General features: G+C 37.3%; 4 protein-coding genes and 1 long non-coding RNA gene across 5 annotated transcripts; 1 reads left to right on the top strand and 4 right to left on the bottom strand.

Annotated features, from left to right (window-relative positions):
- Window positions 1-10,415: 10,415 nt before the first annotated feature.
- Window positions 10,416-11,222, bottom strand: LOC113337402. Its single transcript, XM_026583084.1, has one exon. The coding sequence runs from the start codon at window positions 11,220-11,222 to the stop codon at window positions 10,416-10,418; it is 807 nt and encodes a 268-aa protein (XP_026438869.1).
- Window positions 11,223-24,310: 13,088 nt separating this feature from the next.
- LOC113337401 lies at window positions 24,311-25,946 on the bottom strand. The gene is made up of 3 exons (XM_026583083.1): window positions 25,649-25,946; window positions 25,120-25,564; window positions 24,311-24,851 (listed from the first exon to the last, which is right to left on the bottom strand). Exons 1-3 carry the CDS (start codon window positions 25,944-25,946, stop codon window positions 24,311-24,313), a joined length of 1,284 nt encoding a protein of 427 aa, XP_026438868.1.
- Window positions 25,947-42,706: 16,760 nt separating this feature from the next.
- LOC113337400 lies at window positions 42,707-46,093 on the bottom strand. Its single transcript, XM_026583082.1, has 3 exons — window positions 45,731-46,093; window positions 44,497-44,712; window positions 42,707-42,736 (listed from the first exon to the last, which is right to left on the bottom strand). The coding sequence occupies exons 1-3, from the start codon at window positions 46,091-46,093 to the stop codon at window positions 42,707-42,709; spliced, it is 609 nt and encodes a 202-aa protein (XP_026438867.1).
- A 2,024-nt stretch (window positions 46,094-48,117) lies between these two features.
- On the top strand, window positions 48,118-49,692 carry LOC113337398 (putative F-box/LRR-repeat protein At5g41630). The gene is made up of 4 exons (XM_026583081.1): window positions 48,118-48,393; window positions 48,806-49,060; window positions 49,151-49,300; window positions 49,516-49,692. Exons 1-4 carry the CDS (start codon window positions 48,118-48,120, stop codon window positions 49,690-49,692), a joined length of 858 nt encoding a protein of 285 aa, XP_026438866.1.
- Window positions 49,693-50,673: 981 nt separating this feature from the next.
- LOC113337334 lies at window positions 50,674-56,328 on the bottom strand. The gene is made up of 6 exons (XR_003354188.1): window positions 56,192-56,328; window positions 55,987-56,069; window positions 52,673-52,780; window positions 52,042-52,213; window positions 51,881-51,923; window positions 50,674-51,515 (listed from the first exon to the last, which is right to left on the bottom strand). It is a non-coding gene; the product is annotated as an uncharacterized LOC113337334 (long non-coding RNA).
- Window positions 56,329-72,089: the final 15,761 nt, after the last annotated feature.

The following is a 72,089-nucleotide window of genomic DNA, read 5'->3' as shown; positions in this document are numbered from 1 at the left end:
GTGCATTGCACTCTGATAGTATTGCTCTTGATTGTTAAAAATGCTCATGAAATAATTAACCTAGTACATCAGCATTTTACTCTCACAATGTATGCCATGTATGCATTGTAGTTAGGCTCATACTATGTTGATAAAGCTACAACTCATGTTAAACTAGATTATCATTGATCCGTAGACTAGTTGTGCTTTACCTAGACAGTTAGTACTTTGGAGAAATGCTTTAGTTGTGATTAATATTTCTAGTGGGGAAACACCTTAGATATAGGGCAGACTAGAATCTCAACCTTTATCTGTTATAAGGACAAGAGTAGTGTAATCAGTTCAATGCAAAGCGTAGGTTAGAGGTGGATTTGATAACCTCAGTTCACTCATCTCTCTGTTTAACTTGCTTACTGCCTGTGTTACTGCCTCTTTTTTTTTGGTTCTCTTACTTTTACTGTCTTGCATTTTACTTCACCACTTGTTTACTGCCTTGACTTTGGTTACTTCCTTTGTTCTCTGTTAAGCTTAGAAAACAGTTTAGGAACTTCTCTAGCTTCAAACACACACACTAGTCCCTGTTGGATCGACCCGTATTTGCACATTCTACAACACGACACCGTGCACTTGCGGTTTAACATGTAGGATTTATCTTTCTCATATTTTCTTGCACAATCCCCAGCCTACCAGTGAGATGCCTTTATGGTGCTGCTCCATAGAGAGTCTGGTTCCATAATTAGTCTCCACGCAATCTTGGTAAGCATGGACAAGTTGAAGAGTTCCATGTTTTTGAATTCCAGACGCCCAAGCTCTTTGGGTTGTTGACACCATCCCAGGCAAAGTAGTAGAGACCTTTGGATTTTTCTTGATCTTTGATACAGAAGAACTCCCTTTGAATGGCATTGATCTCATTGCAAGTAGTTTTCGGGATTTTGAAGCAATTCATTTGATAGATGCTGGAGGTGGAGGTAACTGATTGAATCATAGTCATTTTCCCATCAGTTAAGAGATTTGTCTTCCATCCAGCAAATCTGAACTTGAGCTTGTCAACACAATGTCTAAAGGCTTGAATCCTACTCTTAGTTGTGAAAAGAGGAGATCCCAGATATTTGTCAGAAGTATTGATTCTTTGAACTTTCATAGTATTACTGATGTTGTCAGCTATTTCTGGAGCAGTGTTCTTGATGAAAAAGATTCCAGACTTTGAGAAATTAATTATCTGACATGAAGATTGACCAAAATCCTGAAAAATCTTGATAAGGTTGTTGTATTCTTGCATATTGGCTTTGCAGAAAATCATGCAGTCATCTGCAAATAACAGTTGGTTGATTGCTGGTGCATCCCTGCAAATCTTGATTCCATGGATTTGGTGTTGGGATTCAGCTTGAGTTAGGTATCTGGATAGAGATTCCATGCAGAAAAGAAAAAGGTAGGGGGGGGGGGTAAGGGATCCCCTTGTCTTAATCCTCTGGAGGGTTTGAAAAATTTTCCTGGAGATCCATTAACTAGGACAACCATGCTAGTAGTTGATATGCGTTGATAGATTTGGTTGCACCACTGAGGACTGAATCCCATTTGAGCTAGAACTTGAAGGAGGAAATCCCAGTTGACTATGTCAAAGGCTTTGGCCATGTCAATTTGATGCCCATAGTACCATTTCTTCCTTTTTTCCCTCTTCTAGTATTCATATGGTGGATTAGTTCAAGGGCTATAGCTATGTTGTCAGAGATTTGTCTTCCATGAATAAAAGCAGACTGGAATGGTGAAATAATTTTGGGTAAAAGAGGTTTGAGTCTTTGGGAAAGAAGTTTAGATATGATTTTGTAAGTGGTATTGCACAAGGATATAGGTCTGAAGTGAGCTGGTGTAATAGGTTTGTCTATTTTGGTAATGAGGGATATGAAGGTAGAATTCATTTCTTTTAGGATATTGCCCTGAAGTGAAGAAGTGTTGAACCATGTGTGTGATGTCTCTCCAACTATGTCCCAGTTGGCTTGAAATAATTTTGGGGGGAAGCCATTAGGACCTGGAGCTTTGTCTCCAGCCATGCTAAAGAGAGTATTTTTGATCTCCAGAGCCTCGGGAGTTCTAATAAGGTTTTGATTCTCTTGGTAAGTAATGGTGATGGGAATGAGGTTTATAATGAAGGGGTTGATATTTATTGGTTCAACAGTTGCCATGTTGGCAAAGTGAGTTGTGAACGTTAGTGATCTCAGAATTGTCTTGTATCCAAGTACCATATTCTTTTTGTATATAATCAATTTTATTCCTTCTATATCTTTTTTTTGCAGCTAGATGGAAATAACCAGTATTTCTGTCTCCAAGTTTGATGTGGTTATCTCTACTCTTAGTCTTCTAGAATGACTCTTGCACTTGTTGCCAGTGTTCCACCTGAAGTCTTGCTTCTCTAAGATATCTTCCTCAGTTGGAGTTGAATTTGTACTTGGTTACCCAGTCAAGGTGTTATATTCTTTCCTCTAAATTTGTCTTGATGTTGCCATACACCTCTTTATTCCATTTCTTTATTCTGACTTTTACATCCCTGAGTTTCCTAGCTATTTTTATGGATAGAGATCCTTTATGATTTTTCTTCCAGCATTCAGATATAATGCTTTTTGCAGTCTTCATGGTTGAGTCGAGGGCTAAAGAATTTGAAGGGAATTAACACATGTTTCCAATTAGGATTGGTATTGAGAATGATAGGGTCGTGATCAGAGCCAATGGCAGTGAGGTTGGAGATGGTGCTGTTGGGATGGATGTCAAGCCAAGCTTCATTGGCAAGACCTCTGTCTAATCTCTGTTCAGTGAGTTGAGTACCAGTTCTTTTGTTGGTCCAGGTGAAAGGACCTTCAGTGTAACCCAAGTCAGTGAGATTTGCCTCTTCAATCTTGTTTAAGAATATGTCAGCTTCAACTTGATCCATAGGATGTTGGCTAAATTTTTCATGATCATGAAGGACAAAGTTGCAGTCTCCCATTATTAACCAAGGCAAAGAGTTAGAAGCACAAGTATTTTCAATCATTTTCCAGGAATTAAGCTTGTCACAAGTAGTATAAGGGCTACCATAATAACCAGTAAATAACCAAGGTTCTCCATGCAAAGGGTGGATGGTGGCACTAATATGGTGGTCAGAAAAATTTTCAATAGTGACATCTAGATTGGATTTTCCCTTTGGTTCTACAAACCAGAAGTTGGTAACACCTATACTACCTAGGATGTTCTTAAGATTTCTAGATTGTTGTTTGGTTTCAGATAAGAAAAATATGTCAGGATTATGTTTATTCAGCATATTATCCAGGTATCTAATGGTATTTGCTTGTCCTAAGCCCTGACAGTTCCAAGTTATGACTGAATAAAAATGCCAAAAGTAAGATATGTTAGGATATATAAAGATAGTAATTCGGTATCCTAGTAATGTTATGCATAGATTGCTAGTAATTGTGGTTAAAGTAACCCAAAGACAGAAGTGCAGTTTGGAGAATGTAAATGTAGCATTGTATAGGAATGTAAACTGCATTGTTGGGTGGAAGGTACCTGAGGAGTGGTAAATGGATTGGCTCCTTCTAGATTGCTAGTAGTTTCCTTTGTCATCTGGTCCTCTTCCATTTGAGTATTCTGCATGTTACTCCTTTTGGCTGATTGGTGATGATTCCACTGCAAGGACTGGTGATCAGGGTAGGTGGGGAGGCTGTACAGTTTTATCTTGGTGTCGACCAACTGAGGGTGTTGCTCAGGATCCACTGCTTTGAGTTTAAATTCATACTTCCTTATCTCCCGTAGGAGTTTTTGCTTGTCAAACTCCTCCATCATCTGCTGTTGAACATCAGCCAGGGAAGGCAGGTTCTTGAGAGCATTGTTTGCAGTAATATCATTGTTAATGGGATGATTGTTGTTATGTTTTTTTGGGAAGATGGATGCAGGGTCAATTGTTTCCCCTAACTCAGTGGAAGTGGAAATGGTAGTGTATTTCTTTCTTGCAGCCGCCTTTATGTGACTTTTCTTTTTCATTAGGGATTGTTTACTTTTACTGTTTTCCACTAGCTTTTTGTGTTTCTTATGGCAAGATAAAGCCTCAGGGTTGGTAGTGGGAATGTCACCAGTAATAGGTTGATCTAAGCCATCTTGGAAAATTAGATATTGTGGAGGACCATCTAGTTCCTCAGAAGAGTTTTAAAGGAGAATCTTTTGTTGAGAAATTCTCATTTTGATAGCAAACTCTTGTGCAGCAGCTTTATCAGTATAATGGCGTATAATAGGAGGTTTTTTCGGGCTGCTTGCCGGAGTATTGCTGGTGTTAGAAGTAGTAGGGGTAGTGGGTGTTGATGGGTATCTATTTTGGGAGGTAGTTGTGCAATGGTTATTGGGAGTTTTCTGAGATTCTTCTTCCTCTTCTATGCAGAGAGGTCCAGGATGATCGAGAATTCTACAGACATTACAGAAAGTTATACCTGTAAGAGCATAAGATAATTACAACCAGTAGGAAGTATTAGCATCCTCATAAGCATCAAACCATATTTTAGAGATTTTGTAACATATATGGTGAGTAGGACTTCCAGATTCTTCTCGTCATCATCTCTTCCATAAGCTTTCTTGGATCCTTGATAAATTCCAACTGGTCCAATTAGATTGCGAATGTCAGGTATGATATGAGTTGGTATTATTTTTACCAGAGTCCATATCCAGACTTTGTAGAAGTTTGCTTCATCAAAATCCGGTCATGAGGATGGAACTTCAGTAAGAAAAATAAGCTTGTCGGAGATTCCTCTAGTTCCTCCTTTCCTGAAAACTTTGTAATTCTCAATACTAGTCAGTCTGATTTGGTAGTAATTTCTTTTCTTTCTCCAAAGAGAGACTTCAGCATTGATATAATTCTTGTTTCATGAGAGATTTTGCTGCAATACCTTCCAATAAAGACCCATTTCCAATCTTCTTTTTTCTTTGGTAAAATGTTGGCTTGATTAATAAAGACCATTGGGAATAAATCCTCTGGGATATTTAGGAAATAATTCATTTACTTCACTAAGTTGTCAATATTTTCAAGTTTTAGTTCCTGAAGAAAAGGCCATGAGGGGGTGAACTCTGATGTTTATTTTGGGGTGGTTGTTAGGGTAATAAGGGTTTAGATTGGAGAGAGAGTTTGTAATGTTGTGGTGCACTTTAATTTGAATTTTGAATTGATGATCAGAGGTGTTCAGATAATACATGTTGTTGTTTTGTCGCTGCTGGGAAGTTTGCAGAGGTGCAGTTTGCAGTAGATCGCACCAAGGGATAGCTGAGCTGTAGGTCAGAGACCAAACATATGACCATGGTCTCCAGCTAAGGGTTTCCTTTTCTGAGCTGAGCTTGATGATGCCCTATACTACTAGCAATTTTAAGGATCAGAACTTGTTATCTAAGAAAGAGACAAAAACAAACTCCACAAAACAAGTGATAGAAAAATAGAAAAGGACATATTTTTTGAACTTTAGTTTGAAAGAAGTTCTTTTTGATCAAACTTTAATCTTGACAGTTCATGCTTTTTATTTTCCATTTGATGGGTGTGTAATTTGTATGATGATAGTGATTTAGGCTTTTCACCCTAGTAGAAGTCAAAAATGAGTACCAATTGAAGTGTCTTAGAGGTAGGAGGATGTGTAGTCCTATGTACTTGAAGATTCTCTTAGTTTTGGACTGCAATGTAACTTCTAGGAAAATGACTTGAGAGCTAGTGATGGTAAAAGTGAAATGTCTTTGACCTAGGACCAGATTGAGATCATACCTGTAACACGTGCACATACAAACCTTAAGCTCTGAATTGTAGTTAGTCTTTTTCTTGAGATTGTGATCGGATTAGTAGCTGCAGCTCGAGTGATTGAGGTGGTACTTGAGGCAGGTGTGGTTACCAGCCATGTACCTTGAGTTGTAGGTGGGCTTGTTCATGAGGTTGTAATTATATTCTTCTAGAAGATTAGTGGTATATGGGATTCATCTTTCTTCCACAATAGTGACTCTTTTGAAAAGTATTGGAACTCGTTGTGGGTCGAAATATGGATTCAAATTCGGGTTATGAGGAGGAAGAAACCGATTTGAATTCCTGCTTGAGCAGTAGTTGCCAAGTGTTTGTTGTCGCCTCGTTTTGTCCAATAAGCTTGAGTAGCGTACAATAGGGCATTGCATGCATCCAGTAGGCATGCGCCTCCACAAGATCTCAATAACCCAATCACTATGATGTTTAATTGATGGTTGAGATGCAATAACTGTTGGTCTTCCCATCCATAAAACCTTCTGGAGAGAGAGCATTTCCATTTTCCATCCCTGCAAATTCCAAGCAGTTCTTTGCCTATTGATTCGATGTCGAAGAGGAACCAAATTGCTTATCAGAACTTGAATAATCTTCCAGCTATGTCTAAGAATCAAATTCCCAGTTATGTTCCAGGAGTGAAGAAGGCCAAGATTTAGGTGCATGATAAGAAGGTATTGATTTTTTTCATTCATAGAAGAATAGTTGAAGTCTAGTTGTCGATATTGGTGTTCATAGTTGTATTCAGCAATGTTTGGTGTAATTAAGAGTCTCATAACCGATAATTTCCATTTCCTCCACTCTGACAGGTGATAGAAATAAGTAGCAGCAGTGAATCTCCAGATGTATACATGCAAGAGGTTACAGGTGGTGTTGGTGATGGTAATGAAGAGAAGGTTGCAGCTCATGGTAGTTCCAAAGCTTCTGGTGATGTTAGGAGGAGAAATCCTCAGCAGGTATCGCATCCTCGTCTCCTTGGGGTGCAAGAAGGGTGGGTGTTGTATGTTGTTCATCCTGACAAATGACAATTTGTGATCAATGAAGGGGTGGTGCTTGTTGGAGATCAGCAGGTGGTCTGTGGTGGAACTAGGCAAGGATTCTTTTCTGCACCAGTTCCAGTGGAATACAGGGTTAAAATCCGTTAGAATGATTCTCTTGGACTCCCGAATACTGTAATCTTCCCAAATATCTTCATGATGGCACCAGTGATGCGACAATTGGCAGAGGATGCTTATGATATAGCAATATTTGGTCCTGGGGAGATTACTGATCCTCATGAGATTCCATAGGATAAAGTGCTTCCCATGTCCCCGCCAGAGGATGGAGGGAGTTATTCCGTGCCAAGGAGGAGAGCCGCAGCAACAGAACATGATGCTGACAAGAAAGTTGCAGGAGTTGGTGTAGGGGGATTTGGAGATGCATCAGGAGCTTGACCAGGAGGCAGCATTCCCCCTCATGGTGATGAAGTAAGTAATCCAGTTTACTGTGTTTTGCTGAATTTTGCTGATACTTTCCAGACAAAAAAACTTTAATCTAGTGGTGTTAAATTTAATTGTATGAGAGTTGGGTTTGAAAACAATGGGGCTATGTAAATAATCATGGGTGTGTTTCTGAATTGTGCACTAAGTTTGAAATGGTGTGTTTAAATTTGTTATTGACTAAGTTTTTAGATATGGGATAAGAGGTGAGTTTAACATGGGTAAGAAGATGAATAGCATGAGGGGGTTGTGGAATGATTGTTATGCATGATTCTAAGGGTTTTTTGCGTTTGGTAAGATTATTAGAGGTTTTATAGGAATTGACCCAACAATTTGCATAATTGTAGTTCCTGTATAATAGCCAATTAAGCATATAGTGACTGTAAGATAGGAGAGAGTAGTGTAGATACATACCAGCATAGTAAGTAGGCATCAGAGAGGTAATGAGGCCAGCACACAGGATAATGAGAGCAGATTTGCTTAGAAAAGCATTGAGATAGATTCCAGGATAGATTTTAAACTTCAATTTCAACTCAACTCCTTTGAGAATCAGGATATAGGTATTGAGACATTTCATAGGTTCAGGTTTTGGGAGATCATATTTGGTGATTTGAGAGATAGAACTAAAACCATCAATAAATTGAAAATCAGAATTGATACCAGTGAAAGAGGTAACGAATAAGTTGTATGTGGTGGGAGTATTGTCTGTGAGGTCTATGATTCCAGTGATATCAGAGGGTTCATTGATTTTTGTGATCTTAGTGATTGTAGTGAGGTTTGAAGTGACTTTGTATTCAGAGTTCGAATTCACCTTTTCAATTCCAGAGATTTCGCGAGTGATTTCTCCTGTAGGTAGTACTGTGATTGTGTTCAATGCAATTGCATTGACATTGGTGAGGATGAGATTTGGATGTCGTTTGATGAGCACCGGTTAGAACATCCGGCGAGAAATAGCCGTTGAAACGACCGTTGGGGGAAGCAGACAGAAAAAACGGGAGGTTTAACCGGAGAGAGGAGAGAAGGCAGAGCTCACTTTCTTGTATGGGATATGTTCTCATTCAATTGAAAAAATACACACGTAAAAATTGATACTGATAATTTTTGAGAGAAAATTATGTTACAAGCTTCAGAAAAAATGAAGGTATAATTTTTGAGACTAAAATTCATACTGATAGTAGTTACAAGGAGAAATTAGGCATTGACTTCCATACAGTTCCTGGCGTTGAACATACATCTTGTGTGTGTTTTACATCGACCAGACTGATTTATGTTGGTTAATTTATTCTGATTAATTTTTCATGATTGCTAAAGCGGTACCCTGCTAATTCAGGTACTCCCTTTCGCATTCATATAATTTTCGGAAAACATTAAGAACGTCAACCGAAAAAAAGTCATAATGTTTCTGCTGTTAGAAACGACAATAAACATTATTAAGGAAAAAAATTCTTAATACTTTTGTATAGAAACCTCTTAATTATATTCAAAGTAATATTAATAACAAGTTTGTATCCCTATATACATGTTAAGGAGCCATTAATAGCCAACTTTTATCTTGTTTTCCTAAATATTTTCTACACATTTCGAGATAATTATTGATAGCAAGCTTATTACGCCCTCCGTCCCTATATAATAAGAGGGATTCTCAGTTTTCCCTGTACCAATATATAGGCGGAGCACAAGTTTCCAAACGTTCTTTTACTTCCATTGTCCCTATTTATTTGCTTGGGTATCGTACACTGCCATTGATTGTTCTCGTTATCAGTTCATGAAAACTCTCTCTAATAACTCCATGTTCCCTGTACTCATTAATTCTCAGAGAGAGAATGTTTTTCCTTTTCCTTATAAATCTTCTCCTACCAATGAATATGTTCCTTATCTATTCCATCTTCCATATTCATAAGGAATAATGGATGAAGAGACTTGACAGTATTCTTAGGAACATTTTACAAGCTGGAGAATTTTCCATTGATGAATATAATCAGGAGGAGATGGATAGTCTTTACTCTATTGCTAGAGATCTTCTTAGGGCTGAAGAAATTTCAAAAGTGAAAAGAAAATCAGAAATGGATATTGATATTAATTCACCACCAAAAGAAGATGGTTTTGTAGGCAAAGGTCAAGCGCATCAGCTGGTTATTTCCCAAATGTGGAAAATATGTTTTCCTAATTTTTCTCTGTCATGAAACATCAAACTAGGTTTATTTTTTCTTTGTTTCCATAATTGAAACTTGTTGTAGTTGTTTTTCACTGTTTGCTAGAATGAAACTTTGAATGGAATAGAGTTTGATTGTGTTTATCGGTTAGTATGATGTGAAGAGAGGTATGACCAAATCTGTTTCACTCTCTAAAAATCAGGTATCTCTCATGTTAATGGTGAAGAGAGGTAATGTCAGATGTTATAGAATGCGTATATCGAGTTATTCTTTGGCCAAGTGTTTTTGTTACCAAATTGGGATGGTTATGGCTTCTAGTATGCCTTAGCTATGAGAAGTGTTTGAATGTTGCTGTATAATGATCCATTTGACAGTTAGGTGATGTATCATAGAGGAACCATTTGCGAGAATCTGTTTACAGTGAATGCTGTTAACACAACACTTATTTGACGTTTCAGCTGAAAAACTAGATCATGTTATTCTCTCAGTATGGATAAGAAAATAGTGAAAAAGACCTAGAAGATTTTTTATGATGTAATCTTGTATGATGAAAACCATTACTGCATCGTACTAGTGTTTGATATGGCGTAGCAATGTATTCCCACTATACTTGGAATTCTTGATGTCTGTCTTAACAACAAAAAAAAAAAGAAAAAAAAACACAAACAAAGCAACGTAGAATGAAAAGGAAAGAAGATACTAGTGGTTGATAATGGTAACAGAAAAGAGCAGTAAACTTGAAAATAAAAATATTGGCGCAGCTTCCAAACATAAAAAAAAAAAAAAAAAACAGTAGAACAGTTTTGATGATCAATGTGCTTGTTTAATTCGCTAGACGTCTTGCTTCATTCACTTTTTGCATGAGTGCTTGAAGTGCTTCTTTTCCTGCGTTTAAAACTTCATCTTCACACTCGATGCAAGTCGGCAGTTGATTCAATCTAATTAATCTTTCTTTGTTCATATGTGGGATATGATAATTATTTCCTCCTCCTCTTTTCATGATTTCAACCATGCATGTTTGCAATGTCAGAAAAATTTTCTGTTTAGTAAATCAGGTGAGTATTCATCATAAGCTTTTTCCACACCCCTGAATAATTCAAGCATAGTCATTGGAGCATATACGTGTTGGTGTTCGTTAATTGATCTAAAAAATCCAAGATCATTAGTATTTAAATCAGGACTATTTGCTGGTTGAAAACACATTTGAACGTCCATACCTGATTGTCGAACGGCTTCACAAAACTCCCTATCTGTGATACTTATATGCGGCTTCGCGTTGTCCTGTTGAACAAAGATTGTGCTACCGTCATGTGGCCATTTTTGTTTGATTGCAGGTAGTAGTTTTTCGATTAAAAAAGAACGAGTAACTATTTTGGTGACCGATTTCATTGGTCTCATCTCTATAGTTCCAGCTACCCGGTTTTTGCTTGTTCTTTGTGCAGCCACCATAAAAACAAATGCCCATATTCCAATTTTCCCATCAAAAATAACATTTCCAGCTGCATCAAATCTAGGACGAGCCACAGCGGATAGAAACATAACTTTTGGAAGAAATCGCTTACTATGACATGTACGAAGAGGCTCTTCTTCTAGTGGATGAAGATAATATTTTTGCGACGTCTTAGACATATAAAACCATTTCTCATCGATGTGGATACGGTTATACATGTCGTGAAATTTTGCTGGGGATAAGATTTCATCGACCATGGAAAGACAGTGTTTCAACCTAGATATCTTTGTACTCAGTTTAAGACCTGGTTTCATAGCATTTGAATGCGCTTTAATGCTTCCTTCTTTGACTCTTCTATGCACTGTTGATTTTGACATGCCCATCGCCTTCGCTGTGGATCTTATATTTGTTCGGCGACTATAAGGAATGTTTCATCATTTCAAAATCGATTTGAATCTTCTTACGCCCATCACCATTTTTGATGAGACGTCAACCGGAACACCATTTCGAATAGCTAACTTAGCAGCATGCCAAAGGCGCTCAACTGACCTTTTTCCTACGGAAAAATGATACGCAACCCTGGATAAAGTACCCTTCGGCAGACTTTCATTTACAGACTCATTTAGTAGCATTTGTATGATCAAAGATTTTTTTAGCAGGTGTAAGATTTTTTCGTTTGTTCCATTGTCGAATATTTGTAGGAATGGGTGATTCTTCTTGTATAAGTTGATTTAAATCAATCGAAAATGATGGTGGTGGAGGTGGATTAAGATCATTACCTTCTGGAACTTGGTTTAAATCAAATTCCATAACTTTCTATAAGGAGCAGATTAAGATTCTCATACCATATTTATAAACATGCAGAACATTTGTCAAGGGAATGATTTTGGCTCCAACGTCAAATTTCAAACAGTTTTTGAAATTTTCAAGTTTTAAAATTTCAAATCGTCATCTACTGTAGTTACTATTCCAGTTTTGGCTCCAACGGAAATTTGAAAAAGAAAATCCCTCAAGTTTGTTTTGGTGTTTAAGATGATCAATTACTCCAGCTACAAAAAATAACGAAGAGTAATGGTTTAGCATGCTTCTTCTTCTCTATGGTTTCTCCCTCTTCCATTATAGGCTAGTTTTACTTTTCTTGAAGAAGAGAAGTCGAACATCCCATCTTTTAAGATTATTGTACTATTTTTACTCATGGAGAAAATATTTACAACAATGGGGATCTGATTACCTTAAATATTGTTTTAATCCAAGAATCCGTTTTGGGAATGATAAACGGGGTAAATCAGGAAATAACTGGGCATAATTATGAATCCAATGCAATTCCTTAATATTCGAGATTTTAGCCCCTCCGCCTGTTATATAGGGACTGAGGGAGTATAATCTAAAAAAATAAATATACATAAATACCCTTGAAATTTGTTAAGTAAATTAAGTATTTGGGTCCCACTGCTCATAACTATCAGAGATAAATTCACTCACGTCTATCACTCGAATTTGTTGAATTCCTTGAAAATTTTCATTTGTTTCACGGCTTATGGCCTCATTAGCATCACCGTTACGGGAGTGGCCCATGCTTCTCAGATACATAGCGAAGATAATCGGGCTTTTTTTTCTTATTTTACTAAGGGAAACATTCATAAGATCATCAATCAACGTAATCTTTAACCAATATATATTTTTTTTTTAAATTTTCAAATAAACATTAAAATCAAGTGTTGTTACCGTCAAAAATTATTCATAGCCTACTGTAATCTAAGCATACATGGACGTAAAATTGTAAGCAACCAAAGTGAATATATGAGTTAGTATTAAATTAAATTATGTAGTGATAAGGTGTAAATGGAATTAACCTTTTATTAAAAATATGTAAATCTTATTTCAAGATAACTACAACTCCAATAAAATTTATCAAATTCCAAGACAAAAAATCAATTATTAATGACTCCTTAACATGTATATGGGGATACAAGTTAACAAAATAGGGGTGTAAGTAATACCCGAAAATACTCAGCCTGCCTGTACCCGTCCGAGCCCGCCTGTACCCGAAGTAGCCCAAAGCCTGTTATGGCCCGTCATGGGCCACCCGACCTGGCCTGGATTATATATTGGGCGGTCCCGCGCTTTGCAATTAATTATGATGCCCGGCCTGATACCCGGCCTGAAAGCCTTCTATGTGCCATTAATCATTTAATATCCTCTTAAAAAGACTTAAACGTTACAATTTTATAATTGTCAATTTTGTGTCAAGAAAAATAAAGTATATAGTTTTTTTTACTTATAATTAACCTTTTCAAAACATTAATGGTAATATATTTTCTTATTATAGAAAGTTTACTGTACTCTAATTAATTAATTATTATACGCTAAAATTTAAAATTTGTCATTATAATTTAAATATAAAATAATACTATCACTTACGGTATGCAATGTTAGAAAGGAAAGGATATCGTATTAAAAGTAAATAAATTTAATATCGTTCATTTGAAAATTTAAACTGAAAAAAAAAATAGTGGCATGTCCGGCCCGATCTGGCCTGCCCGTATAAAAAGCGGGCTTTGGGCGATCTTTGGGTAGCAAATTATCTACTTTTGCCCGACCTGAAATTGTTTACGGGCTCATAAATATTAAGTCTGGCCTGCCCGGCCTGTCTTAGTTTTTGGACCGGGCGGCCCGGCCTGCCCGAATTTACACCCTATTAATGGTAGGAAATTTGAAATTATGCTTTTCGTCCCTAAAATTATATATTTTAGCCCTAATAGGATGAATTTAGTCTTAAATGATTGTTCACTTCTTCTTTAAGATGAACCTAACAACCAACACCAAATGAAGGTAGATAAGAATGAATTACACGTAGAAATAATTTTTCTTACTCTAAAATCTAGATACAATTATATTTTAACCTTGTAAATATATCATAGAATTAACCACAATTCCAAATGTGCACGGCCACATTGATTCTTTAAGGATTTTATTATTTTTATTCTTCAAGGATTATAAACTATACAAAAACCCCACTTATAATACTAGAATCCTAAAATTTGAATACAAATTCAGGTATATGAGACATAAAATACGTGGTTTATTTATTTTTCCGATGAGAGGATAATATATTACTAAATCGGAGGATATGACGATGTTACGAGAAGATTGTCCATCAGCCTCATATGGCTTCATCACCTCACGAAAGAATAGTGCTAGGATCGGGCAAACATGAAATGAGCTTGTCATGGGATCACATCTATTGTGAAACTTAAGGTAATTAAGAAAGTAAAATATGCATGTAATTGTGAAACGAGTTTGTCGAAAACCTTGTGTGTGCTGCAATAAGAATTAGAAAAAGAACAAGAATGCAAACCAGTTAAACCAAGCCAAAGTCGAGGAAAATATTATATCGTCTAGCCTTAAGAAATATTCATCCAGCACTAGTGCTTAGTGATTGTCGATGTCTTTTTCCTAGAATATAACGACTTACTTTTCGATGTAGTAGCACTCCAAACTTTGAAAACGGCGAACCGAAACTTAAAGTGATGAGCTCTCTTTAACGTAAATTTAATTGGTGATTTCTATAAAATGCAGTTTTATATATGTCATGTTATTTCATATGCTTCACGGAGACCTTTCAAGGTTTTCGTATGAAATGATGTATCATCTTTTCTTTTCTTTTTTGGATAAATTTCTTTTTATCATTCCAAGTTGAAACTATCCTAACTTACCGGACCAGATACTTAATTTGGCCAAATTTAATGAACGTCCAAAACCCAACTCAATCACGTACTAGACAAGGGATATTCCATTCATATGAAAATTGTTTAATCTTCCAACAGTTTTCTTGTGAAGTATTGTATTCACGACATTTTTATCATTGTTTTTGACAATAGTTGCATCAGTGTTTCGAAAGGACATATAAATAGGACACAAGGATGTTAAGCATCTTCGTTAAATTTTTTTTTCACCAATGATTATAGCTGCGCAAACCAAAAGGAATTTTGAGGAGATACTAAGATGATTTCAAGTTACCATACTCGAATTACTTCGTTTTTGAAATTAGTATGCCATACTAATTCCATAGATGTGCCTTTTTTCAACAATTATATAGGCTACCATGAAGTTTGGAATTTGAAACAAATAATATTTTACTACGTATTTCTTTGGCGGATTCAGTTTGGAATTTGTAACAAATAATATTTTATAATATCAATTAGAGTTTCTCAGCTACGGATGATTTCAAGTATGTATTTAACCAAAACCAAAACAGGATATATTCACTATAAAAGTTTTTGTTCAAACTTCCAAAACCAAAACAGGACATAAAACGAGCATTGTTTTATGGCCTCTAAAGCATATTAGAGAAATCACTTCCAATATTAATAGCTATTCCGTCTCTTTAAGGATTACATATTTTGTAACATTAGGATACGAAATTCGGAAATCATGGGTACGGTCAAAACCAAACATTAAGCTTGCTTCCAAAATCATGGGTATCTTTGATGCGCAAAAGTGATCAAAAAAAGTGAAAGCTGAAGCGCTCTTCCGGTGTAAAAACAAGATGGAAATAAATGGTGTTTCTTTAGAGATAATTAATTTTATTTGGGATCACCTTTTTTTAACTTAAACCTCTTGCGAAGTGGTTGATTTGCTGGTGTTTTTAACTTTTATTTGTTCTTGCTTACTTCCTATTAGCTTTGCTAATTAAATTACTTTTACTGTGGAAACAAAAATTGCTTCCAGAATTATCCAACGGAATCTTAATTTACACTCCATATAGCTAGATATATTTTGTATAAAAGGAACACAATAACAACCCGGGGTAGTAAAACCAAATATTTGCAAGGAAGTAAAAAATTACGTACAAAATAATTATAATAAAGAGTAGATATTTTGTTCGGTTTTTCTTGGGCAATCGAATCTCCTTTCGGTTTCTTTTTCGGTTTCTCTTTTTTTGTTCGGTTGTAATCATTGGATTAAGGTATCGTATGTGCTTTTTTTCGATGAAATTTCTATTTCAAAAAAAAAATAGAAAATTTTCGATCAGCACCAAAATACTATTCCAATGGTTGAAAACATACAACACTTTCTTTGAGCCAAGGGCGCACACACGTTTGCACTAGAGCAGGACCCACAAAAGCTCAATCCCAGTGGGGCCCATAAAAGCCAAGCCATATTGCATGTAGTACGCCAACTACCAAATCATAAACTTAGATGGAGTTAGAAATGAATTTCAAGATTTCTGATAGGAACATTTTTTTTTTTGATCGATTTCTCGTTGGAACATTATAATTGCAGTACTCACGAAACATTTGCCACCGGTTTTCTTATAAATGGGAAGACAGTGCATGTCATTTTGTTTGAAGTTTCCGGTTTAAGAGTCACATACAACTTTCAAACCTCTATCAGACTGAGAAGTTGGAGTAAACTGAGATGGTGAGCAAACGAGAGGGACCATTTCAAGCGTTTTAATATTGCAGAAGAGTAGTTGATTATCTAAGTGCATATCAAAGTGATTCACATGTATACAGTTGTTTAGTGAAACAATGAAAGTCGTTCAGTCGTGGAATTAATTTTTTGGACTTCAAATCTCTATGGGAAAGCTGGTTATAAAATGTAACCCTCAAATTTGGTTACCAAATGGAATATACCCGACGAAAAAAGTGAAACTTGAAATTTATATATTCATCTTGGCTGCTGGAAATGTTCCATCGGCAGATTACCTCATCATTTCAAGAGTAGTGCTAGAGTTGGAGTCGGACAACTATGAAATGAGCTCAGGAAATTGTATCAGGTGTGGAACTTACGGTTAAAACAAATAAATCAGTTGCAGTTACAGTTTAGTTATTGTATTGATGAGTCAGTTCTTTGTTGTGCGGTCTGGGTTCTAGTTTTCGCATAACATTTGAGTTTTGTGCTCTCATAAACATGACTAATTAAAATCTCAATTGCAATTCGTATGAAGTTGTGCTTAGCATCCCAATTTAGCACAAGGACACAAACCAAAAGCAGGCGAACGAAACAACCGAGAATACATTGTTTGTAGCACAAAGCGGAGACCGTGGAAAGGGAGATTAGTCCCACACGGATTAGGAAGTGTTACTCCACTCGAAATGACGTCTTCGTTCTCACGAATGATTCACTCAGCCGTGCGGTAATTAAGAACCAAGTGGTCCAACCTTAGAATTATGGCTTGAGAAAAATAAGGTTTAGTCCAAAACCAACTCAAATACTACAATTTAGTCCAGACCTAGTTGACTAGGTACAGATTAATCCAATAATTATGTAAAGACGCTGCTATCTTTCGCACGCTTTTAATAAAGCACACGTGCAGTAAATGGATACAGTTTTATAACTGACATCATAAACGTGGTTGTGACACGCAGCCTGAAAATAAAAAACGGAATTAAAAACGGAATTAAAACGGTGTAACGGAAAATCACTTATTCATTCTTTCTCTTCTGAAGAATGAAAAGCAGAAGAAACGAATCAAAAATACCTCAACATTTTGAACCCTAGAAATACTCCATCCCCAACTCCATAAGTTACAGCAGAAGAAATTCGGAAATCAACAGGATCAAAAGCGAGATTCAAGAAATCATTAGAAGATTCAACATCAGTTGCAGTACAAGAAACTTCAAAAACATCACCAGCTAAGAAGAAATAAAAGACCTCAAAGCCTTCGACATCTGTTAAAATTTAAAAAGGTAACAATTCAAGTCCAGTTCAGTCTGTTTTTTAGCAATTTTTATGAATTTTCTTATATATGTGTATAGATTTGTACACAGCCATGCTGTTGAAATTTTTCATGTCAAGTGATGTCTGTTTTTGAGCAATTTTGTGAAAATTGAACAACAAGCATGTTGTTGAAGGGATTGAAAGCATTTTTTTGTTGATTTTGAGAAGTTTTTGGTGATACCTATTTTTGTTGTGTAAAAATATGTACACAAGCATGCTGTTTCAGGGATTGAAAGCATTTTTTGTTGATTTTGAGAAGTTTTTGGTGATACCTATTCTTGTTGTGTAAAAATTTGTACACAAGCATGCTGTTGCAGGGATCGAAAGCATTTTTTTTTTATTTTGAGAAGTTTTTGGTGATACCTATTCTTGTTGTGTAAAAATATGTACACCAACATGTTTTGTTGATTTAATTCCACATTTTACAGTTTTGCAGACTAAAACAAGAGTAGTGCGGGTTTCAAACATAATGTTGAAAGAAAAAAAAGTAGTTTCAAAGACAAAAACAACACCAACAACGAAAGATTCAACATCAACTACAGAAGAAATCCAAAAATCAGCATCACCAAGAACGAGATCAAAGTCAGCATTAAAAGATTCATCCCCAACTCCATCAGTTGCAGTACCAAGGACGAGATCGAAGAGAGCTTTACAAGATTCCTCATCAATTTCAGTACCAGAGACTTCAAAAACTTCACCACCTAAGAAGAAATCAAAGACTTCAAATCCTTCGAAGCCTTCAAAGACTTCAAAGCCTTCAATATCTTGTAAACCAAAAAAAGGTAACAATTCAAGTCCAGTTCTGTCAATTTTTGAGCAATTTTTGTGACATTTCTTGTATATGTGTACATACTAGTACACCACAATGCTGTTGCGGTGTTTAATTTCATGCCATGTCTGCTTTTGAGCAATTTTTGTGATATTTCTTGTATATGTGTACATACTAGTACACCGCAATGCTGCTGCTGTGATTCATTTCATGCCATGTCTGATTTTGAGCAATATTTGTGGGGATTTTTGCTTGTGTTTACATATCTGTAAACCAAGATGTCCTTTTATGTGAGTTGGTGAGTGGTTTTATGGTTAAGCAAAGGAATTTTGCCATTCTCAGTTAATTCCAAAATCACTTGAAATGAGAGAATTAACTATCCAAATTTCCGACACTTCCCCACCCCCAAATATGATAAAATCTATCCATCAGTCCAGCCCTTTCACCTCTACTATTGGACATAGAAATACAATAATGAAGTAGATTTATAATGGCAGGTTATATGTGGTTCATGTCATGTTATATGTGTTGTGGAGTTGTTTCATTTCAGTTGTGTGTACAGATTTGTACACAAGAATTCTATATGTCATGATATTAAAAAAAAAGTCCAGTTCTGTCTGTTTTTGAGCAATTTTTATGAGATTCCTTGTATATGTGTACAGATCTGTACTCCGCCATGTTGTTGCAGTGTTTTACTTCCAGTTCTGTCTGTTTTTGACAAATTTTTGTGAGAATTGTTGCTGGTCTGTACATACTAGTACACCAACATGTCCTGTAATGAGAGTGTGTTAGTGGTTTTATAGTTAATGGCATGTTATATGTGTTTTGGGGTTGTTTCTTTTCAGTTGTGTGTACAGATTTGTACATAAGCAATCTATTGCAGTGATTCATGGCATGTTATGTATAGTTTAAAGATGTTTTTGTAGCAGTGCACTGGTTTGTACACCAGTATTTTTGTATGAGTATCATGTGTTATGCTTCTCTTTTCTTACTCCCATTTGTCTATTTTCGTAGATACAAACAAACCTTATAGATTAGGTTTTCATGCAATAAATGATTTTGTGAACAAGTACCTTGAGGAAGATGGAGAAGTAAGGAAAAAGGATAGTGAAAAATTCTGGTTCACAGACTTTCAGTTAGAGAAGCAAAAGGAGAGCCCTTTTTGGCCTATATTAGATTTCTTTGTTTACAAGAAAGCTGAAAAGAAAGAGGAAAAGTCAGAAAAGAAAAAGCAGAAGAAGAGAGATGTGTGGTTCAAGAATCCAGAGTCAATCTTGAAGGTTGTGAACCAGTTCCGCCATGATAATTCAGGGGGAAATGTTTTCGTTTTCAATACTGTCGAGGAAAAAAAGTATGTGGAAGTAGAAAGTATGCCAGAAGACTTGGTTTTAATTTTTGTATTACCTATGGTGGAATCAGAACTTGTAGAGGGAGAAAGTACCAAAACTCAAGCTGAGATGAGATATGGTTCACTGATAACCCGAATGAAACTGAAGGATCCAACTAAGTTGGGGAAACTAGATGTGGAGAATGAAATCTTGCGTATCATGAAGTTAAAACCAAAGTTGGATAGAGAGATTGAAAGAAATGCTGAGGACTTGGTAGTGTTGTTTGGGATGTACATGTGCATCACTGTTTTTTTTACCACAACAAATGGGAGTGCACTTACCAAGAGCCATTTTGCTCACTACTTTGAATCATTGGATAGAATGAAGAAAACCAACTGGCCAATTCATATACATAAATATCTAATGGATAGCATTAGGAAACATGTCATGTCACCACTTAAAGTAAATGGTTGTATGGTTTACCTGTTGGTAAGTTTACATGTGTACATTGTTTTACACCAGCTTTAAGTTGTACCAATTTACATGCTTCGCTTCATGTATATATTTGTTGGGTCCTATCACATTTCTAACTCTATACCTGTTTTTCAATGCAGTACTGGTTTTCTGAACATAACAACAGCATGACGCCAAGCAATGAACAAGGTTTCCCTAGGTTTCTAAGGTGGGTAATAAGTGACATCAGCAATACAATCGAGAAAGACATTAATGAAGCTATGAAAAAGGTAACTCGATAAATTTCTTATGATAGTTATTTCTTCCTAGATGTGTACATTAATATACACCTTGATAAGGTGTACAGAATGGTGACAAAATTCAAAATTTTGTCATGTGTAAAACAATATACACCTGTAACACAGGTGTAAAAAGATGTACACCTGTTATCCATATTGATACTTTGGCATATTTTTAGATGCAACCAGAATGGGTAAAAGCATGCAGTGATGAACAACAACAGATCTTGGATGAGTACAGAAAAATAGGCAAGAAAATAGCACAGATGCACTGAAGAGAAAACTGTACATAGCACTATAGCAAAGAGATGAAGCATTGGAAGAGCTTTTTGACTTGCAGGTTAAACACGAAAAGCTTGTTAGCTTCATTGAAGAAAAAGCCAAAAACATTCATGCAGCTAATCCGAGGAATGTGGAAAATGATAAGGATCTTGTTGATTTATTTGTTGACACCTTACAAGAAATCACTTCATTTAATAAAGAATTAAAAAGATAGGATGAAAGTGATGATGATGAGGAGGAGGAGGAAGGTGAGAAAGGTGATGATGACGATGATAACGAAGAAGGTGAGAAATATGGTGATATACATGATGATAGTGATGATGATGAAGAAGACGAGGAGGGTGGCAATGGTGGTCATGATGATAATGATGATGATGAGGAGGAGGAAGGTGGCAATGGTGGTGATCTACATGATGATGACAATGACAAAGAGGGTAGCAAAGGTGGTGATGAGGAGGATAGAAATGAATCTGAAAAAAACAAAGTTCTGTAACTCCTAAAAAGCCAAGGTATAATATCACTTTTATCAAATATTCAAGTCATTTCTTTTTATATTCTTTATGTGTGTACATAGTTGTACACCAGTGTGCTAAAAACTCATAATTTTTCTCAAAACTTGCATCTTTTAGCTCTCCTTCATCAAAGACCAATGAGGGAAATGATGTTTATATGGAGGATGGAAGTGAATATGACAAAGAAGTTGAGTCTGAAACTGCTAACAAGCCGAGGTATAAAGAAATTGATCTCAGCTCGAAATTCATTTCATTTTCTGTATATGTGTACTAAGACGTACAACTTAGTGATTTCTTGTGTGTGTGTGTATAATAGTGTACAACTTTGTACAACCTAACAAAATTGCATTTTTTTTATAGCACTTCTATGCCACAGACAAATGAATATCAACAAGACCAGATGGACCTTGATAACCAGGATGTCAGAAATACCACTCAAACAGATGAAATTCATGAAGCTACGATAATCGCAGCTGAAGCAATATCTCAGCTGGACCCTAAAGGAATGTTGTCGGTTGAAGAAGATGTGCTTTTACTCACACAAGGAGAAGAGACAGAGAAGGGGACTTATACATCGATTGAGGACCTTTTAGATAACTTGTCTGAAATTGTGTTCGTAAAGCTTGAGAAAGGTTGTTACAGAATGGAACCATCTGAAGTGAAGGTAAAGATGGAAACACTGATCCACAATTTTCCAAGATTTTCATTGTTGATCCAAGAAGATCCAATAGAAAAGTCATCGCAAAAATCATTATCCAATGAAGATGTACAAGAAAGAATCGTTGTTGAAGCTGTGCAGTTCATCCAACAACATAAAGATGAATTTTTTAGCAGTCAAGAAGTACAGGAGCAGAAGACACCACCAGCAAAGGCAAGAGCAAGGAAGATGAAGGAAGAAGAGATGTTGAGGACAAAAGCAGCTGGCAAGTTGTCCAAAACACCATCAAAGAGAGTTGCAAAGAAAAAACTAGATCCTGATTTCACCGCCGAGGGTAAAACCAGACAAGTTAGGATGAAAGTGGATAAAAAAGGAAAGGGGATCCAAAAAGAAGAACCAGGTTATCCTGCACCAGTAAAGAGAAAGGAAAATGAGTACCATCCTCGTCTCCCACTGCCAGATATTCGCCAATCACCACTATACCATGCCATGGAACCAGGACAAGACAAAAAAAGGGTACAGAAATTCTTCGACTATGCAATCCTGACGTAAGTTCACAAACATTATCTTGCACTATAAGAATGATTGAATCTTATTGAAAAAAATGTAAGTGCACCATTATGTACACCATGTTAACATTTCCTTTATGATTCTGCAGCTCTGTAGCTTGGGAACTAACAAAATTCGAAGATCCAACAGTCAGGGAACAAATTCTGATTGTGGGAAAAGTACTTCGTGAACTGATGTTCAACAAATATCTGGACCAAGAGGTACCGCAGTTCTATGTCCATCGACGTTGCACATCAATTAAAAGAGATAGCTTTCGTCATCCAGATGATCAAAAGTACATGAGATGTGAAATAATGAGTCCTACTGCATGTGTAAGTTTCTCCAAAACAAAAAAAAAGTCATATATAGATACTTTAATGATGTGTACATAGTTGAACACCTAATTGACATGGTGTGTTCTATGTGTTTGTAGATTTCTTTAGGTGTGGACATAGATGTACACCAGTATGCTATATGATTATTGACACATGCTATGTTAAGTGTTTGCATGCATGCTTGATTGTTATATTTTATTTAGGTGTGTAGATAGTTATACACCTGTATTATACGTCATGCATACATCTCTTTGATATGTCATAGTGTACATGCTTGTTAGTTTTCTGGTCTGATTTAGGTGTACCTAATTCATTTTATTTTCCAACAAATTATTGATTGCAGTACTATGTGAAGAACAATATCATGAGCACTGTACAAAACCTTGTGGTTGATTTCATACGGGACATGCCTAACAATCTGGAAGTTCTTTTAATCCCCATTAATCACTCTACAGTACAACTGGCAGTAGGAGTTCACTGGTCACTTTTGAAGTTTGATTTCAGAGCTGAAGAGTGGAAGTGGTACAACTCCTTGAACTCAAATGTGGACTATAAAGATGATGCACAGCAACTGGCAAATGTGGTACAACTGGAACTCAACAAGAAGAGAGCACTAAAGGGTGACACACCTATAGAACCACACGAAATAAACATCATCCAATGCCCTTCACAAGGAATAAATCCATACTGCCTCCTGTACACTTGTTACTTTATGAAACGAAGTATGAAGAAGATAAAGAGTATCGAAAGAGATCAGAAGAGGGCCGAAGACATTTTTCAGCCAATGAGATCAAAATTGGTGGCAAAGATGCTGACAAAATTTGGTTTTTATGAAAAGGTGTGGGATGTAGCAAAGGATGAAGAGTACAAGCAGTGGCGCCTGAGTATGGAAAAGAATCCGTTGAGGAGAAGAAGAGTTTTTAAGCTTCATTATACAAGATAACTTTCTGAATTGCTTCTAACGTTTTTTATGTTCAGATAATCAATCTTTTTATCAGTACACTTTTCAAAGTATACTATAAAGACCTTGAATTAATCTTTTTATTAGTTACAATATGCATGTGTTGAAAGTATACTTGTGTCAATACTAAGGTGTATATTACAGGTTAGTAAAAAAATTAAGGTGTACATGATTGTGCACATTTACTGACACAGTAGAGATTTATAATGGTACTGTAAGGTGTACATAATGGTACACAAGTACTGACAGATTTTTATAATTATCCAGGCCTGCAGAAATGAAAATATAGAACTGAAACACTAAACATAGAATTGAACATGCATTATTATCAACATAAAAAAGTAGCAATTATACAGAAGTGAAAAACAGAATATCACTAAAAAAAATAGACTAGTAGCATCCATTGTACATAAAGGTGTACATAATGGTACACATGTAAAAAAGGAAGGTAAGGAAACTGAAGTGCAAAGGAAGGTGTACATAATGGTACACAACTCCTGAAACTAATTATCCACTCCTAAAAAAATGAAAAGACAATACCAAAAGTAAAAAATCAAAAACATAGAATCTTTTTAACAAATTAAACATAGTAAAAAGCATCAAAGCATGGGGCAGGAAGCTCTATTGTGGTGACCAAGAGTGAAGCACTTTGTGCACATCATAGGTCTCTTCTGATTCTCCCAAGCATTCTTGAAACGCTGTGCTTTCCGTCTACCGGGTGGAGGAACAGGAATAGGAACAATAATCCTATCACTAGGATCATAAGACTGCGACTTGTCATAATTGGGGATTGGCAAAATGATCTCCTGGTATGTCTTGTTGTACCATTCAGTGGTGAAGTATGTCTCAACAAATGAATAGATGTCCTCCCTCGTAGCTTGAATTGCACTACAAGCATGTGCGCAAGGAAAACCATTAACTCGCCACCTGTGACATGTACAAGTTTTCTGCACTAGATCTACAAAATGAGTCCGGGGTGATGCGAATTCATACAATCTTTCCATGGACTCAGTAACAGTCCAAGTACGACCAATGTCGATGTTTTCTTTTAGTAAAGCCTCAAATGTGGGAGTGAGCCTGGTGTTGAAAGTTTCTAGACCTTTTACCCTTATCGTAGAATTCAATTTCATAACCATCAAACTGACATAGTAAAAACAAAAAACATAAAATCAAAAAATGATCTAGAAGGAATACAGATAAACCATGTGTACAACAATATACACATTAAGGAAATCCATGTGTACAACAATGTACACAGTTGCAGAATCATACATAAAACATGTGTAAGAGTATCTACGGATCAAGCAAAGACATGTATGCGACAATGTAGATAGATAAACATGTGTAGAAGGGAAGATGTAAACATCAAAGAAAAATTAATGAATGAAAGACTAAACATAAAACTAACAGTATCGCATCGAGAAGAGCAAAAGAAGGCAGCTTTTTGAATTCAAGAATCCAGTTGTTGAAGGACTCAGAAAGAGTTGAAGAGTGAGCACTATATCTTGATATAGGGAAAAATGCATTTGCCCATTTCTCCTTTGGAATAGTCCTGATATAGTTAGCAACATGTCCACATCCAATTGCATGCATGACCCTCAAAGCTTCTTCAAAGTTAGTTGCTGTGTAAGAATAAGCAGCTTTGTAAAATAAATCAATAACAACCTTTGAATTCGCATCACCTGATCCAATGGGGAGATTGCACTTGATCTGGTAAAAGCAATAGCTGTGATATGAATTAGGAAACACTCTTGGGATGCCCTGCAAAAGTCCTTCATGACGATCACTAAGGAAAACAATCTGACGACCATCGACAACTTTTTTAAGATTCTCCAAAAACCAAAACCAATTGTCTTTGTTTTCAGAAGAAACAAGAGAAAAAACAAAGGGATAAAAACCATTGTCTCCATTGAAACATGTTGCAGCCATCAAAGTACCCCTGAATCTACCAGTAAGAAAAGTAGTGTCCAAGTAAATCATGGGCCTGAGATACCTATATATATGCTTGGAAGAACCGAAACAAATGAATATCCTCTGAAATATGTTGGTTCCATCCTCAACTTCAAACTTCACATATCTATCAGGATTAGTTTCTTCAATTGCTTTGACATACCAACTTAAATCGCTATACGACTTCTCATCATCACCAAACTGTTCTTCAAATACAGCTTCTTTCCCTCTACGGGCATGGTGATACTTAATATTGGACCCATAAGTCTTCTTAAAAAGTGACATGATCTGTCTGGGTTTTAGACTAGGATCACCCTGTATATTGTCAGCGATCAGATGCTTGACTAACTTGGTTGTCACCGCAGGACTCTTCAACCTCAAACCAACACCACAACTACAAAAAAAATCTGGAATAAGTAATGTGCACCATAATTTACACCTAATAAGATCTCAAAACCAACATCACATATGCAAAAAGAAAACACAGAACAATTAAGAATATGTAATTTACACCAAGAATATGTAATCTACAAAATGTGCCACCTAAAAAGCCTACAACAAGAAATGTGTACCACAATGTACACCTAAAACAAGTCTACGTATAAAAGCCTAAAAACATGAATTCGTATTGTGGAATAATATGAACAACACTAACCTGTGAATAACATTAGAATCTTTCAGCACGAACCGAGAAATATCACCATTAACAGGCCCAAAGTGAATCCTACAACCACAATCATTTTCTGCGCACTTTGCAGTAAAACGAGTCTTGTCATTTTTAAGAATAATAATCTTGTGACCAGTAGCCATCTTGTACTTATCAACCGCAATTCTAACAGCTTTAACACCACCAATAAATTCTCTACCAACTTTGTCAAAAACATAAATCCATTCATTGCAAATCGTAGGCTTGGCCTGGTCTGCATCATGATCTACCACCCTTACCATCTTAGGACTATCAGTTACACAAGAATCTGCAGTACTAGAACTAGTACTACAACCAGAATTAGAATGAGAAGTATGATTCCGAATCACATCAACATTCAAATAGAAATCTTCATTATTAATAAGAATAACAAGAGCAATCAAACCTTGCAGTTGTATATCACCTTGTACAAAAACTAATTGATGAGTATCTAAATAAATGAAACGTATACTCCCAGGAGACAAAGACCTCCAATGCTTGCATGCAAAATGCTTCAATTCATCTAAAGTTGTCAAACTATTAACAGGAAAAGCAGCAGAATGCTCACCATGACGCAAAACAGCATGGATAACCTTCTCAGACATATTTGATACCCCTATATATTACAAAACAAAATGATAATAAACATTTGAAGCTTCAAATCACAATTTCAGATTTGAATAAAGTAAAACTTAAACAGTGTACAGGAAAGTACACATTTAATAGAAGCCAGAAAATCAAATAACAGTAAAACTAAATCAAATACTCCATAGATTAAGCTTAAGAATCTTACTTGAACAACATAACTGAATAAATAATAAGCCTACGATCTAATATTAGTTCGATTTCATAACATGCATCATAAAACTAAAATCATCATTAAAAAACAGTAATCAAAATCAAAAGCTAAAATATAAAAAAAAAAAAATCAAGAACATATAAATAATAAGGTGTAACATATCAAATTCATATCATCAACTCATAAAATCAAAAAAACTAACCTAAAACTTAAACAGTATACAGGAAAGTACACATTTAATAGAAGCCAGAAAATCAAATAACAGTAAAACTAAATCAAATACTCCATCGATTAAGCTTAAGAATCTTACTTGAACAACATAACTGGATAAATAATAAGCCTACGATCTAATATTAGTTCGATTTCATAACATGCATCATAAAACTAAAAATCATCATCAAAAAACAGTAATCAAAATCAAAAGCTAAAATATAACAAAAATAAAATCAAGAACATACAAATAATAAGGTGTAACAGATCGAATTCATATCATCAACTCATAAAATCAAAAAAAATAATATCAAAAACGAAATTCAACGACGAAGCAAAAAGAAACCTAACCTGAAGTTGAATTTTGCTGCAGAAATGGTCAAATCCAACTAAACATCTAAGAATCTGTTAAATCACCTTGCAAATTTATATCAAGATCGATCTGTAACTATGTTGAAGAATTTGTCCTGAATTCAAAATCTGACAAATATATCAAATTCTCTCTGAAACTGTTAAATCGCCTCCAAAATTCTTCTCAGACAAGCTTCCTATCTTGAGTTCAAGTTTGAGATCCAACACTTTCGATTTCAAATCCAAAACTGCTCATATATATATGAAATCGGCTCAAGGGTAGTTACGGGATATAGACAGTCCAGAAAATCGGGATCGTGGATGGGTTTTGGACTAACTCGTCCATGTTTGGGATAAATTGTTGCAAGCGGGGTTTATTTGGACTAGAGAGTACTAGGCCTGAGATGAGTGGACTAAAGCGTCCCAAGCCCAGAAACTTTGGGACTAAACGTCACTTTTTAGTTATGGCTTTATCTCTATTTCAGCATCATCTCGTTACTTTGTATCTAAGATTTGATTCGACGGTTTTCAGTAAGGTTATATGTACAAAGAAAAACAAGTAAGGTTACTCTTAAGGATACTTGTGTTGCTCTTTTTTGCATTTTCTCTTTTGTTGCTTTTTCTGTGTAAATGGATATCATCGATTTGAAAGTAATACGCAATTTTGACTCCTACTTTAAACACAAAATTGGTCAAAAAGACCAAAAGCAAGAATTTTTGGGTGAAATAGATTTCTAGGTCTAGATACTGTTTATATAGCCAAATATCAGAAATATATTGTTTAAATAACCAATTTGGTTATTTTACCCAGAGTATTTTTTATGAATTAATTGGAACAAACCAATATGTCTCTATCTTCTTCAAATGTTTACTGGGTTGGAGAAGAATAGAGTAATCTGCAAAAAAATATAGTACGACAAAAAAAATAAAAATTAATTGCTCTGTTTACGAATTAATTGCAAGCAAAACAGAGTACGTAAAACAGAGCAAAAAACAGAGTACGTAAAACAGAGCAAAAAAAAACAGAGTACAGCAAAACAGAGCAAAAAACGGAGGTCTGTTACGTCATGAGCCGGAAAATGCGTTGCTCGACTTACTTGGTCCATTAAGTATGACTGCACAGATTCGAGACGTACACAGCAAACATCGCAGACTCGTTATGGATCCTCTGTCCGAAATTTTCCAGGCAATAGACTCCTTCCTTTAGAACATTCACCGCAAAATATCCCTCCAGAAAACCTACAATTATGCTCAGACACATAAGATCATGAAATATCACACTACAAAACATACATGAGGGACTAGAAATGTCAAGCGGCCATTTCAGTGGCACGATTCAAGAATTTCCTGTTTTTTTCCAAAATCTGCTTGAGTAAGTGTTTAAGCCATCTTCTTCCAAGCCTGCTCAAGAATATGTCATTATAGCCATGAAATGGTGCATCCGTGAATATCGTCAGAAGCAAGATCTTTAATATTCCCTTGCGCCACGAGCAACATTTCAACTACCACATCCCACATGGTTAACTCCTTATCCTCCCCCACACACTGACTCCAACCCATGTCCCCTTCAGGGATGTATCCACCAACAGTACCATAACATTCATGTCCACTTACCATCATGTGTGGAACTGATACAGGTTTCCAGGCTCCAGTTTCTTCGTAGAGAGGTGGTTCATAGCAAAAGTATCTACCTTTCTTCTTAGGTTCAAAATCTGAGCTTATCTTGTTGAAATTATCTTTCTCAAGGCCTACATCTATGGATACATCAGAAGTTTCTGGCTCATTCATTATGGGGTATTCACGGATCATAATAGGTCTATAGTCTTCACTGGATCATAAAACCAGTTTCATCCTAGTTTAAACATGGGCGAAACCAAATTCCACCAAACATAAAACTGGATGAAACCAGTTTCATCTGAGTTTAAAAATGAGTGAAACCAAACTCAACCCGATCTAACACAAAATGGAACCAGTTTCATCCTATATTAGGCATACGTGAAGCTAAATTCAAGCCAACGTAACATTAAATGAAACTATTATCATCCTAGTTCAAACATGGGTGAAACCAAATTCAATCCACTGTTCAATTAGATGAAACTGGTTTCATCCTGGTTCAAACATGGATGAAAACAAAATTCTATTCAATCTAAGAAAGGATGAAATTGGTTTCCTCCTATTTTAAACATGTATGGAAACAAATTTCAATTTAACTCAATTTAAAACGTGATGAAACCAGTTTCATCCTAGTGTAAATGTGGATTGAACCAAATTCATTTTCACCCTAATCATTAGAATTAGGTACACCAACATATCACATATTAAACCTGGATGAAAGTAGTTTCATCCGAGTTTAAACCTGCTGAAACTACAGATTAAACCTGGATGAAACTAATTTCATCCTATTTTATAGTAACATGGTTCACCAATAACAACTCAATAAAACTTCACAGCATACACACAAATTTCACAACAAATTTCAGGTTTACAAAAACTTTGACCAGACTTAATAGAACTTAAATGTATGATTTCAGTTTCGTCCAATTCTAAATGGGTAATGTGCGAAATTGCCTTAAAATTAAGCATGTGAGAAGATTATGGTGAAATTAAGAAGCAGGTGAAACCAATTTCAAAATCATAAAAAATAAGTCAAAGAAAACCTAAAATTAATAGATAGAAATGGTAATTACCCTGTTTGTGGTGATGATTAAGCGATTAATTGGATAGGGTTTTTGGTGGTGATGTTGATTCGTGAAGATGAAACTAACTAGGGTTTATTGGGTGGTGGTGGATGTCGAATATCAAGATTCGGTGTTTTGTGGTGGTGGTGATATCAATGCCAACGATGATGTCGATGTTTGTGGTGGTGGTGTTGGTTGTACTTGTTGTAGATGCTGATGGTGGTGGTTGTAGTTATTGTCGATGGTGGTGGTGGTAGTTGTGGTCATATTTGATGATGGTGGTGGCGGAGAAAGAGAAGGAGTAATAACCATATGGTGGTGTTATAGTTTTTGGTGGTGACGATGATGGTCTTGTTTGTCGATGGCGATGATGGAGAATTCGGAGAAAGTTTGGATCTGGTTTTGATGGGGAAGAATAATGAGTTTGTAATGGGAAATGGGAAAAGATAATGGAGAAGAGGGGGATAATGGTCTGTTTGAATTTCTTTTCTTAACTGTCCATCTCACCCAGACCCTATTCTTACCCGTCCATTTGACCCATGAAAACTATATTTTTGGCTATATAACCCATTTTCTGTACTTTAAACTTTGTTCAACATCCAAATTTTATTTTGAGCTAGTGCATGTAAAATAATGAAGAGGAATAGTAGAGCATTGAGAGATAAAAAAAGAATGTACCTTATTGCATTGGAAATCTTATAATTTATTGAAACCTTATATAAAATTTTATAGTGTACCTTATAATTTAACTAGGGCTTAATCTGTGCCGTAACGACACGGGCATAATTTCTTTTTGATATCATTTTTCGGCGTTCCGATATTAGTATTAATACTTATTATTTGTCGTTCTGCCCTCCTTATTTAAAGTGAAGAAAAAATTGATTGATATTGCCGGTCTTTAGTCTGCAAATCCTTTTTCACATACTCATATATGATTTATTTCTAGTATGTTTCACACTTTTACATCTTCCCAAATATTTTAGAGTTGTATCCTCAAGTCACGAATTTATCATAATTAATTTTTACACTCTCCTTCCAAAAAAACAAAAAATTGTTATGTGTTCTAAAGTTTAGAAAGGTATTTTACGGGTCATTTGAAATGATATTGCACTTCTGGGTTTAACTCATTTTAATGACCATGTAAAACCAAAATATTAAATTATGTCACCTGAGCTCATCCATCCTGGATAGTTGGGTAGGCATTAAATATGTCCAGATTCTTGTTGACTTTTTCCCTTTAAAAATAATCCAAAAATATTAAAACCCGGTATGGATTCCACAACAAATGTCACATTCTATGTTCTTACAAATTCAATAAGATCTCCAGTTCCTCAAAGCTCATATACATTCAACGATCTAGACCTTCCAAATGTGATGTTATTCGCTGCATAAATAATGATGAAACCATGGTTAGCTAGTCACTCAAAAGGTTAACCACTTAATCTGATAACAGTAGACCATGTTATACATCATTGAATAACAATAACGTCAGAACATTTAGTAAGGGATAGTTTTGTATGAAATTCCTTATAAATATCTTGGATGCGCAATAATTCTTACAATCAATAGGCATTATTTTTGCGCTTGTTACCTGGAAAATTAAAATCATGTAAACGCGTCTAAGAAAACCTCTTAATAAGGTAGGAAAAGATTCTCGATGACAAAATAATAGTTGTAAACATGTGTGCGTTATCAATATGTTCTTTGCACTATCTTATGGAGTTATAGTAGTAAACATGTGCGGAAAAGAAATAATTGTTCTATCATTTATAATAGTACTGTTTTAAAACCACGGTATCATTGTCACTGATCCGCAAAAGACAACATTTTAAAAATCCATAACAACAAAGTTGAGATAAAATATTTATCAATATGATCAAAGTTTGAGAATATAAATAATAAAGCGACCATGGAAAATACATGTTCGGGGAAATGAACTTCATGAAAATAACATAATTCATTGACAAATTGAGAAAAAGCCCATCGCCCCCAAATTGTGCTTGTCGAAAGCCCGGTGGAACATCTATAATAAAACCATACCATGTTCGATGAAATAACCATAATTTTCTTTTTTTTGTTGTTTGTTTTGATTGAGGTCCAAAGTCATATAAAAATAAGAAAAAAAAAACATGACGTTGGAGCAAGCAAAAAAGTGAAAGTGATATAAGACTATGCAACTAACTCGATTTGGAAAAACAAAAAAAGATTAATCAAATACCTGCTAGTATAGTTGAAGGATATCAGTGCATTTTATTTTTAACCGACCAAAGTTTTTCAACAATAGTTACCATCCTCAAAACACCATCCATCACCACTCTTGCTACCGAAATAACTTCCATCACCGCTGTCCATAACACCATAACGTTTTTGTGATCTCCATTGCTCATCACTCCACCACAACCACCATTATGGCCATTTATATAAATATTAGAAAATCTAAGTATTAGTTAATAAAAATGTATTTATATAACCATTAATAGAGTAATTTATTCACTATTATTTTTAATATAACATTTATTAGGACATAATAAAGTTTTGGCCATTACATATGGCTCTGGGTCGCATGTCCCCTGTTTTCCTCTCCCTTCCTGTCCCATCCAATGTACGCCTCCTGTTTTCTCTAAAAATGTTTAAGTTATAGATAACGGCGTACAATATGACACAATTGTTTTCATGGTTCTCATTGGTCGTGGTAATGTTCTTGGAGTTTTCTGTTTAAATAGAACACGCAATTAGGGGATATGAAAAATAATTGGGGGATATGAATTACTTCCCCCAACCAATAGTATCTGCTAAGGGGTGTTTTTGGGGGGCAAAAATACTAAAGTACCCTTCTCTCAAAATAAAAAACAAAAAACAAAATCATATCCCCAATTTCCATCTCCACTTCTTATTAATCTCTTTTAGGGTTAAAGCTTTGAAACCCAAATGTTCCCCATTCCCTTTCAAATTGTAAATTTTCCCCACTTCCTTTCAAATTCTCTTCTCTTTATCTGCCGGCTCCTCACTTTGAAAACGATTTATTTTTTTTCACATTCAGAAGTGATGAAGACCATGCCGGTACTGATGAAGGCCATGCCGGAAGTGATGAAGACCTTGCCGAAAATATATTTTTTTACATCGCAGGAAGTGATGAAGACCATGTCGGAATTGATGAATTCAATGCCGGAACCAAATACCGGCATGCTCGAGAGCATCCTATAAATGCCGGTAGTTAAGTGAAAAAAAAATCAATTTTCTGGATACTTTTCATCATGTACCGGCATAGAAATTTAAGCAACATACCATGCCGGCATAGGTACTGGCATGCTCGAGAATTAACTGACTGTGCCGGCAGCGGACTGATTAAAACCAAAAAAATAGGTTTTGAAGATACCAGAAAATTTTGTTGGGGCCCGGATGGTGGCAAACATTTATGAAAACTTCCAACAAATGCCGGCATGGTTTTTTTGGTTGAATACAGTGCCGGCACCGAGCTATTTCAGCTTCAACAATGGTGGAAAAAAATATCAAATTTTCAACCTCTTAGCAGCAATTCTCTCTTCACAATCATCCTCCACTTTCACCAAAAAAAAAATTCCCTCTCAAATTTTTTTTCCATCTTTCTACTCTCATCTCACTCACTCATCCAAATACAAATATATACTAATCATTTAACAAATACTTAAGATTTTTACTAATTATTATTAACTACTAAACCTGATTAGTGAGGAGTAGATTAGGATTTAAAAAAATACTTAGATAAGGGGTGACCCTGATTTGATATTTGGATCCAATTTTTGTTATTTTCCTCTATCCCCAAATTAGTTTTGATATACCCCAAATGCGCGTTCTTTATATAATCATTACGGTACAGTAAATATATGATAAATTCTCCAATCAATTAACATAAAATCCCGGGTCAGACAATTATGGTTTCAATTATACTTTGGCTTATGATCCTAAATCGAAAGCAACATTCGATGAACTATTGATTGAACTTTGCTCTTGATTTTATAAATCTACACTAGAGTTATACACGATTGTAATGGTAGATTTCAGAGACCTAATTTTATGAGTAGTAATCTGTGGATGGTAATTTTAGTTTTCGAAAACTCAAACCTCTCTGTTTCTCTTTTGAGGTTTTCTCAATTATAACCTTTTTTTCTTTCTTAATCATATTTCCACAAATTTTCTTCCACTTGTTCACCCTCTTTTGGATTGTCAGGTCTCTCAACTTAAAAAAAATCTTGCGTGAATTTGACATTTTTTTGATTTGAACACTACCAGCTTCATCAAACTGGATTTGTGGTTGCGGATCTCAACGACATTCCCCTTGTGATTTTTTTTTTATTTTTTTTTCTCAAACAAAAGAAAGATCTCAACAACTTAAAAGTCCTTGTTTTACGATCTTTAACATGTTATTTAAGTTTATCAGAGAGGCGAGAGGAGTAGATATAAATTCATCTTTGAAAAGACAAAGAACCAAAGACAGAGTAGTTTTAATGATCGATAATGACATTAGGTTAATATAATCTCGTCAAGAATTTATACATAAAACAATATAGCGAAAAACAGGTGGCGTACTATCGTTGGCTGGGACAGGAAGAGACATGAAAATATGGGACATGTGATCTGAACCCTTACATGCATCTTTATTCCTAATCACAACTATTACGTATGAGAAACAAACATTAATAGTTTCAATTGATATAATTTTTATGAAATTATGTATTTATTAGATTAACCAATGGAAATGAAAATTTAATAAATCATTCATCATAAGCAATTAATGAGATACAAATTAGTAAACACTAATAATACCATTTAAGTAATTAATGGAATATGCATTTATTAGTTTAATAAAAAAGAAATAAAAATTAATAAACACTAATAATACCATTCATAATACAAGATTGGATGCTATCGTGGTAGATCGCTCTTTGTCTTCGCGATTTATTTATATTTTGTATCTTTCTTTGTATTTGTTTCATGCTATGATGTACTTATTTTTTTTTAAAACCATCATGTAAATGTTTCCTGTGGAATGAAATATTTATGATTTGATGATAAAAAAAATACGAAGAAGAGTCAACGAGAGATGACTGGATATACCGAACATTTCTTGTGAAGATTTTATTCGATCCGATTCGACGGAGGAAAGACATCTAAACCAATTATATATAGTCAACAAAAAACAATTTACAAGTTCTCTCTGCACGTTTAAAACACGTCTGCCAAGCGGTCTTGGGGTCTGTCTAGAATTAATTTTTTCAGCATCAGTAATGCAAGCTAAGGGCGAAGGCTCTAATTTGTCCATCAATCAATCAATCTCATTACGTCTCTGTGTATGTTTTGTTTTTTAAATGAAGGATCATGTTGAGAAAGGATGGGGCCGGTGGGCAGCTGTCTGTCGAGGCATTGATTAGTCCATAGATAAGATTGAAAAATAAATACATCATGCCTCCACAAAAGAACAACCGGCATAGAACCAGCGAGGAAGGAAGAATCAAATTCAAATTATAGTTTATTCTTCAACTGCCTTTAAGAATATGGGTGGTGGTTATTGATCTTCAGTTTGACAAGTGCTGCTGCACTCCAAATTCTTCAGCTTCTATTGCATATTCCTGCCTGCTGCTGGTAGGTAAGTACCACTAATTCCTTTGTTTGTACTAACAATTTTTTGCAAGTGCATAGGAACTCGCAACTAGTTTTGAAGAATATCATTGAATGGAACCATGGTATTCGTATGTACATCTTTCATCATCCGTCACGTGTATAGGAAAAGACACGTGGAAGGCATGTAAAACGAAATCAACAAGCATTTCATCAAAAGATTCACCGGTCAGCAGATCCGACGGTCAGGGATAGAGGATCACAGAAGTATGATAATTCAGAGGAGCACCAGATAATACCCATTGGGCGTTGATACACCCAATCCCGAGGAAGATCCAAGATCGACGGCTGAGAGGGAGTTAGGCTGGCACAGATGTGACCAGACAAAGGGACACTTGCCTGACACGAGCAGACATCCATCTACCCACATTAAATACCAAAGAGACGTGCACGTGTCAATCAGCCCACGGAAGAAGCAAAGATAACCCTGCGTATTCAAGCTCAGTCCGCAACATCGCAGCATATACCGAAGACCCCTGCGGAATGGACACAAAGCACAAGAAGATAAGATTACAACGGCATCTCAGAAATGGGACCCACGTCCCATCCCTATAAATACCCCCCTCCATTAAGAGAGAAAGGATGGACCAATTTTTAGAATTAGAGAAGAGCTTAGGAGAGAGAAACAGGAAGAGTAAGAATGATTTCCTTTCTACCATTTCCCCATAGCATCGTCGTTCACTTAAAGTCATTTGACTATCTTTGTAATTCTTCAATACATAGTGAAAACACCAACCCCGTGGATGTAGGCCTTAGTGCTGAACTACGTAAATCATCGTCTCATTTACATTCATGCCTTTACATTATGTTCTTATGTTTATGCTTCTATTCTTTATTTATCCTGTCATATGATTAGTATTGATACCATATGACTTGACGATGACGAGCCCGAAGGCTCTGAGTCAACATCTTTGCGTAGTTTTATGCATACCGTGCTCAGTTTTCTGATGAATGATTGTATGCGAATATTGTTTGTGAACACGCAGATGGCTTCGTAGTTCGTGTGTTCACAATCTGGCAGAATCTATAACACATCAACTCGCACATCCACCAGTCTTCGGAATGCCGTCAACCAACGATCAGAACCAAACCATATCCTTGGTTTTAGTACCGCGGGCGGAAACTCAACCAAGGGGATCAAACGTGGAGATACCAACAAGCTGGCGAACTCAAGCAATACGTACGAAGGGAAGTCACCGAGGACAGATCCAAACGAACCAAGCAAGTCCAGCTTCCAGAGGGAAACCGCACAGTCAACACCATCTCATGTTCCGAAGCCGCAGGGCCCTCACTTACAGCACAGATAGGAAAGAGGCTACAAAAGCAATTCGAACACCACTGCGAATTATATAAGATTGATGGCGTAGAGGTATATGAGCACGAAGAGTGGATGGGCGCACCTATCATCTTCGATACTGAATATATCGAAGAAGATATGGAAGACCATAACGATCCCTTAGTCCTCACACTACCAGTGGCCGGATGTAACCTCAAAAAGATCCTCATCGACGGGGGAAGCTCAGTGAACGTTCTATTCTATGATGCCTTCAAACGTATGAAGCTCCATGATGAACAGCTGATAACCTCTTACTACACCATCTACGGGTTCAACGGAGCGCCCACAAAGCCATTGGGAGACATCGTGTTGCAGGTGAACGTCGGGCCCCTGAAAGTAGAAACACGATTCAGCGTGGTAGATGCCCCATCCCCTTATAACGCCATTATTGGACGAAAGTGGATACATAAACTCAAGGGAGTGGCAGCAACTTACCACCAATATCTCAGGTTCCCTACACCCGAGGGAGTAATGGAAATCAAGGGAGATCGGGTCTCTGCAAAATATTGCCTGGCCGCTCAGGATCGTATCAACAACGAACAACAAGAACAGCGAAAAATCCGAAGGGTCAAAAATAAAGAAGCCGCGAAAGAGAAGGCCATAGACCTGTTCCTCAAGAAAACCGCAGAAAAGGGCTTGACAAAAGATGATAGTATCCTTAACACGGAAGCAAGTACTTCAGGAGCCAACGAAGGACAGACACATACCAAATAGCAATTAAAGAGCGTCCCAGTCCTTGGGGACCCGAAGCCGATGTTCACATCAGTAGAGCCCGTGAAAGAAATCAACATAGGAACGGAAGAAAGCCCGAAGATGGTCAAAGTAGGGACCATAATGGACGAAAAGGGAGAAGATTCCTTGACCAAATTACTCAAAGAATACGCGGATGTATTCGCCTGGAAGTTAGGGGACATGCCGGGGATTGATCCAAAAATAATCCAACACGAGCTGCGCATCAAACCAGGCACGCCATCTTTCAGGCAGAAAATAAGAAAAGTTGCACCAGAATATCATAAGGCAGTAGAAAAAGAACTCTGGAAACTACTAGAAGCAGGCTTCATCAAGGAAGTCAAATACCCTACATGGATCTCCAACATGGTCCTCGTTCCTAAGAAAAATGGAGGGGTTAGGATATGCATCGACTTTACTAACCTCAACAAGGCATGTCCAAAAGACAGCTATCCCCTGCCAAGCATAGATCAACTGGTTGAAGCAGTTCAAGGGTACGAAGAGCTGTCATTCATGGAAGGATATTCTGGTTACAACCAAGTGGCACTAGCAGAAGAAGACCAACTACACACAACGTTCTACACCCCGCATGGCCTTTATTGCTACACAAGAATTCCCTTTGGACTTCGAAACACAGGGGCAACTTACCAAAGAATGGTCGATGCTATCTTCAGGCCATGGATTGGTAGTACCCTAGAAGTATATGTTGATGACATGCTCGTAAAAAGTAGGCTGCGCAAAGATCACAACCAGGACCTCAGAGATATTTTCGAAGCAATGAGGAAACATCACATGAAAGTGAATCCATAAAAATGCACTTTCGGTGTCACCTCAGGGAAATTCCTCGGATATCTGGTAACCAAAAGGGGTATTGAGGTAGATCCCGCAAAGATTCAGGCCATAGTGGAAATTCCATCTCCTAAGAATTTAAAAGAAGTGCAAAAGCTCAATGGGTCCTTAGCAGCCTTGGGCAGGATTATTGCCCGATCCTCGGACAAATGCAGACATTTTTTCAATATTCTCAAAAAAGGAAGTAAATTTGAATGGACCGCAGAATGCGAAGACGCCTTCAAAGAATCAAGGAACACCTGGCTTCAATTCCAATCCTGCAGAAGCTATATCCTGATGAGGTTTTGGCATTATACATAGCAGCGACGGAAGACGCGGTTAGCGCAGTGTTGGTCAAAACCAATACGAAGATAGAACAACCAATCTATTATGTCATCAAGACCCTCAATTCTGTGGAAAGGAATTACATGAAGATCGAACAACTCATCGTGGCATTAGTATGGGCTACCCAAAAGCTGAGAACCTATTTATTAACTCACTTCATCTGCGTCCCATGCAAAGCACCACTGGAAGCAGTCCTCAAAAGCGCGGGAAAAGTAGGTAGAATAGCCAAGTGGAACATCCACCTGGACCAGTTCAACATCATTCATGAAATTCAACATTCCCAAAAATCCCAAGTTTTGGCGGATTTCTTAGCGGACCTCCCATGGACAACGATGAAGAGATTAGGGGAATACCAGAATCCGACGAGGAAAGCAAGGATCCATTTGATGTCCTCGAACCTTCGAGTCAGAGACAATGGGAAGTCTTCGTTGATAGTTCCAAAAATAAGGAAGGGGCAGGAATAGGCATTGTCATCACCACCCCAACCGGAGAAAGGATCATACAGGCACTCAGGTTAGAATTCAAAGAGCATACTAACAACATCTTCGAGTACGAAGCAGTCGTACATGCCCTCCGCTTAATAATAGAGATGGGGGTAACTGATGTAAGACTGACAAGTGATTCGCAGCTTGTCATACGACAAATTGGGCTCGAATACAATGTGTACGACGACACCCTCTCAGCTTACATGGCCTTTGTCCAAACATTGGCATCACAAATTTCGAACATCAAGTTCCGGCACTTATGCAGAAGGGATCTCAGGCACGCGGATGCCCTGGCATATATATCATCCATGCTGAAGGACAAGAGTATCGCAGCTATCAAAGTAACAAGGGTATACGAGCCTTCGATTGCATCACAATTTTCCTTTGCTACAAATCAAGATACGGTGGAAGAAAATATCGAAGATCAGGTGGGAGAAGACATCCGTAACGATTTTTACAAAGAAGATATCCTGCCAAGAGCAAATCAAGACGAGGATTTCGACAACGAAGATGATTGGAGAATAATGATCCATGCGTTTCTCAAAGATGGAACTTTACCCGCGGATTACAAACAAACAAACCAGGAAAATACTCTCCAAAGTAGGAAGATATAATCTTCGGGACGGGATCCTGTACAAGAAATCTTTCCTCGGACCGTTACTACGTTGATTATCCAGGAAAGAGGGACATCAAATTCTCAACGACATCGACTATGGTGACGCAGGAAATCATAGCGGCATGAGATCACTAGCCGACAAAGCAAAAATGCAAGGATATTACTGGCCCACAATGATTCAAGATGCTGCAAGAATGTCCCGACGATGTGAAGAATGTCAGCGTTTCGCCAAAAGGATACACGCACCAGCGACAACGTTGAATTCTGTGGACAGTCCGTGGCCATTTGCAAAATGGGGCATAGATATCGTTGGGCCTTTCATCGAAGGATCAGTGAAAAGATGATTTTTGATAGTAGCCACGGACTACTTCAGTAAATGGGTGGAAGCCAAAGCCTTAGCCAGGATCAGAGACGTGGACGTGTTTACTTTCATATTCCAAAACATCATTTGCAGGTTCGGCATACCAGCGGAAATCGTGTCCGATAATGGCAAACAATTACAGGGGAAAAACAAAGACATGCTCTTTGACACTTTCAAAATAAGGAAAAACAAGTCCACCCCCATATACTCTCAAAGCAACGGACAAGCGGAAGCTACTAACAAGACCCTCGCCCTTATCCTAAAAAAGCAATTAGACGAACACAAGGGGCGTTGGTGTGAACAGCTACACAATGTATTATGGGCATACATGACAACACGAAGATCTACCACTGGAGAGACACCATTTCTCCTCACTTACGGAGCTGAAGCGGTCATCCCAACAGAGATCCTCATGCCAACCACAAAGACCGAAGCATGGGAGAAAAATCTTACAACAGACATGATGTTAGAGAGATTGGACGACCTGGAAGAAAGAAGGGAAGCAGCATTGCAAAAGATGGAAAATTATCAACGAAGACTAGCGAGAGAATACAACAAAAAGGTTAAGCTTCGAAATTTTGTAGAAGGGCAGTATGTGCTGAGAACAATCCCGGAGTATCAACGAGAGAAGAAATGGGGAAAGTTAGCACCTACGTGGGGAGGACCTTTTATAATACACGACATTGCAGGAAACGGTTCCTACTATCTTCGCAATCTGAAAGGCGAAGTCCTCCATCACCCTTGTAATGCTAAATGGCTCAAACCGTATTACCCGTAGGAGCAGCGCAGCTTTGCATCTGCGTGGAGAATACCAGAAGAAGAAGGCAGCGTAACCACTTTACATGTTTCTATCTCTGGACGAGGAGTAGCAGACCTCAACCTATCAATCAAACGAAATTTTTGGGAAATCTTCAAACAAACGAAATGGTCGAAAGGCCCGCTGGGTGAACACATGTACATTACATAATAAATTAACAATATTGGGGAAAGTAGTTAATCTACAATCTCTCAGGGCTCCCCTATCAGTGTCTATAAGACCAGGGGGAAGACACCCAGCAGAAAGAGATACCCAACCGATTTTCAGTTGACAATATTGGGGAAAGTAGTTAATCTACAATCTCTCAGGGCTCCCCTATCAGTGTCTATGAGTGTAAGACCAGGGGGAAGGCACCCAGCAGAAAGAGATACCCAACCAACTTTAAGGCAGCGGGTCGATGGAATGGGTGCATGTAAATATCTCAAATAAGCATTCCATATCCTAGAACGCTTCCTGGGCCCCCACCGACTGGGAATCCTCTGGCCCAGGATTCGCCAGCGGGGTGACAGGTCTCAAGACGATCACGAAGGTATTTACCTTCGGTGTCGCAACCAAACACTCAACTTTTTACAAAGCAAGTTATTTCTAGTTTAACACTTCACAATACTTAAAATAAAGATGAATTGATAACGCAGGTATGCCAAAAGGATGATCCATTTCATAAAGAGTTGATTACAAGATTCAGCTAATAAGACAGAGCAGTAAACACATCAAAAAATGATCTGAAATTACATAATCAACAAGGATCAACTTTCTATGGCTAATAAAAGAAATCTACTTGGACGATACAGCCTCATAAATAGGATTGTCTCTGCGAGACGAAGGTACGCTACCACCTGAAGAAGGCCCAGAAGAACCAGGCAAGGGCGCGGGAAGGGGACGATGCATATAGTTCTTGACAAGACCATGTTCGTCTTTAAGACCAAGTTCAATCTTGTCTAGGACTTTGTTGGTATCTTCAGCCAACTGAAATCGAGCCTTATAAGAGATAATAGTGGTCCGCTGGTTGGCCTGAGACAACAATGCAGATAAGCGTTCCGCCTCTTTGGAGGCAACATCCGCTGCTTCCTCACGAGACGCAGCCAACTCTTTGAAATGATTGGCTTGTCCTTCCTGCTGCACTAAGGCAGATTGAGTCTTTTTAAGCTCATCATTTTCTGCTTGAAGCTGCCCTCGAGGGCTGAAAACAAGAAATAACAAGAGGTTAGAACGAAGAAATAACAAAATCACACTCGATAAAACGAGGTTATACCTTCGACATTAGCCGAAGCCTCTTCATACTCATTAACAACTGCGTCCCGAGCTTCGTCAAGAAGGTCATATTCGTCGGATAGTTTTTTATAATCCGTTTGAAGGTTCGTAAGAGCAAACTGACTCGCGTCTAAGTCTACCTGCTTCATTGAATCCAAGTGACGAAGATGGTTGACTTCGTCATTCATCTCCCCCATCCTTTTATGAAGACGATACACGTTCATTTCAAGGTCTCTTTCAGATTCCACTTGGCGAGCAACATCATCTCGCGACGCTGCTAGGGCTTTACTAAGAGCACCATCCTCATCCTTAGCATTATCTCTTTCCTTGGAAAGACGCAGCATATTATCCCTAACCCCGGGGCCTAATAAAGAACGAGCCTTTTCTAACTCTCCTTCCAAAAAGCGCACTCTAGTCTCTAAGTCCGAAGCATGTCCTCGAGCACCACGCAGGTTATCACGCGTCCATTGCAGCGTACCATCAAACAGACAACGGTCATGATCGTACTTATTTTGCATATCAACCATCAATGTCTGCTTTTCACAATACTTAGCTGCTAAAGCGTTATGCTCGTCAGCACGAGCATTCCACTTTACGGCTTCGCTTTTCAACTTATCCACCAACTGTGCAATACGGAATTTCTGTCGTTCCCTTTCTTTCCGAAGCCATATGATCTCGGGGACTCCACCCACTGAAGATAGGGTGGGGATACTGAGACAACACGGACAAATAGGGAATCACGAGGAGGAAAAGATCAATAAAAAATACGCACCTGTGATGGATGACGCATTTCTGCGAGCTTGCTCCAACTCGCTGCGGACTATAGCTAGTTCCGAACGAAGACTCTCTTCGGCATTTCCCAGTTGTTCCTTTTCCTTCAGACGATCCCTCATTTCACTTATTTCCATCTCGGACGCAGATAATTCTTCTTCTCTATGACGAAGCTTAGCCTCCAACTTTAAAGACTTTGCTTTAAAGAATTGGTATAGAACATGGTTACAATGATCGCTCCTTATCATCTATATCACAAACGACAAACACTATTATACCCCATGGACCTGATATCACGAAGAATACAATGTTCGCACATCATGAGGGAATCAGCACAAGGACTTACCTCTAAGACACGTTGCTGGGGAAAACCGTATTGGTACCCATCAGCTATGGCCATCATATCAGCAATAGAGGAGGGAGGGTCAACCACTAGGTTAGCTTCCGAAGCTCTGACATTCTTCTCCCACATCTCAGCAACGCGGACTTCAGAAGACACTTGCATCATCTCACGAGTATAAGCGTCAGAATTCTTCTCACTAGGAACCACTGGGGCAGGATTGGGGACGAACATCAGATTTTTCTTTTTAACCAAGCCAAAATGGCATCTTCGCCTTCAAGCATTAGGGAGTAAGGGAAATCCTCGGGAGGAGATTCAACCGCAGACTTCCCTTTGGATGCTCTCCCAACACTCGCGCAAGCCTCGACATCACCATCCTCAATATGACCACCGGTGTTTTCAGCCTGTTGACCGGGGGCATCTTCCTTACCAGTATCCCCAAGCACATCCCAATCATCATTTGGGGAAAGCAATGAGAAGTCTTCGGCAAGACCCATGGCAGCATTCATATCGAAAGACTCCCCCGCGGAATACATCCTACCAAAAGAAAACTCAGAGGAAATAGTTAGAGTACGCACACCAGCAATATTATCGCCAACAGGGGAAGATCCACCCCCGCCAGTACCACCCGCGGCAGTCCCTTTTTCACCACCACCTCCCGCGGAAATTTCTTCTTCATTACCACCTTCGTCATTAGGGCGAGAAGTGTCAGTACGATCCTCTCCGTCGGACATTTCTTCGTCCTCAGCATACCCTTCGTTCACAGGACTCATGACTTCCTCATAAACCTCAGCCTCACCAACAACCACAGTAGAAGATTGTTTGGGTCCAAGCTTCTTCTTCTTCGATACCTACAAACCAGTACACATCCCCACAAAGGCTCATTTTTTCCCTCCCTTTAAAAATGAAAATTATTTCAAGCCAGAAAAAAGGGGCAAATAGAATAGAGAATGTAAGAAGAAACTATACCTTGGCAGCAGCAGCACTCTTCGTTGGATGAGTAGCACCAGAACCCTCCTCCTCATCTCCATCAACGACATCGAGAGAATAAGGAAAATTCATGCCCGCGAAATTCAAACGCCAAGAACAGAAATCTCCATAACTTGCGGGAGGAGTTTCACGAGGCTTACTGTTTTCAGAAGGACGCCAACCATGCGAACCCGGAACCCAACCATAAGCCCAAGGACCAATTACTTCAATAACAGTAGCGTGTCATTTATAATCATGGTCACGCTTAATCCTTTCACGAGCAGGAAAGAGCTTCTGTTTATCAGATCCCTCAGTACCAGGAACATACTTCACCTTGGCATCACTCACCTCACTCAAAAGACGAATTTAACCACGGGGAGCAGCAATGTTATGGAGACTAACACTCCACGGCTTGCGGTTTCTGCTGTTGACATAATCCCCAAAAGAATTGTTAAAATTTTCCGGAGTGTACCACTCTCTCTCAGCAGGATTTGGAACATAGCAGGTCATCATAGTTCTTCCCTTGCTCCGCAGGTAACACTCCTTCAGTGAACGAAGATAATTCCCAGAAAGTTGTGACACGTAAAGATTATGGGTGTTTGTGGAAGAGCCTTCGTGATTAGCCAATACATCGTAATAGAAGGAGTCACCCGACTTGTATAGGGGCAACATGAGACCCGCTTCGAAGGCTCCAACCGTAGTCAACAGATGAAACTCGTCGAATTGATACTTAGCCAGAAGCTCATAAGTGATATCATCATCAGGGGCATAGAAGCGAACCTCGAAAGCTTGAAGTTCATGTTTTTCCTTGAACATTTCAAGATCAACATGTTTGAAAGTGACCTTCTTCCTACCAACTGAAAGGCTGCGTATCACAGGAACAATTTCTTCCTCATCGGCGGAATCAGAAGCAAGACTCAACTCAGAAGCTTTCCTTTTAGAAGGAAGATTTTTAATCGGACCAGTTCGCGGCATAGTACCCTTGGGATTTTTCCCTTTGAAAGAAACCGCGGGAGGAGGCGGCAAAGTTTTCTGCGGAGACACTGAAGGAGGAGCCATAGAACGGAGCGGCGGAACATCCAGCGTTTCAGTACGAGGAGGAGTCTGCGTACTCCTGGAATCTTCACGAGGACGAGAAGGGGCGCGGTTAACAGCATATCTAGAACCCGAAGGACCCTTCGGCACATCCCCTTTCTTAAGAGGCATAACCTTCGCACCAGAGGAAGATGAAACCTTATAACCCCGAGGATCTGATTGCGAAGACTTGTAAGGACCTTCCCCAAGTGAAGATCTGTCAGAATCTCGACGCGGAGGGGATCTTGGCGGACTAGACGACGGGGTTTGGTAGGGAGACCGCGGTCGATCAGACATATCTACAAGGAAACACAAAAACAGTTAGAGAAGAATACGAGGAGATCACTAAAGATCAGAAAAACCAATAATGGAGTGCTCATTCGGATAAACATTATAAACCCTAAGAACTAAGAATAACCAGAGATACTACATCCAGCTCCAAGGATAAAACTCAGATACAGACTCACATACCTTATAACAAAGAGCAGGGGCAAGCATATGTGCTTCGACATGTGTGTTCTTCATCACACATTACTCAACAGCAGCAAGAAACAAACGGGGAGATGTACAGATAAATTAATGGTGAACAGCTAGTGGAAAACCCCATACCTGTATAGAAGAGAACGACAAACACCAACAACAATCGGCAGCAAAGAAGTAGAAAATTGAACATGCAGGGGCAACAACAACAATTGACAGCAATCGGGAGCGAAGGAGACAGAGAATTAAATGCTGTTATCTTCCTCACAAGGATGATGATAAGAAGAGGATGAACACTGACAAGAAGAGGATAAAAGTTTTTCTTCACGTTCTTTCTCCTATTTATGAAGCTAGAGAAGACAATAACTGTCCCTCGTACCAATGAGCATTTATGGAGGAATTTAATGCAAAGTGGGAAACATGCCCGTATCAATAGGGGAAGTTATTTCAGGGAAGATGAAACGTGTAGCACGACTTTTCTTCTTCCGAATTGCAAAGAACGCCCAAGTCAGAAGAAGAGGGGCAAATTGTATGTACATCTTTCATCATCCGCCACATGTATAGGAAAAGACACGTGTAAGGCATGCAAAACGAGATCAACAAGCATCTCATCAAAAGATCCACCGGTCAGCAGATCCGACGGTCAGGGATAGAGGATCACAGAAGTATGATAATTCAGAGGAGCACCAGATAATACCCATTGGGCGTTGATACACCCAATCCCGAGGAAGATCCCAGATCGACGAATGAGAGGGAGTTAGGCTGGCACAGATGTGACCAGACAAAGGGACACTTGCCTGACACGAGCAGACATCCATCTACCCGCATTAAATACCAAAGAGACGTGCACGTGTCAATCATCCCACGGAAGAAGCAAAGATAACCCTGCGTATTCAAGCTCAGTCCGCAGCATCGCAGCATATATCGAAGACCCCTGCGGAATGGACACAAAGCACAAGAAGATAAGATTACAACGGCATCTCAGAAATGGGACCCACGTCCCATCCCTATAAATACCCCCCTCCGTTAAGAGACAAAGGGTGGACCAAGTTTTAGAATTTGAGAAGAGCTTAGGAGAGAGAAACAGGAAGAGTAAGAATGATTTCCTTTCTACCATTTCCCCACAGCATCGTCGTTCACTTAAAGTCATTTGACTATCTTTGTAATTCTTTAATACATAGTGAAAACACCAACCCCGTGGATGTAGGCCTTAGTGCTGAACCACGTAAATCATTGTCTCATTTACATTTATGCCTTTACTGTTCTTATGTTTATGCTTCTATTCTTTATTTATCCTGTCATATGATTAGTATTGATACCATATGATTTGACGATGACGAGCCCGAAGGCTCTGAGTCAACAACTTTGCGTAGTTTTATGCATATCGTGTTCAGTTTTCTGATGAATGATTGTATGTGAATATTGTTTGTGAACACGCAGATGGCTTCGTAATTTGTGTGTTCACAGTATTCAACATTTAATTTCTAGGCTTTTCTTTGTTCTTAGTTCATTGAGTATGAAAAATGATTTAAAATTGAATCCATCAACATATTCGCTCTACTTTCCACCAAATGTAAAGAGATGATTTTTGAGGATGGCAACCAGTTCGAACTGGACCCATTTAGTCTTCTATTTGCTTAATGTTTACCTGCTTCATAGGAACGACCACCACCACTATGGAGGAGGAGGGGCAGGATAGGATCAGCAGGTTACCCGAATTCCTAATCCATCACATTCTCTCTTTACTACCCACCAAATGTGCTGTTTCAACAACAATTCTGTCTAAAAGATGGAAGAATCTCTGGATATCTGTTCCCGCTCTTGATTTTCGCGAATGGAAATCTCCCAAAATCGAAATAGAACAATCTACTGAAAGCTCCATGATTTATGTTATTACCAATAACAAAGCAAAACAATCTTATACTGAGAGCTTCATGGATTTCGTTGACAGGGTATTGCTTCTTCGTAGTAACATGTCGGATATTAAGAGATTTTGTATCACCTGTAACGGTGAGTACTTTGATGACCAGCGGATAAAAGATTGGATTACTAGAGCAATCAAGTGTAGAGTTGAAGAGCTCGTTCTCAGTAGGTTTGCCTATGATGAAGACTACTCGGATATAATCCCTGTCGACCTTTACACTTGTGAATCACTGACTTTGTTAGACATAACATTTCATTATGGTACTCTTCATCTTCCACAAACAATACTCTTTTCAAGACTTTAAGATAATCCGGCTATATGAAATTTCGATTTGTGATGAGGAATTCACTCAACAACTCTTTTCTGGCTGCCCTGTTCTCGAGGAATTTTTGAAATATTGTGCTTGGAAGGATTTAAATTTCATATCGTCTACATTGAAGGTATTAACTCTGGTCGATAGTTTACAAAGATCTGATTTTCCTGTCATAACCAAGATTGATGCACCAAATCTAATGTCTCTCAAAATCGACGACCGTCTAGAAGATACTTTAGTGGTGCACAGCTTTCCGTCACTAGTGGATGCAGATATACGCCTCTCGCATAGTATGGAAGATGATGGGATGGATGTTGTTTTAAATTTTTTGAACAAGCTCTCTAATGTAAAGCGCTTGAGAGTAACAGGTTACATTTTTGAGGTATGGTGGTTGCTTCCATTTTTTGGCTGATTATTTTTTCTAACAATTTAAAGTAAGTTGATTAATGTACTTTGTATGTCATATTATTAGGATTTGGAGACTGGAAATCTTCTATCTACAAGTTTACTTGGCTTTACTAATTTGATCACTTTGGAAGTGTCTGTTAATCTTCTATCTACAAGTTTACTTGGCTTTACTAATTTGATCACTTTGGAAGTGTCTGTTATCAAGGCTGAGCAAGTTAGACCATTATTCACCTTTTTACAGTTCTCACCAATCCCTAATCTTTGGCGGGGTTCGTAAACTTCTTGACGTCCATCTTTTTTGTTTTTATAATGCCGTTGATTTTTAATAAGAAGATGAAGTTTCTTTGATATGCTCTACTATAATTCAAACTATTTTGGGCTGTTGTACTAATCATTTGATGTTGAACTAACAACATGCATGGTTCACAGGTTTTGATTATTGATAAAGCTAATAAGGATGCTTTGGCAGTAGATGTAGTGCCTCATTGTTTGCTGATGAACCTCAAGTCAATTAAGTTTCAAAACTTTGAAGGACATCGGAATGAGCTGGATTTGGTTAGATTTATCTTTGCAGAGTGCAGGGGTTCTCCAGACAGTGACTATTGAAAGTTCATCAAATTCTTTGGTGAACTCAAAGAAAAAGACACATACCGTGAAAGATGTAGAAGATTTCAACAAGAAAATTATGAGACAGTTAACTAAGTTTAAATGGGCTTCAACAGATTGTTTGGTCAAGTTATCAAGGTCGCCATATTCTGATCAAACCCGATAAATTCTTATCGCTGCATTTTACCTAATTTATTTAAAAGATGATGTCAGACTTTTGTGCACTGCCAGATTTGCAGAAAATTTCACTTTCCCAGCTTATCAAGATAACGACAAAGTACGATGCTAATAAACTTGTGCACTGGGAATGTACCTATCATTTTGCTTTCGTACTACAATTTTATTGTGTTGCTTATTCAAGGAGATGATCTTAGTTTGTATGTGTGTCACAGTATTTGTTATCGGTTGTTGAAGTCATACTTGATACGGCAGTTATGATAATTGCTAAGTCTGTAAACCTAATATATCATTTATAATACTGATTCTTATCAAAATTCATCCTTGGAAACTATTTTGTCTGTCTTTATTTTTCTCCAAGAACCCATAACCTTCTAAAGCAAGCTCCAAATTAAATTTCAGGAAGCACAGACCAGAATCTATTTAGTCAACACCCAGATCTATGTTTTGGTTTAAAGATTGTCTAAGACCACAAAATAAATATTGGTTTATTAATTTCAATTTTTCTGGACCCATAGAAGTAAGTTTTGGCGATCTTACTTTATCAGCGGAATTAGGGGTTTGGAGTTGCATCTTAGTCCTTTGGATGGTAGTTCTGATTCTTGCTTTTATTAACAAACTTGAGGTAGATTATGTTGACGTTATTTTATCTGTATACTATAAGGTAATGTTGTATCCTATTGTGTATCTGTTGGAAAGATAAATATTATGAGATATCTGAGTTTCTGGGTTTGTGTTTCCTTGTTAATGACAAGATCAGATATGTCATAGCTAAGACAGTTCATATTACCTATGAAGAGATGGTTGCTACCAACTCTAGGTAGTTCATAATATAAGAAATTTAGCATGCTTATTCAACATTTTCATGAGATGGTCCTGCTCAAGAGATTTTGAATAGACTGTGAACAAATGAAAATGTGTAACACCCATGTACTATTTAACTAAAAGCTATGATTTCAACTCCGAACCAAACAGCGGATAACAAATTGAGGGGCTAAAATACATTAGGTTGGCTATCTTACCTCTTGGTTGGTTTTTATCTTCCTCGTAGCCCAACCCGCCACCAGGTTTCAGCATACAAAATCTTCCAAGTGCCTTTTGATAAAGGCTCTTCTTTCTTGTATTCGCTTCTAAATCTGTTTCAAAAATAGAGAATCTCTCTCAAAGCAAGCTCTTGCAATCTTTGAAACCCATCTAGAAGCGAATACAAAAAGATGCCTGATAGTCTTTAACTCCATGATGCCATCCTCCTGGCCGCCTAGTTTACTCTTCTGTTTGTAAGTTAGGGTTTCAGTAGAAAAGAAAATTTAAAGGTTTTAATGAAGTTTTGGCTGACCCGTCAAGCTCGTAAGGATTGTTCGTTCAGTGTTTCTTGCCGCCGTTAATAATTGCTGAAGTTCATAACCGAATACCTAATTCCATGATTTTTATATGAAAAGGGTTCCACTAACTCTCGCATCAAAAAGCAGCTCTTTCCGAATGTCTTCTTCGATTTGCCAAACTACCATGTAGTGTACACGGTACCGAGGTAGTCTCCGGAGCCTGGATAAACCAAGATGCATGTGGCATATAGTCCTTGGGAATATCACCTGCAGCAACTACCTCTCCAAGCTCAACTTTAAAGGATTCCTCGCTCACCAATCCCTCTGGAAATTTCACAGAACAAAGAAAATGAATGAGAACGGGAAAACTAAAACTAGCTGAGCTTGATAAGGGGGTTTAATGTGCGATATGTACAGGAGTTTAATAGTCAATCAAATCTTCTATTTGTTTCATGCAAAAAGAGTCACAGTTTTATACAAGTGTAAGAAACATGTGAAACCCTTATAAACAAACTAATGAAAAAAACAGATGAAGGTTACCAAGTTAATAGGAGCAAAAATTTCAAGTCACAAGGGAGTGGTCATCATCACTGAAACCCAATGTCATAGTATTAAATAGATGCAATAAATTTTGAGGCCATCAGACAAGGATATCAGAAAGTCCTAGACCAAGACCATCCCACGCTTACCACCAAAGTTCAGCAAAAGCAGCGAAGAAGCCAAAATTTAGACCTGTAAACCCACATATTGGATATCTATTTAGCCATTCAGTTCATCCACGTAGTAATCGATTAACCATGAACAATTCATAGAAATGAAAAGAAGCTCAATACTTGGTGAGAATACGTACTATTTTGTTTGCTGTCATCTACTCTGCCCCCATCATGCTGATCTCTTACATTCGCATCCACTTCAGCATCCAGAGTGCTATTTCCCCTCTAGTTTCTTAGGTTGTTGCACTTCGTAGAATTTTCTTCTGTACTCATTCCTAGCCTCATACCACTTAATAACACGTAAATAAGCTGTTGCAAAATACCAAAGAATAAATTCGTAAGAAAACTAAAGAAAGAATGAGAAAAATAAACATATGCTCTCTTTAATGCTTCAAGCAAGTTTTCAGAAAAGAGTGTCCATATGTTTAGTTCCACATACAGTGTGTCAAAATCCCTAATAAACCTACTAAAGATGAAGATCAACATGGAAAACTTTTACATCCAGGGTCATCAATGAAAAAAATAAAAATTCATCAGTTGACACTACATTTGATAATCGGTCATACAGAAAACTCAAAGCTAAAAGTGCAACACTTACTTGAAGTGACAAAGAGTGCATATGCTGCTGGCCAAGAGAATAATGCACTAGATCCTAGCCATGCACCACAACATTAACAAAAGCAAAAAAACAGGAGCTGAAATTCACACAGGTGCATTCAATCAAGTGGATTCTTCGTAATGCCGTTTAAGCAATCCAATGATACTAACCAGATGTTCCCAAGGTTGCCATATTTCATGGCTCCATCTCTATCTGACTCCGTGCTACCTGGGTTTTTTCCCGCAGGTTAATATGTTTGTTTGCATTGGCTAAATAACCTGCACAATGGTCGGAATGTCAACAATCAATATTGCACGCCTTCTGAGTTACACATATTTACTCACAATCTCCATTCTCCGATGGAGGGGACGTAAGATTCCAAGACGGAGGAGGACTCCAGTACAGCAAAATAATATAGATATTCATCAGCTGATAAACAGGCATACTTAACTTAAAGCCAAAAGTACAACAAGTAATTTAAGTGACAGAGAGAGCATGTGTTGCAGGCCCTAGAGAAATGACCAAATTCAACAGAAGCCAAAATTCACACATGTGTATTCACTCAAGCAGGTTCAAAATGTTGAGCAATCCAATGATATTGTTAAAGAACTCCTAAAGTTGTTCTATAAAGATTACCTAAGTACATCAAATCGACCAAGCAAAATCAGTAGTCTCATCGTACGTAGGAAACCAGTCGGTGGATAGGTAATATCGAGGAAATTTACAAGAGAATATAACTATCTAAGACAGGAGTACTGTTGCTAATTGCTGCTGCATCAGACTTTGAAACATCAAATTAAGTGAATATGGTGGTGATGCATCGTTGTAAACCCTAACAAAACAAACAATAGCAGGTCTGTTGACAAAGAGAAACACAATCAAAGAGGGTAAATTCTTTCTTTCCGATGAGGGAAAGCCTTGTAATATCAACCTCGTAATCCTCCTACTGAAACACCCTAACCAATTGAAACAGTATTAAGAAGAGAGCAATGACAATGTCATAAACTCATAATGTTGAATAGATGCAACATATTTTGAGGCAGTCAGATAAGGACATCAGAAAGTCCTAGACCAAGACCATCACACCCTAACCACCAAAGGTTCAGCTAAAGCAACGAAGAAGCAAAAAAATTTAGACCTATAAAACAAACATTGGGCATCTATTTTACTATTCAGTAGTGACCAAAAAGAACAATTCATTGAAATGAAAAGAAGCTGAATAGTGGGGTAAGAACACGTACTAATTGGTTTGCTGTCATGAATTTAAGCTTAACTTGATCTTACTAAGTTCAAGATTCATCATATTCTTAAAACGGATTAGTCTAGGATACAATTGCAGTGGTTTGAACACGTTTTGTAAAACACTTAAAAAGAGCAAAGACCAAACATTTCTCCACGTGTACGTTCCAGATGAATTTCTTATACACTATATAAGAAAATGATCTACTTCTTGTTTAGGGATCTTCTGTCACACAATTTGTTTGTCTCTCTATCCTTACTGATATGAACTTACCAAGGATGATGGTAGACTATGATTGGTGGGGATAGAGAGACAGGTAAATTTTGGGTCACAATATCAGAGCCCCCATGGGTTTAGGTCAGGTTTCTATACTGTGTAATAGAGAGACTAACAAATGTATGGTCGTTATTTCTTTTTAAGTGTTTTACAAAATGTGTCACTGCAATTGTATCTGAGACTAATCAATTGTAAGAAAATGACTAATCTTAAACTCAAGTTAAGCTTAAATTCATACACATTTCATAGGGGGGAAATCTTTTAAAAATTTCAAGTTCCCTCTAGTCTGACTCTCGCACCATATTTTCTTCTTTTCTTGTTTTCTTCTTGGCATCTCAAATAAAGTACATGACATTATCAAACGAAAAACAATTAAGAAATAGAAGGTATAGCGAGGTCTGTGTCTAGGCTCAACTTTACGGGATTCCTCGCTCACAAATCCCTCGGGAGATTTCACATTAATAATATAGTAATGAACGAAGAAAATGAATGAGAACAGAAAAACTATATCCAGCTGAGCTTGCTTGATAAGTGGATTTGATGTGTGTGTGTCTAGGAGCTTAAAAGTCAAACATATCTGGTATATGTTTCATGCAAAAAGAGTCACAGTTCTGCACAATGTGTAAGAAACATTTGAAACCCTTACAAACAAACTAATGACAGAACCAAATGAAGGTTAACAAGTTAATAAGTGGAAAATTTTCAAGTCACGAGGGAGTGATCATTATGACTAAACCAAAATGACTAAATAGACGCAATAAATTTTGATGTCATCAGACAAGGACATCTGAAAGTCCTAGACCAGGATCGTCACACCCTAACTACCAAAGTTCAGCAAAAGCAACAAAGAAACCAAAATTTAGACCTATAAACCCACACATTTGGGTATCTATTTTGCCATTCAGTTTATCCACGTAGTAATCGATAAACCATGAACAATTGATTGAAATGAGAAGAAGCTTAATACATGGTGAGAATACGTACTAATTTGTTTGTTGTCATCTACTCTGACCCCATCATGCTGATCTCTCACATTCGCATCCACTTCAACATTCAGATTGCTAATTCTCCTCTAGTTTCTTAATTTGTTTCTTTTCTGAAATCAAACTCTAACTTGTGAAATTCTCTCTTATTATTTGTATTATGTTCATTCTTTTCTTATTCACTCACTTCTCTGAAACTTTCTCTTTTCCATTCATTTCTCACTTACAAGCTGTATGATACAAGTGCCCAATATATATAGGAAGTACACGGCCGACCTTAGACAACTCTAGTATTTTCTACAGATTTCAGTTCTTATCTTTAACTAATTTGTTTTAGTTCACACTTGGCAACCGTCTTTGACCAAGATGTTACAAGACTCTTCTATACTCTTCTTTTTCTTTCACTAGATATTACAAGACTCTTTTACACAAAGACTAGACCAAACTTCATTCACACTTACTTGACTTGGACTAGAATTTTCTTTCAACTCTTTTACAGTCTTGTTATTTTTGAAAATGCATTATCTTCAACATAAACATATGCTCTCTTTATAGCTTCAAGCAAGTCTTTAGAAAAGTGTCCATATGTTTAGCTCCACCTACTGTTTGTCAAAATCCCTAATAAACCTACTAACGATGAAAATCAACATGGAAAACTTTTACTTCCAGGGTCATAAAAAAAAAATCGGGCATACAGAAAACTCAAATCAAAAAGTGCAACACTTATTGAAGTGACAAAGAGAGCATATGCTGCCAGCCAAGAGAATAATGCATGAGATCCTAGCCATGCACCATAAAATTCAACAAAAGCAAATAAACAGAAGCTAGTGATTGTACCATTAGCCACTACAAAATTCAACAAGCAGATTCGAAATGTTGTTTTTAGAGAACTCCTGAAGTTGTTTTAAGTATCTAAACATTAATAAATATAACTATAAGTGATTACGGTGTTGACAGGTCTGTTAACAAAATAGGGAAAACTAACCGGATGTTTCGTCAGTTGCTGCCGTATTCTTCCTTGTTTCCGATGAGGGAAGGCCTTGTAATATCTACCTTGTAATCGTCCTACTGAAACACCCAACCAACTGAATCAGTATTAAGAAGAGAGTAACGATTTAGGGTTTTTCTCTAAAAATTGAATCGTTATTTCATTCAAGATAATGAGAAATTTCAAGAGAAAAGGAGTTTACCAGATGATAAAATTGGTCATAGGTGGTGGTGGTGGTGAAAAGATCGATCTACCTATACAAAATCTCTCCTTCTTCTTCTTTCTCAACCTTGGTTAATGTTAAAAAGAAATGTTGTCTCTCAGGATTTCTAATCAAATCGGGGCGACGGAAACGATAAAGCAAAAGTACGACTTTAAAAATTAAAAAGCGTAAATGCTAGATTTTTTGGAATCCATTGGGATTATGGAAACTAACGGGGATATAACTACGTGACAAAATAGGGATCCAAATATCAAAGTAGGGTCACCCGTTATGTAATTATCTTTTTAATTTTTAATCAAATCCTCGGTTTAGTAGTTAATAATAATTAGAAAAATTTTAAGTATTTGGGGATATATTAGTGTGTATTTTTATTTGAATTTATGTGAGTGAGGTGAGAGTAGAAGGAGGGAAAAATATTTTTGAGTGAAAATTATTTTGTGAAAACGTAAGATGATTGTGATGAGGGTAGAATTGTTGCTAAGAGGTTGAAAATTTGATTTTTTTCTCATTGAATCATTGTTACGCCTGAAAAACTCAATGCCGGCATGATAAAAGTATTATCGAACATGCCGGTAGTGGTGCCGGCATGGTCGATTCCCAAATGAACCATGTCGGTTTGAGGACAAAAACATACATAAAAAAATTTGTCTGAAAATAGCACGTACCGGCATGGTATTCGTCCTGAATAACTATGCCGGCGCTCAGTACCGGCATGGTCTTAATCACTTCCGGCATGGTCTTCATCATTTCTGGTATGATATTCATCACTTTCGGCATGGTCTTCATCACTTCCGGCATGGTCTTCATCACCTCCGGATGTTAAAAAAAAATCGTTTTCAAAGTGAGGAGCCGCTAGAGAAGGAGAAGATAATTTGAAAGGGAGCGGGAAAAATCTAGAATTTGAAAGGGAGTGGGGAATATTTAGGTTTCAAATCCCTAACCCTAAAAGAGATTAATAAGAGGTGAAGATGGAAATGGGGGATATGTTTTTATTTTTTGATTTTAAGTTTTTTAATTTTTATTTTGAAGGAAGGGTATTTTAGTATTTTCGGCCAAAAAAACACCCCTTAGCAAACACCTTTGGTTGGAGGAAGTAATTCATATCCCCCAATTAGTTTCCATATCCCCAATTGTGGGTTCATTTTTTGTTAAAGGGCGAGAAAAATGTGATTTGAGGACTGCAAAATCGTAGTCGACTCGCTAACTAGGACCAACTATGTATAATTTTTTAACTTAGACTAAGATACCCCTTAGTTAGGAAACGTATTCCTTGCATGCGTTCAAAAATTCATATCATCTTCTTCGTTGGTCAAAAAAAAAAACTTAAGAAATAAATTATGGAGAATGATTTTTTAGATCTTTGCCTTCAAATCTGTTGTTTTGGTGGTCGACAATTGGGTCATGAATGTTGGTGTCCAGTGAATGCATATCATGTCTTTTGGTCAACCGCTCATGTCAGGCATTTGGTTTTAACTTTCAACTTGAGACTGCTAATCACTATTGAAACGTGTTTTATTTTAACTAAACAAGAAAAGAAAAGAAAAGAAAAGAGCAGTAAATAAAAATTGATATTCTAGTTCATGTTTGCTCTAGATGATTTCGTGAGTGGGCACTGAGCAATGGTAAAGTGACCTTGTTGTTGACATCAAAGAGCAACGATAATCGTTTGTTATTAGTTAAGAAGAGAATCATCAAATTTAGATTGTTTTCTTTTCTAAGTTCTAGTTTGATTTCAACAATTGAACCCAAATATTGATTAATTGTACAGCTATTATCTCTTAAAATAACATTACGAAATCCATTTTCTAGGGTTCTTATGTTTTGTTCGACCAAAGATGAAGATGTTATGAATTTTTGAACATATGCGAGGAATACGTTTGGTGAGTAAGGGTATCTTAGTCTAAGTTAAAAAATTATAGCGAGTTGGTCCTTGTCAGTGAGTCGACCGACTACGATTTTTGTACTCCTCGGATCACATTTTGCTCTCTCTTTATCAAAAATCAAATGCTACAGCTGGGTTAATATATATGGGCCAAATCTGGAACAATTAACTCAGGGCTAGGCCAAATCTAAAACAATTAACTCAGGGATAAAACAAATCTTACGGTGTACCTTGAGTTATTGATAAAACAAATCTCGAACTATGTACATCTGATGAGTACTACTTTCTACCGGTGTCTAGTACATTACTAGTTCTTATAGAATCCATTTGGAATAAAAGTTTGTTGGATTAACATTTAAACCATTGAGGCAAATATTTACTTCTATTGAAATTAAACTCTCCGGAAATAATAAGAAACAAACAATGAATTTTGAACCATTAATGCTGGCATTTGGAATTCTGTAAATGCTATCAATGTAATTTAGAATTCTTCCAACTCTTTCCGTTGTTAGGAGAATATAATTGACAGCTTTGCAAATAAACATTCTAATAAAGGTGTGGTCTTTAAATTCAAATGGTCATCCAATTCTTTTTATCCCTGGCAAGGGGATCCATGACATTGACACCTTAGGATACCTTAAAGACAAGGATATTGTGTGAAAAAGAGGGGGTCTAATAACACCACCCAATATTTCGCTTAGCAATCTGTATGGACTAACTTCGAAACACTTTCTACATAATCAACTAGACAGTCAAACTCAATCTAGGTAAAAGTATCTCAAGGAGTTAATATCTCTCTTTGTATTGATTTACTCAAGCTAATAGAAATCAGCGAGTCTTTAATCAAACACAAAGAATAACTTGGATGGTACCAAAGACCAATATCCAAGGATCAATCAATATCAATCAACAACCAAAGGTCGGATTTCTAATTGATTGATTCAAACGCACAACCTGTATTATTTCAATTATATAAACAAATATAATGCGGAAATAGAAATAACACAGACACCAGAATTTTGTTAACGAGGAAACCGCGAATGCAGAAAAACTCCGGGACCTAGTCCAGATTGAATACACACTGTATTAAGTCGCTACAGACACTAGCCTACTCCAAGCTAACTTCGGACTAGACTATAATTGAACTCCAATCAGTGTCCCACTGATTCAAGGTACAGTTGTACTCCCTACGCCTCTGATCCCAGCAGGATACTGCGCACTTGATTTCCTTAGCTGATCTAACCCACAACTAAGAGTTGATAAGACCCAAAATATCAGGCTTTGAAAATAAACAAATTTGTCTCATACAGACAAGTATATCAAATGATCAATCTATCTCCCACAGAAAAACCCTAAAGTTTTTGTTCCGTCTTTTGATATATAATCAAGGAGAACAGGAACCAATTGATAATCCGGTAATATATTCCCGAAGAAAAAGCCTAGATTAATCAATCACCTCACAACAATTTTAGTCGTATGGTAGCGAAACAAGATGTTGCGGAATCACAAATAATGAGACGAATGTGTTTGTGATTACTTTTTATATCTTGCCTATCGGAGATATCAATCTCAAGCCAATCAATATGATTGTACTCGTACGGTAGAAGATGCAAGATCAGATCACACAACTACGATAAAAGTAGTATCGGTTTGGCTTCACAATCCCAATGAAGTCTTTAATTCGTTTAACCTGGTTTTAGAAGAAGAAAACCAAATGTTAAAGGAGAACTGACTCTAGCACGCAAACTAGTATCACACATAAGGTGTGGGGATTAATTTTGCAGAGTTGATAGATGTCCCCTTATATAGTCTTTCAAATCAGGGTTTCGCCTTGGTCACAAAGCAAACAATATCCACCGTTAGATGAAAACCTGATTTAGATTCAAGCTAATATTTTTCAACCGTTAGATCGAAAACTTAGCTTGTTATACACAAATGAAATACACGCTTCTAGGTTTGTTAACCGTACCCAAACGTGTACATTTATTGGTTCAACAATGGTTTGCCAAAAGGTTATCCATATGAGCATTTCATATCAAACATGTTCTTCTTCACCATAACTAGTTCAAATGACTCAAATGAACTAGTTATAGAGTTGTTCAATTGCAAGGAAATCTTTTGTAACTACACAAGACACAATTGAAGCAAAGATGATTTGATTCACATGAATCGGTTCATGAACTTTTATAGCCACGGTTTGCAAATTGCATTCCTTAGTCTTTATGAGTTTAAGTTCAGAAATCATCTTCAGATATATAACCTTCTTACGTTTGCATACTAGGTTCGCGGACTTAAGAAACCGGGAAGAGTTTACAAACTCCAGCAGAAAATCTTGGCAAAGCCTTTCCGCCGGTTCGCGGAATGGGTTCGCAGACTGGTACACCAACTAGTTTGTCAACTCCAGCATAATTTCTCGGGATGAGAAGTTCGGCAGTTCGCGGACTGAGTTCGCGAAATTGGCACTAAGCCATTCTTCCGGTTTCTCTTGATCAAAAAAGTTCGTAAACTTTGGTTCAAGGAATAGGACTTATGCACATATGTGTTTCCACACCAATACTGATGTCCACCATTGGTTATGTAATCTAAACTTTCATTCCAATCATTGAAACATTCTTAGAGAACTTTATACAGTTGTTACACCATTTCTCGTCAAAGCAATTTTCAAAGTGATTGAAACATGTCATGACTTTCGTCACTAGGTAAAGATAAACACGGTCGAAGCGAAAAGCTTACCAGCACATATTTCGAGATATAGATAGGCGGGGTATACTCAGATCGAAATAATAAATGTGTATAATCATAGTCTATATATATATATCATACAAATTTTTATCTCAAAAAGTAGGAGATAGAATAGATAGACTTTTGAGTGACAGATAAGTTCAAGTCTTCACACACCTTTTTGTCGAGAAGTTCCACCGGTTCCTTAAGTAGACCTTCTACTTGTATGATGAAGCTCCATGAAGTCCTTGAGATCAACTGCACTTACTATCCTAGTCCGAGACTTAGCTATAGTAGACTAGAAATTACGACTTATAGTTTTGATCACTAACATTGACAACAATCCTTGAGATAGCAACGCATGCGAGTTTGACCGAGAAGTGCTCTAACAATCTCCCCCTTTGTCAATTTTAGTGACAAAACTATCAATACATATGGAATATAAAAAAGATAATGAAACTTTAGTAGCTCCTATTCCACATGTCTAATCTTCAACATTCCTCGAAATCTCCGTCACTTCCAAGTACTCCAATGATCCCAAAGGTTTTAAGTTTAGCATCACCATTGTTGAAGATCCGTAGATATAACAATGAGAAAGCATCGGTCTCAATCATTGTTATACAATGTCATAGTATTATTACACAGTGTCAAAGTCCAATTGTATCACAACTTCAACAATAATACAATGGTGATATGCATCACTCCCCCTTAGTCAATACTCCATCTCACATGGAAACCACTCCCCCTTACACAATGATCCGAAAACCATATGTATTTTTAGTGTGAACTACATATTAATTCTCCCCCTTTTTGCCAATTAAATTGGGAAAGGTACAAGAACGGGATCATAATGAAATTTCCGTAAGAGACATTTCATGACTAAAATAAAATAACACACATCATCTTATTTAGATGCAATCGTATAGCCGAAGCTAATAGCATTCATCAAGGAGTTTAAAGATACAAGATAACCCCTCTAAAATTCCACAGCCGTAGACTCCTCAAGATATGACCATTAAGCACAAGTTCAAAAGAACTCTTACCCATTAGATGTCATTCCCAAGGGAACAACAAGAGCATCCTTAATTTCAAGAGAAAAGAAGGATTTTTATTAGACACCAAAACCAAAAATGATTTTTATATCCAAAAACTCAATCAAATTAATCATAAGTAAACCCATGACTAATTTAATTGGAATACGCAATCAAATTAAACACATAAAGTGGTCAATTCAATTGATTATGCTCAACATAAGAGAACTTAAGGAGCATAAAAATACTCAACTAGATTAATCACAAGAGATCCCATAATTAATATAATTGGAATACACAACCAAACTAACCATAAAAGTAATCAATTTAATTGTCATTTGTTTTGCTCGACATAAGAAAACTTACGGAGTAATAACTAAATAACCAAACAAGATGATTAATTTAGTTCAAAATGCTCAACATAAAGTACCTTACGGAACAACCAACAAAGTCAATCAAAAATAATCAACTTGGTTGTATCTTGCTCAACATAAGACACATAATGGAGCCTCACGACAATTCAAAAAGGATGGATCAATGAAGATCAATACCGTGGAATACACAAGGATTCATTCTATCTTCAATCATTATATGCATAACAATAATTAATAGACATAATCCTTAAACACAAAAGATTTTAACCTATTTTCCATCAAAGATTGACAATATAGGTTTAACTTTTGTATTTGTCAAAAGTCTATTCATCCTTAAATCAATACATGAGTACCAATCATGAACGACTTTACTTTTGACAAAATATGGGACAACATAGTTCACGGACGTAAACACCAATATCCCATAACAAATTGCAATATAACAAATCATAAAGATTAAATACTGCAAACCATCATCCTCCAAATATTTTTAGAATTTAAAACCAAAAAACTAAAAACATGAAGATGAAAAATAATAGCTATGTGTAGTCACAGTCATTTCTATTGAAGGCACTAGTTATTCTTCCAACTGATCCAAAAAGAAGATATACTATGCAACAAAAAAACACACGAGACACGCGATCTGAAACATCCTAAACCTTGTAAGCAACCAGAGAATGAACATGGATGAGCTCATCAGTTGCCTTCTTTAGTTCATTTTTCAGAAAACCAAGATTCCTTGCTGCAATCCCGAGATGCTCATGAACAACTTCAAAGTCATGAAGAAGATTTCCTACCAGTTGTGAAGACATTTGAACCGGTAGTTTGTTTTCATGATCAACAACATCAAAGCATGTTATGGAGACATCAATCAACTCACTGGTGTTGTCCTTCTTGACTTCATCAAACTTGTTGCTTCCATCTATTGTGCACACACAAAAAGAATTCAATAGAATCTTTTGACCTTATAAAACATAATATTTATAAGGTATTCCAAAAACCCTAGGAACCATGGCGTTCGTGTGGGTCTGGCTCGTGTACAGGCGATCAAACATATGTGAGACCCGTCAAAACAAGGAAGTACAAGAAATAATTACCAAACGGCAAACACTTAGTAGAGGGATGAAGGGAAGGGACAAAAACAGAAAAAAGTATAGAGATGAATATAACTCCTTAAATAAAACAAAAAACTCCTGCCAACTTTCTCAAGATAAGCATCTTGAGAATAAAGAGCATCCTTCTTATTTGAAAGAGGGATGCAACCCTATACAGTCATAGTGTATTAAGATGAGCATCTGGCTCATCATCATTGACTTCTTGTTTCTCTCCTTCAAGGGGATTTAGAGAAGAATCACACAACATAGTTGAAGAAGGTTTATCAAGAGAGGAACTCGAAATACCTGAGCCAATTACTATCCAAGTCTTTTTGATGCTCCGTTTGAGTTTGTTTATGCTGACCTTAAGTTCTGTGATTCTATTATTGATATGCATGAAACCTGGATCATGAGTCTTGGAACCACCTTCTTCTTCAGGGCGAGACAAGGAATTTAATCTTCTTTTCCTATGAATTTTTCTCTTTTCAGGGTTATTTACGAAGTCAGTAGCTCTACTGTCGTTCTTCCTCCTACCTTTGTTGGCGCTTTTTGATCCGTCAGTACACTCAGGAATTAAATTATTACAGTGTCTTGTTTGATTGTTGAAACTTTTATTTGGTCCAACACATTGAGAGACAGGTTTAAAAAAATCTTTAGACACCCATGCAAGGATGTTCTGAAGTTTTTCATTCCTCAACCGAAAAAGACATTTCTGCTCATGATGTCCTTTGTTTCCGCAGTAATAGCAGATCAAGGGTTTACCTGTCTTTATGCGAGTAGATTTAGAGGGAGAACAAACCTTGTATTTAGATACATTGCAAGCTGCGAGCGTTTTTTTCACATGAGGAATTTTCAATAGCTTTAACAAAAATGATCTTACTAGTTTTTGTTGCGTCTATTTATTTATAGCCCAGACCATGTGTATCACGATGTTCATTACATGCTTGATAGACACATTTTTGTGTCTAATTTGATCTCAATACTATATATTGTTGGCACTCGATTTTGTACTAATTTTAGTATTTTATTTATTTGTAGGTATTTTTGGGAAATAAACATTTTTGGAAAAAATCGGCTCGAAAAATTACTCGGAGAACTCCCGGAGGACAAGTGTTATTCGGACTCTCGCTTTTGGATAAGGGGTAATCTAATTACTAAGGGGCACCCCCATGTCTCCCCCAAGACAGCTGCTATTCGCACCCCTACTCTGGATAGGGGGCTACCAATTTCTTCCCCATTTGAACCAAGTTTTGGCGGGGAAATATTTCTTCACATGCGTAATTTTGGAAGCGAATTTTGGACGTGATATAAGGAGATTCAAGGGCTAGTTTTCATCGGGTTGGACCTGTTAAAGCCTAACAAGGATGGTATGGGTGTTCGAATAGATTTATTTGGGCTGGATAATCGTGGGATGCAAAACAAGGAAGATATTCTCAAAACAGGGAAGGTGATCTATTCTCGGAAATTTTGGATGGAAGATACGTGCATGATTCGCCTCTATTGGTTGGAAACAACTTCTACAACTCAAAGAATACGGGAAACAAATCTCGTAACAAGTCAGGAGAATACAAAAAAATCTCGAAAATATTCTCTCTTCACTGCCGGATTATTTTGGAGTTATTACAAGGATTTGGTCGACCTGTTGAGTATAAATAGGTTGCTGGGGTTGAGTAGAGGGGGCTAGCGAGTTTGGGAGAGGTTTAGAACACTACAGAGCAAGAAAATTGAAGTTACATAAATTATGTTCTGCTGCTGCTGCTGCTCGAGGAGGAAGAAGAAGACGAAGAACAGACTACCAAAGGCAGTCGTTTATCAACTATCGTAGTTCACTTTCATTTGCGGCAGTTCTTCAACGACAACAGCACTTCAGTTCTATCGTTATTTTGAGACGCTTTCTGTGTGTCGCAATTTGTTGTTTTACTCAATTATTTTCCTTTTCATCATTTGTAAAACACTTGTGAGCATCAATGAATACCAATTTTGAGCAAATTTACACAATGATGAGCTAAATCCCTTAGCCGAGGCAACGGAGGAAGCCATTGTTCCATGAAAAGTGGTATAATTCTATTTGAATTATTTCTTGCGATTATTTTACATGATTATTTGCATAGAACTATTATAGAAAATTGATTTTTATTGAGTAGTTGTGAATTATTTTGATGGAGCATGCTGGGTTTTAAAACTTTTGATGTTTCATGCTTTGTGATTACAATTATTACTTCAGAAATCTATTAGAGGAAAAATATTAGAATCGCTTTAAAAGAAAGAATTGCATGAATATTGATTATAATTTATCACTTAATTGGTCAATGGTGGAATCCAAAGTCTCGGTATTTCCTTATTGTTTTTGAAACAACTTTATTTATTTGAATCTAAAAAATCCATTTCCTTCAGAAGTCTGAAAAAAACTTTTTACCCTATTCACTACAACACTTTTGAAAAACATCAAATTTTTGGCGCCGCCGACGCGGATTTGTGTTTAGGTAGCATTTTTAGATTTTTTTTTTTATTATTTTCATTTGTTCCTCTTTACGTTTCTTTGAGTGTATCTTTGATTTGCAGGTTTGAAGTTGGATACTAAGGACTTGGAACAAAGCTTAAAGCTAAAAGAAAATAAAAAAGAAGACAAATAATTATTTTTTTAGGATTTAGTTTTATTATTTTTTTTTAATAATTTTTATTTTCTTTTAGATATTTTTTTTAGAATTGTATTAGGAAATATTTGTAATTTTATTTTCGCACTTTACTTTGGACTTGGGACTGTAAAACTTTGGACATTTTATTATTATTTTTTTAACCCTACGGAAGGGTAATTTAAATACAAATTGTGTGCAGGGAAGGACGGCGATTACGATATCGTCTCGGCCCCTCGGGTTCGCACACTGACACCGGAGTCAGTGGCCCAAGTCGACTTCAGCGGTTCATCGCCCGTCTGGTACGGGAGGTAAGTCTTTCGGAACACCCGCGAATCTCCTGCAAGCGGGTTTACTGTCTGCCTTAAGGTGAATATTTGTTGAGGACTGAACCGACTGTTTTTAATTTCCTAGTAAAGGGCAAGAACTGGCCATATAAGATTAGGGTTCGGATTTCATCACCGTTCTCTTCTTGCCCGCCTTAGGAAAACGAAACCAAACGCGAACCTAAGCCTAAAATTTTGACTAGAAAGAGACCTATAGGGTAACGAGCTTAACTGGAAAGTCATTCAAAAAATATTGGTTACTCTTTTAAGCATACTTCAAAGTTCTTGATGGTTTCTGTGAGTTGAATGTGTGACTGCGCCGCCTTGAACCGGTGAGGCTTTGGGTATCAAAGCTCCACTGAGCTTCCCTCGTCTCGATTCAACTTACTTTAACTCGGATTGATTCCAGAGGGGTTTGCTTAAATTGTAACGAATTCCCTTTCGAAGGATTAGAATCTGGTCTAGAAACAATCTAAGTGGAGTCATCATGCTTTTTGTTTGCTAGAAATTTTTAGGTTTGATTTGGTGGAGTCGGCCTGCTGTGTGTTTGCTTAGAACCTCCCTTCTTTAGGATTTTTGTTTGTGTATGCCAAAAGCGCTCGAGTCCTTTACAGAGCGTGCTTGGAAAAGAGATAATTTTGGGCGTTTGATTAGTGACGAGCCTAAAAGATCTTCTTGTGGAAGCGGGGAGCTCGAAGACTCTTCTTTTGAGAGCCCCGTTTTTGGAAACTTCTGTTTTGAGAATATGTCTCTTCGTGAGGAAAGTACCCCTAGTACTTCAGTTGTGCCAGCGATGGCAACTTTGAAAGATTACATGTTCCCAACTAGGACCAACCGAGCTTCATGCATTAAATTGCCATCCACTACGGCTAATTTTGTGATAAAACCTAGTATTCTTCAGATGATCCCTATATTCTTAGGAAAGGATGATGAGAACCCTTATTTTCATATTAGGGACTTTGAGGAAATTTGTGGGACAATTAGAATAAAAGACCTTACTGATGAGGTCTTGAAACTTAAGATGTTTTCCTTTTCCTTAAGAGATAAAGCCAAGACCTGTATGAACAACCTACCATCTGAATCCATTGAAACATGGCAGGAACTTATTGCTGCTTTCTATATGAAATTCTACCCTAAGCATAAAACTGCAGCTGTTAGGCAGAAAATTAGTGCTAGTATGCAACAAGAGGGATAGTCTCTTTATAGGTTTTTAAAGAGATTCAATGATCTCCTATCCCAGTGTCCTCACCATGGATTTGATAAGATGAAACTTGTAGAGATTATTTATAATGGTTTAGACTATTCGACCAAAGCCATGGTCGATTCTATGTGCGCTGGTGAGTTCACTAGTAAAAATGCTGATGATGCTTTTACCTTCTTAGGAGCTATCGCTGAAAAATCCCAACAGTGGGAGTCTTGTGTTGAACCCCCTAAAAGACTCTTGGTCAATAGAAGTAGCACCAATATGGTCGATACGAGTTTTGCGTTAGATGCTAAGTTTGCTGCTTTATTTAGAAGGTTAGAAGCGTTGGAAATGGGTCAATCTAAAAATAAGTCCCTTGTTGAACCTAATAGATCCTCTCAAGTCTCTAGTTGTGGAATAGAGCCCGATAACTCATTTTGGGAAGGTCAGGTTAGTGAAGAGAAATATCATGCTGTCTATAACAATGCTAGGTTTGAGAACCGTCAGAAGTTTGACCCATACTCAGAAACCTATAACCCTGGTTGGAGAAACCATCCTAATTTCTCTTGGTCTAAGGGACAGAATAAAGGCCAGTCTAGTAATTCTCAGCCTCCCCCAGGTTTTGGTTATACTAAGAACTCTCCAGGTCAGACCCAGAACCCATCTGAGAATAGAATAACTAGCTTAGAGGAAACCCTTAGTATATTAAGGAAGAGCCAGGAGATGCTATCACAAAGCCAGGAAATGTTAGTAAAAAGCCAGGGTAAATTTCAAGAGGAAACTAAACAGAATTTTAAGAATAGTGCCCAGTCTTTTTCTAAATTAGAACTTCAAGTCGGCCATATAGCTAAGTTTATTAATGAGAGAGAAGAAGGAAGGTTCCCTAGTCATACTGATCCTAACCCTAGAGGAGAGAAATCGTACAATCATGTGAACTCTGTTACAACCCTTAGGAGTGGAAAGAAAGTTGACAACAAGGTTTCCATACCTGAAAGTGAACATGATGTAGTTCACCCTTCTGAGCCAGAAAATGAGGAGACTGATAGAGTCTCCAAAGAGACCAATGAGGGTCTTGATGAGCCCGTCTTTGTTCCCAGAGCCCCGTTCCCCCAGCTGCTAGTTCCGACTAAGAGGGAATCCAACTTTAATGATATATTGGAGGTTTTTAAGCAAGTTACTGTCAACCTACCATTGTTGGATGCGATTAAGCAGATTCCCGCTTATGCCAAGTTTCTTAAGGGCTTGTGTACACGAAAGCGTAAGCTTAGTGTCCAAAAGAAATCCTTCCTAGCTAGTCACGTGAGTTACATTATTCAGAATACCACTACTTCTAAGTATAAAGACCCAGGGTCCCCTACTATTTCTTGCACAATAGGTAACTACCGTGTTGAGAAAGATTTGCTTGACTTAGGAGCCAGTGTGAATTTACTTCCATATCATGTGTACCTTAAGCTAGGACTTGGTGAGATGAAACCTACCCAGATGACACTTCAGTTAGCTGATAGGTCCGCTAAAATTCCTCGTGGTGTGATCGAGGTTGACAAGTTTATTTATCCAGTGGTTTTTGTTATCTTAGATACCCAACCTGTCCCTGACCCAGAGAACCAAATACCAGTGATTTTAGGTCGCCCGTTTTTAGCTACATCCAATGCGATCATTAACTGTCGAAATGGTATTATGAATTTGTCTTTTGTTAATATGACTATAGAGTTGAACATTTTTAATATTAGTAAGCTACCCTCTGAACTAGATGACTCGAATATAGAAGAGGTGAACATGATAGGAACATTAGTCGAGGAGTCATTACCAAACACTTTGTTAGAAGATCCATTAGAGAAATGCCTAGCTCACTTTGGGATTGATTTTGATGATGATAATGTGATTAATGAGGTGAATGCTTTGTTAGATTCAACCCCTTTGTTAGATACTAGTAATGGATGGAAACCTAAGTTCGAACCACTACCAGTTTCTAAGTCTACCCTAGTTCCTTCTTTAGAAGAGCCTCCTAAGTTGGACCTAAAACCATTGCCAGATACCCTGAAGTATGTGTTTTTAGGCCCGTATGATACTTTACCTGTGATTGTTTCTTCCCACTTGGATAGAGATCAGGAAAGTAGGCTAGTAACCGTACTTCAAAACAACAAGGAAGCTTTAGGGTGGACCATAGCAGACATTAAGGGTATAAGTCCTACTGTTTGTATGCATCAGATATATTTATAGGAAGACACCAAACCTTCTAGGGAGATGCAACGTCGACTAAACCCCAATATGAAAGAAGTAGTTCGAACCGAGGTTCTTAAGCTGTTAGATTCAGGCATTATTTTCGCTATTTCAGACAGTAAGTGGGTCAGCCCTGTTCAATTTGTTCCCAAGAAATCTGGTATTACTGTAGTCCAGAATGATAACAATGAGTTAATCCCGACCCGAGTGACCACGGGTTGGCGTGTTTGTGTTGACTATAGGAAATTGAACAAGGTCACTAGGAAGGAACACTTTCCCCTTCCCTTCATCGACCAGATGCTAGAGAGATTAGCTGGACATAGTCACTACTGATTTTTAGATGGCTACTCTGGATATAATCAGATCGTTATTGCCCCAGAAGACCAGGAGAAAACCACTTTTACATGTCCCTTTGGTACCTTTGCGTATAGACGCATGCCTTTCGGGCCATGTAATGCCCCTGCGACTTTTCAGCGTTGCATGATGAGCATATTTTCTGACATGGTAGAACGGTTCTTAGAGGTCTTTATGGATGATTTTTCAGTGTTTGGTTTATCTTTCGATGAGTGCTTGCATCATTTGTCATTAGTTTTGACTAGGTGTAAGGAAAAATTTAGTGCTTAATTGGGAGAAATATCACTTTATAGTTCGTTCAGGAATTGTTCTAGGGAATATCGTATCTTCAAAGGGTATAGAGGTAGATAGATCCAAAGTTGACCTTATTAAAACTTTACCGGTCCCAAAAACCGTAAGAGATATTAGGTCATTTTTAGGGCATGCTGGTTTTTATCGTCGATTCATTAAGGATTTTAGCTTGATTTATAAACCTCTTTGCAATTTGCTTGCAAAAGATATTAAGTTTGTCTTTGATGATGCTTGTTTAGAGGCTTTTGAGAAGCTTAAGTCATTACTCACTACCGCCCCCATAGTCCAGGCACCCAACTGGAACCTACCTTTTGAGATCATGTGTGATGCTTCAGATTATGCTATTGGTGTTGTGCTAGGTCAGCGAGAAAACAAATTACTTCATGTGATTTACTATGCTAGCAAAACTCTGAATGATGCCCAGTTGAACTATACCACTACCGAGAAGGAACTGTTAGCCATTGTGTTTGCCTTAGACAAGTTTAGACCCTATCTCTTAGGTTCTAAGATCATCATATATACTGATCATGCTGCTTTGAAATATCTTTTGTCTAAAAAGGATACGAAACCTAGATTGATTAGGTGGATTCTTTGTTGCAAGAGTTCTCTCCAGACATTAGAGACAAAAAGGGTGCCGAAAATGTTGTAGTAGACCACTTGTCTAGGCTAGTTGTTAGTTCCCCAGATGATTCTCTTCCTATAAGGGATAGCTTTCCTGATGAACGAACAACTGTTCTTTGTTACCCAATTACCTTGGTATGCGAATATAGTGAACTATCTTGTTACTGGTCGAATGCCCCAACATTGGGGTAAACAAGATCGTTCTAGATTTTTAACTGAGGTTAAGCACTTCTTTTGGGATGATCCTTATTTATTTAAGTATTTTCCAGACCAGATTATTAGGAGATGTATACCTGAGAGTGACCAGTCCAGTATTATTTCCTTTTGTCATGATCATGCTTGTGGGGGTCACTTTAGTCCTAAGAAAACTGCTGCTAAGATATTGCAGTGTGGATTCTATTGGCCTTCGTTGTTTAAAGACTCCCACAAATACTGTGTTACTTGTGAACGATGCCAGAAATTAGGAACCATTTCCCGTAGGAACATGATGCCCTTGAACCCTATTTTAATTATTGAGGTCTTTGATGTGTGGGGTATTGACTTTATGGGTCCGTTTCCTAATTCTTTTGGTAACCTATACATCCTTGTCGCCGTAGACTATGTCTCTAAGTGGATTGAGGCGGTTGCGTGTAAAACCAATGACCATAGAGTTGTGATTGAGTTCTTGAAAAATAATATACTTACACGTTTTGGTACACCGCAAGCTATAATTAGTGATGGAGACTCGCACTTTTGTAATGGGCCTTTTAGGATTCTGATGAAGAAATATGGTATTACACATAAGGTAGCTACCCCGTATCATCCACAGACTAGTGGTCAGGTAGAGGTTTCCAATAGGGAGATAAAACGTATATTAGAGAAAACAGTTAATCCTAATCGGAAAGACTGGTCGTCTAGGCTTACTGATGCCTTATGGGCTTACCGTACTGCGTTTAAGACCCTCATTGGAATGTCGCCTTATAGGCTTGTTTATGGCAAGGCATGTCACTTAACTTTTGAGTTAGAACATAGAGCTTATTGGGCTGTTAAGCAGCTAAAGTTTTCACTTGACGAGGCAGGAGCCCATAGAAAACTCCAGCGAGATTCGTATAGATGCTTAAGATAGTGCGAAGGAGTATAAGAACAAAATGAAACTTGTGCATGATAG

The sequence above is a fragment of the Papaver somniferum genome, unplaced genomic scaffold (assembly GCF_003573695.1).
Source record: "Papaver somniferum cultivar HN1 unplaced genomic scaffold, ASM357369v1 unplaced-scaffold_16, whole genome shotgun sequence".
Lineage (NCBI taxonomy): Eukaryota > Viridiplantae > Streptophyta > Magnoliopsida > Ranunculales > Papaveraceae > Papaver > Papaver somniferum.
This window is presented reverse-complemented; position numbering and strand designations above follow the sequence as displayed.

Excerpts from the sequence above, each read along its gene's own strand:
- LOC113337402 (XM_026583084.1), bottom strand. The coding sequence starts at position 11,222 with ATGGGCATGTCAAAATCAACAGTGCATAGAAGAGTCAAAGAAGGAAGC.
- LOC113337400 (XM_026583082.1), bottom strand. The coding sequence starts at position 46,093 with ATGCCTCTTAAGAAAGGGGATGTGCCGAAGGGTCCTTCGGGTTCTAGA. Across the intron at positions 44,713-45,730 it reads TTTCAGTTGGTAGGAAGAAG|GCTGAGGTTTATGAGGAAGT; the intron begins GTCACTTTCAAA and ends GTTGTTGGTGAG. Across the intron at positions 42,737-44,496 it reads TTGGCGATAATATTGCTGGT|CCCTCGAGGGCAGCTTCAAG; the intron begins GTGCGTACTCTA and ends TCTTGTTTTCAG.
- LOC113337398 (XM_026583081.1), top strand. The coding sequence starts at position 48,118 with ATGGAGGAGGAGGGGCAGGATAGGATCAGCAGGTTACCCGAATTCCTA. Across the intron at positions 48,394-48,805 it reads TCATGGATTTCGTTGACAGG|GTATTAACTCTGGTCGATAG; the intron begins GTATTGCTTCTT and ends TCTACATTGAAG. Across the intron at positions 49,061-49,150 it reads TAACAGGTTACATTTTTGAG|GATTTGGAGACTGGAAATCT; the intron begins GTATGGTGGTTG and ends TCATATTATTAG.
- LOC113337401 (XM_026583083.1), bottom strand. The coding sequence starts at position 25,946 with ATGTCACTTTTTAAGAAGACTTATGGGTCCAATATTAAGTATCACCAT. Across the intron at positions 25,565-25,648 it reads TCTTACTGGTAGATTCAGGG|ACAATTGGTTTTGGTTTTTG; the intron begins GTACTTTGATGG and ends CTGAAAACAAAG. Across the intron at positions 24,852-25,119 it reads GCTCTTCTCGATGCGATACT|TTTGATGGTTATGAAATTGA; the intron begins GTTAGTTTTATG and ends TTACTATGTCAG.